The 72,089-nt window shown below is 34.1% G+C and overlaps 1 long non-coding RNA gene across 1 annotated transcript; it reads left to right on the forward strand.

Moving 5' to 3' along the window:
- Positions 1-22,417: 22,417 nt before the first annotated feature.
- On the forward strand, positions 22,418-34,247 carry LOC111097948. Its single transcript, XR_005366418.1, has 4 exons — positions 22,418-22,623; positions 29,042-29,144; positions 33,374-33,670; positions 33,905-34,247. It is a non-coding gene; the product is annotated as an uncharacterized LOC111097948 (long non-coding RNA).
- Positions 34,248-72,089: the final 37,842 nt, after the last annotated feature.

Below are 72,089 nucleotides of genomic sequence, written 5' to 3' on the forward strand. Positions count from 1 at the left end.
ATGGGAACCAAAGAACTGTGACTCCTTTAGAAGATCCAGGCCCTCTGTAGGAGGTGAGTAGTAGTTCTTTCATATTTCAATGTTGTAGAATTCTTTCTTACTGTGGCCATTTTTTCACTTTCCAGTTTTGACAATGAGTGTGGTTTCTCTCTATGGTGTTGGAATTCATCTTGTGTCCTGGAATCACCACAGCTACTCACAAACCAGGGCTTTCTCATGACTTCAGGTATGTCTAATCTAACCATGGCATCAACCTGCAGTTATAGGACATGTAAGTTACCACTCTCAAAGGCAAAATCTTCAACACTCACATCTAATTTTCAAATAACTGGAATCCTTTCCTCATTAACAGTATTTCCTATAATTTCTCAGCTTTCCCTTGGCTATTCCCTGACAATTTAAGCATTCCTATAATTTCCTAGGAATTCATGCTCAGGAATGTGCACTTTAAAACACTAAATTCTACATCTGAAGCTACTGCACAGTCTATCTGAAAGTATTACACAGTATGTTAACTGGAATTTAAATAAAAACATTAGTTAAGCCACACTGACTACTCACCTCCATCTTTCTATTGATAATAATTAACCTGGTACTCCCATTTCTTCAACTAAAAAAATAACCAGGTCCTATTTTCCAAGTAGTATGTCAAGTGCTAGGAGTAATAAATATATTATCCCCATCTCTTCCTTGGGGGATATTACTTTTGAATTAGAACAAAAACATCATTCAAAATGAAATCATAATATAGAAAAAGATATAGAGTGTGATGTTACTGGGCTTAAAAATATCAAATTTTATGTTTAGACTGGCACATGGAGATTTAAAAATCTAGGAGTATTTTTTTAAATGAAGAATACTTTTTTACAAAAACAAAATCATTTGTACAGTATTTTAAGGAAACAGATGGAAGAAAAACTATTTCTTTATACCAAATATTTGGTATTGTTTTGGATACTTGTCATATACTGTAATACTGCTCTTTTACATAAGAATACCAAACCGTCAAGGTAAGTATATAATGCATCCCATCTTATAGATGAGAAAACAGAGATTAGTATCAGAGAGCCAAATTATTTAAGGCCACACAACTATTATGTGGCATCTCAGATTTTTCTTTTTACAGTGTATCATATTTCCAACTAAACAATCACTAAACAATATACTAGTTTTCTGATTTTGACTTTCTACTGTTAAAATCTTATGATGAATTTGTAATGTAAATGAACTCTTAATTACATTTATATTCTCTAACTACTATTTTCACTACCCCCACCAGTGCTCTTTGGTTTGCTCCTCTTGTTCCTCTACCATTGTCATTGATTCTATTATTACTACTATTACTACCACTGTGAATACTACCACCACCACACAAGAAACCTCAGCTATGTATTTGAGTACTCTATGAATTTCAGGCATATGCTAAGTGTTTGGATCCCTCCTGTAATCCACATGATACTGTTGTGCAAAGTATATATTAGTAAACATGAGTTAAATGGACCTACATTTGAGTCCCAGTTTTGTATCGTGTACTTACTGTTTTATCTTTGTAAGTTATTACTTGAAAATAATGTATACAATCACATAAGGAACTTTGCTTATAAAATGTATATAATTTCATCACTCAAAAATATTAATGTTAACATTCTCATGTATTTATTCATTTTTTCCTAGTGAGTTTGTTTTTAAAAATGAGATGTTGCAAATATGTAAAGAAAATTCATGTATTTATGTATATTTCTGATAATTTCCTCAAGATAAATCTTAAAAGCATAAATAATGGCTCGATGTTTATAAACATGTAAGCGATTCCTTTTAATATTTCCACATAGCCTTATAGCACAGTTTTACCTAATTTCTTAGTAGTGGTTTTTAAAAATATTATGTTATCTTTTTTCCTTATGCTATCTGATTAATAACACTGTACTTTGTGAATTTTTTTATTACCATATCTTCATATGTTAGTGAGTTTGAAAATATTTTAGTAGTGGTGGCTTGAATCTGAAAAATTTGCCCTCATGTTGTTCATGGTTATAGGTATATTATTGTTTTCTAGTTTTTAATTTTTTTATTTTTAAATTTTTAAACATTTTTAAAATTTAAATTCCAGTTATCTAACATACAGTGTAATATTAGTTTCAGGTGTACCTAGTGATTCAATACTTCCCTGTAACACCCAGATTGCTCATCACAAGTGCACTCCTTACTGGTCATCATCTATTTTATCCATTCCCCATAAACCTCCCCTCTCTCCTAATCATCGTTTTTTTCTTTATAGTTAAGAGGCTGTTTCTTGGTTTGCCTCTCTTTTTCCCTTTGTTCATCAAATCTTATTCTTGACTTGTGAAATTAATAGTATCTATGACCTTGACCCTTCTATTTCCAAAACTTTGAAGATATTTATCTTAATTTGTCCCTTTTTTCTCATTTTATTTGAAAGTTTACTATTTTCTTTATGAAGTTTTCATGTCAAAGTTTGTTTTCCTTTATGATTTCTTACATTGTTTTATGCTTATAACCCCTTGCCTTTTATTTTAGATTTATGTTTACATATTCTCCTAGTTCTCATGAGATTTTATTAAAGAACAATTCTTGGAGTCTTTGGATTTAATTTTAATTTGGTACATAATGTGAGAATTGGAATATTACACTGTTATTATTTTTAATTATTTTAAAATCGCTAATTTTCCTAAGAATATTCTTTCATTCTTTCTTACATAAAAAGGCCATTTTTATATATGGTAAATACTCATATATAGATCTGGATCTCCTTCTAAGATTATTCTGTCTACTTTTCAGTACAACTGATATTTTAATCATTATTTACTGTATTTTAATCAGTTTATATATATGGTTATGCTATCCCGACTCATGGTCTCTTAAACTTTTTTTTTTCAAAAATGTTCCTAGATATCAATACTTAAAGTTATCTAAAAAGTACTCATGGATGTGGCCATCACCAACTTACTAGGGATCCTCCTCCAATTCAATGAGATCTAAGTTCCTATGAGATCAGATCACTGACTAACCCTGTGACCCATTGGGCAATTTACAGAAACTTTCTAATTCTTTTCCATCTGCAGAAGGAAGTAATGCTTAGTATTTCTTTCGTGGGGAGTTCAATACTAAAGAATGCTAAATGAGATAGGACATGGCAGTACTTCAAACAGTGCTTGGGATAAACTTGCAATTCAATAGCTATCACTTCTTGTGAGAACAGTGAAGAGGAGGAGCATCCAGCCTGCACATGCTAGCAGAGCCCTACACATGTAATGTGACTTTCAATATAACGTCCCCTGCCAACAAACATGCGATGACCATTTCAAGGTTTCTAGTTTCTCAAAGTCTCAACACTGGTACCACTCAATACCTTACATTTACACATATATTTATGATTTACTCCTTGCTGATCATAAGTTCTGCCCTTTGGCTGTCATCATCTCACTGGTCTTCCTCTCTGTGGGAACAGATTGAAGCTGTTTCTGCAGTATTTGTCAAGTACTGCCCCCCAGATTCTGATTCAATAGCCAGAAACCCTAAGTATACATTAGCCCTTTATTCTGATTGTATGTTTTCTCCAGAGAATTTAATGCTTATGTACACATTGCTTCCTATTAGTCACTGAATTATGCTCATTATTTCTGTAAACTCATTAGATCTTTGAAATGAAATATTATCTCATCATTGCCTATTACAGAACACACACATTACTCAATAGATACTAATAAACTGATAGAAACAAATTCCAATCCCTGAAAGATAATAGAGAGATTATACTATCTGTGACAGATGATGATTGGTATAAAACTAAGATAATATTTACCCTTTTTTATTATGCTTCCTTGCTATCTCATGATTTCCAAAGACTGTTATGGGACATTAAAATGTTTTAATTTTAAAAATAAACATTATTTGTCAACTATACTTCAATTAGAAAAAAAACACATTTTCTGATGGATTGCAGTTTCCATGGGGAAACAAAGACACAAGGAGCACAAAGTAAAAGCAAAGGACTTAATTAAAGCTGACTTTCTTAAATTTAAATGATAACTCTCAAAACTGATTTGTATTGCACATCCCACATTCTGGATGATGTACCTAAACATTATTTGTAATTTTAAAAAGCTTTCTAGCACATAAAGGCATTCCATCAAGGCACTGAAGAAATTAAAATAATTCAAAGAAAGAGCCAAGAGAATATGTTAGGTTAAAAAGATCAGGAACACTCATATCTCTTTTTTCACGTTAATGGTTTGGTCTTAGTAATTTAAATACAAGAAAAATAACTACTCAAGCCACAGCAACAATTTACATTCTTTACTTATGTTCTGTACTAACAGTGTCATGTTTCATCATTATTGCCCTTGACCACGGGTGTGAAATTAGATGAATCTTATTGTGTTTACAAGTGATAAAGAGAGTTATGTCTGCAAATATTATTTTATTAGGAAAAGAATAAAGAAAGAAAGAAAATGAAGTGTCCTGTGAAGGTCACTATTTACACAGATGAATTCATTTGCAAGAACACACATAACAAATCTGTTCCTTTATGTATTAACAAAGTAATTTCACGGTTGAATAAATTTATGTAATTAGCTATCATGTTTCAGCATAATAGTGCCTTTATCCATACTTGGTGAGTGATATTTAAACTTAGAATTCGGATAGGTAGCCTCTGAGTAACACAGTAGCAAGTGTTTCTTAATAATGGTAAAATATGTGTATAGCACATTGTGGTTTATACTTTCACATACATTATCTAATGTAATCTTCAAAATAAGACAGTTACTTAGGGTGGGAGGTTTCTCTCTAGTGAACAGGTATAGAAGATGAAGAACAGGATTATCAAAGACATCTTTGTCCAGAGTCACTGGCTACACAGTTAAAACTAAAACATACTTCTCCTGGTTCCTAATTGTACTTTATTAATTATTTTTCCTTTTCATATTTGTGTCCTACATCTTATTAACTAAAAATATATATTTGATCCAACAAGAGGGCTCTGACTTATTTTGTCTCATAACTGGACTCAACCCTGTCTCCCTACCTTTCTAGATTCTTATTATGTCTTATAAACTGTCCACTATTTTAAGTCTTATTCAACATTATTGGCTTGCACTGATGCCATTCAATAACACTACCTAGTTAAGATAAAATTTGATATTTTTAATAATCTACAGTATATCAGAATTTACATCTTATACAACCAATTTTAATTTTCTGCTTTGCTCTTAAATATCTAATTGACTATGAGGAGTATCTTTTGATGTATTTATTGTCAATATACTATTTGTCAATATTATTTCCATATATTTTGTTTAGAAAAACTCTTCCTTATATTGTGATAAATATTTTCTACAATAAGAAATTTTTCTAATTGTCACATCACATCAATTTAATAAAATTCTATCCTGAACTGAAAGTATTAATTCATTAAGAATACACAATTTTTTAATGACAAAACCATTGCTATTTTTTGTCATCATCTTATCTCTTGTGAACAATGTTTAGACATAGAAGTTAAATTTTTCCATTACTATCATTAATATTAAGACTCAGATTATATTAAAAACATTACCATCTCTATTTGTTATCAAGAAATGATAAGCAAGCAAGGCTAATACTTTTCAATGAACTATTAATAAATATAAGCAGCCAAAAACATAAGACATAAGGCATGTGAAAGAACACATTGTCCAAAAATGAACTGTGTTCAGAGGATCTGGTTAGTTTTCTTGTTGGTTTAGTTTAACTTTATTTGGTCATTGATTTTTACATGCATTAGTTTATTTTCAATTTTAAGCAATGTTATCATTAAAAATTATATAATTGGTTGCTCATACAAAAAGTATGGCTATTTTCAAGGTTTCAAATATTATTTACTTATGTATGCTTATATTAAGAATGTGCCATGAAGAGATATTATATTCATCCTTTAAAACTCATAATCTATCTTGAGAAACATTAGACTAAGCTTTGAATATACTATGGTCTTGAACAACTTTACGTATGAATAACTCTTCTGCCAGTAAATGTAGTAGACTCATAAACAGGGTTTTGACAGATTATCTCTGAAAATATTTCCAATAAAAAATTAGCTTTATTGGGGATCCCTGGGTGGCTCAGCGGTTTAGCACCTGCCTTTGGCCGGGGCGCGATCCTGGAGTCTCGGGATCGAGTCCCATGTCGGGTTCCCGGCATGGAGTCTGCTTCTCCCTCCTCCTGTGTCTCTGCCTCTCTCTCTATATCATAAATAAATAAATAAATAAATAAATCTTTAAAAAAATAGCTTTATTTGACTTACATTTTCACATATGGCCTTATAAAATCAGCAATAAGGGGAATATTTGTATAGATGTTAAAACACCTCTACACTATCCAATAGAAGTAGTTCTAATATAAATCATGCTAAAAATAATGATAATTAAGATGTCTCGGATCTTTCCACATCAAAAAATAGTTATTACAATGGAAGAGTCAACTATCATGATGTGTTTCATACTAATTAACCTTTCCTGTTTGGAAGTTTTCTTTAACAACAGCAAGGAATGAATAAGCCAAAAAGAGCATTAACATATGTTTAAGGTATTTTTCATAATCAAAACAATATTAGCATAAAAGACATATAGATCAATGGAACTGATTAGATATAAACATGTACAGGTGGACAATTAGTTTTTGACAAAGGAGACAACACTATACAATGGAGAAAGGATAGTTTCTTCAATAAATGGTGTGAGGAAACTGAATTGCCATATGCCAAAGAATGAAACTAGACCTCAATCTTCCACCATACAGAAAAATCAACTCAAAATGGACTGAAGACTTGAACAAAACAAAAATAAACAAGTGGGACTATATGGAACTCAAAAGCTTCTATTCACCAAAGGAAATAAGCAATAAAATGAAGATACAACTGATGAAATGGTAGAAAATATTTGCAAACCACATACCTGATAAGTGGTTAATATTTGAAATACACATGGAATTATTTTTAATATTTAATTATTTATTCATGAGAGGCACAGAGAGAGGCAGAGACATAGGCAGAAGGAGAAGCAGGCTTCTTACAGGGAGCCCGATGTGGGACTCGATCCCAGGACCCTGGGATCATGACATGAACCAAAGGCAGATGCCCAACCACTGAGCTACCCAGGGGCCCCATACACATAGAATTAATACAACTTTTATTTTTTAAAAAATGGGCAAAAGACCTGAAAAGATATTTCTCTAAAGAAGACATACAATTGAAGAACAGGTACAGGAAAAGGTACTCAATATCACTAATTGTCAGGAAAATGCAAATCAAATCCACAACAAGATATAACCTCATACATGTTTGGATGGCTACTCTCAAAAGGACAAAAGAGTACAAATACTGGTGAGGATGTGGAGTAAAGGGAACCCTTGTGCACTGGTGTATCAGTGGTAGGAATATAAACTGATATAGCTACTATAGGAAACAGTGTGGAGATTCCTTGAGAAATTTTTTTTAAAGATTTTTAATTTATTTATTCACGAGAAACACAAAGAGAAAGAGGCAGAGACACAGGTAAAGGGAGAAGCGGGCTCCCCGGAGGGAGCCTGATGTGGAACTTGATCCCAGGACCCCAGGATCATGACATGTGCCAAAGCTAGATGCTCAATCACTGAGCCACCCAGGTACCCCTCCTTGAGAAATTAAAGGTAAAACTACAATATGATGGAATTCCCATTCCTGGGTATATATCCAAAGTTAGCAAAACTATTATTTCAAAGATTTCACATGAATATGTGCTCCCATATTCATTGCAGCATTATTCACAATAGCCAAAGTATGGAAACTACATAAGTGTCCATCAGTGGAGGAATGGATCAAGAAAATGTGGTATATGTATACAGTGCAATATTATTCAGTCTTTTTTTTTTTTTTTATGATAGTCACAGAGAGAGAGAGGCAGAGACACAGGCAGAGGAAGAAGCAGGCTCCATGCACCGGAAGCCCGATGTGGGATTCGATCCCGGGTCTCCAGGATCGCGCCCTGGGCCGAAGGCAGGCGCCAAACCGCTGCGCCACCCAGGGATCCCTATTCAGTCTTTTTTTTAAGATTTATTTATTTATTCATGAGAGACACAGACTGAGATATTGAGGCAGAGACACAAGCAGAGGGAGAGAAGCAGGCTCCTCACAAGGAGCCTGAGGCGGGACTTGATCCCGGATCCCAGGATTACAATCTGAGCCGAAGGCAGGTGCCCATCCACTGAGCCACCCCAGTGTCCCGATTCAGTCTTATAAAAAGGAAAATCCTGTTATTTGCAACAACATGGATGAAACAGGAAGGAATTATATTAAATGAAATTATCCAAAGAAAAAGACACATTCTTCAAGGATTCCCCTATATGTGTAATCAAAAACTAACTAGTACAATTCATAGAAACAGAGAGTAGGAAAGTGATTGCCAGGGGCAGCTGGGAAGTGAGGGAAATAGGTTGGTGAAAGGGAATGAACTCTCAATATAAGATGAATAATATCTGAGGATTAATGCACAGCATAGTGACTATAATTGATAACACTATATTATATAGCTGAAATGTGCTAAGAGAGTAGAACTTAAATGTTTTCTCTCTCACATACATACACAAAGAGTATGTATGTGAGGTGATGTATATGTTCAAAAAAAAAAGGAAAAATTTTTAAACCTTCTAGTAAACTTCTGATTATGCATTCCTCAGATGGGAGTTCAATGCTTGAACTTAACTTTTTGTGTATCTCTGGGAAGTCATAAATTGTCATCTCAAACTATAATTATTGTAATCTCTATTGTTGCCAGAGCTACTAATTATCTCAGATACATTATGTTCCAATGGCTTAACCTTCACAGTCAATCCATCTTACGACACAATTGATAATTAAAAAAAAAAAAAAGTATTTCATTGCACTTGATAATTACAGGGGCTCTCTTTCTACCCAACAAGGAAGCCACAAATACATTCTTCAAAAAATTAACTAACCCACTTTAAAGGTTTGCCTTCTGGAGCTGGTCCTGGTGCCAATGACTGTATCACTTGGGTACAGCAGAAAGTAGATGATATACTAAAATGTTTGAGGAGAGTATGAGAAAGAGATTACTTACAGATGTGTGTGCTAAGCATAAGGATGGTAAAATGCTCAAGACTAAAAGCAAAATGTACTACTTACCAATCTGACCTGACAGGGCAAGGACAAAGGAGAGCATTGTCAGAGCATGAAAACACCATGAAGCCTAGAAGAAAAGCCATTGAATAGCAGGTGAAACCATAGAACCTTGGCAAGAAATAACTACCTTAATTTCTTGTTCCACAATCACTTCTATTTTTTAATAAACTCAATTCTTAGTAAAATCCAATCAGATATTTAAATCCCAAAATGTATAGAGTTGCAGTCCATAAAAGTCAAACTTCTAGTAGCCTCAATAGGATAGAAAAAGTCAGAGAATGAATTTGGGGATGAAGATTGAATAGGGAATAGCTAGTATAAAAATAATGATATCTCGCCTTGTTAATAGTGAAGGTACTGTGAATTAAATGGGACAACACAAAGAGCTAACACGGGATACCAACCAGAAGGTTGAAGATGAAAATGTGTATCAATACCAAGTGTTGGGATCCCTGTGTGGCGCAGCGGTTTAGCGCCTGCCTTTGGCCCAGGGCGCGATCCTGGAGGCCCGGGATCGAGTCCCACGTCGGGCTCCCGGTGCGTGGAGCCTGCTTCTCCCTCTGCCTCTCTCTCTCTCTCTCTCTCTCTCTCTCTGTGTGACTATCATAAATAAAAAAAAAAAAATGCCAAGTGTTGGTTGAGTTGTAATGCAAAGATAACTTCTGGCAAGAGAGGAAATTGTCATAAACACCTCAGAAAAGGTTTTCAATTGTCTATCATCATTGAAAATATCAATACTCCATGACACATCAGTCTGCCTTCTTGGTCTATATCTGACAGAAGGCATTCACAAAGGTTACCAGAAGACATCTGTGGAAATATTCATAGCAGCACTGTTTTCAATAACTAAAAATAGGAACTATTTATATGTACATCGATTAAAAATATAGAATTAATAACTAAATTGTGATTTATTCAATTAACAGAGTGGCAAAGATCAAGGATATGTACCTACATCCAACAACATGGATAAATCTTACAAATGTAGTAAGTGAATGAAATGTACATGAAAGAGTATGATGGCTGATTTTGTTACATAAAAATTTTTGTAAATATAAAACTGATTTGTAGTGTTTAAAGATTTATTCTTTTATAGTAAATTTAATACTAGAAAGCAAGGAAATGATTATTCTAAGAATCAGGATAATGAATATATTTTGGAGAAGGTTGGAGTTACAGCAATCAGAATGTTACATGTGGGACCTTTTGGATTTATGGCAATATTCCATTTTTTTTCTTACTTGGTAGTGTATTGGTATTCACTGTGTGATAAAAATATTCTGTGGCAAAAAAAATCTTACAAAATACAATTATATTTACCATTTGAAGTAGGTTTTAGATGTATAGAGGAAAGCAAATGATGTTTGCAAGAATCGATTGGGAGGTAGAAGATCTGATTTTGATCACCAGTCTTACATGAGCTAGCCAACATTAGTTAGTAACTGGCAGTTTACTTGAAGATAAATGGAGCTTTCACTTCTTTGTAAAATGGGGATAAAGACAACTTCCAGAGAAGCTGTAATGAATAGGTGGTACCATCTACTTATAAAGTAGCAGGTGAAATACACTGTGGACTATCCTTGACTCCAAAATGGTGATCAAAAGATAGACACAAAATTCAGTAATATATTCCTTATGCTATTCTCTAAATCTGGTAAGAGATTCTTCCTCCCTGTTCTCTCATAGAAACTGATATCTTTCTCAGGAATATGTTACCTATGACAATAGGATCTTCCCTGGTCCTCACAGCCTGAAACAACTTCTGCTCCAGCTCATGCTTAGCTCTAAGCTTGATCCCTTCTTTAACACTGCCTTAGGCTTATTTTACTTTGAGTTTCTCTATTAAAAATCTTAAGGTCAGAGAGCATGTCTCATCTATTGCTACATCTCCTGGAGACTGTTTTTTCACTTAAATAATAGACGCCCAAAGAGTGAGACTTCCTGGAAGAATACATGAATAATTGCTCCCCAAAAGCTCTCCTAGTGTTTTGAAAGAGGGAAGTGAGATAACAATACGTATTTTTTAAAAAAATATTTGATTAAAAATGTACATGTTGTCCCTGACCAGGAAGGTGCAATCCTAATATAGATAGGATTTTTATCTTCTTCTTTGCCTGCTGTTTACCAGACTATATTTTATTTTCATAAGTTTAATACAGAATCAAGGGATTTAGAGAATCAGATGGGGAGGGGAAAAATCAAAGTAACAGGAAAGAACCTGTACTACCTTATGTGTACCTTATGTGTCTTCTCTGAAAACAAGGAATAAGTTTTTTAACCCATTCCAAAGTACAGAAGTAGGAATGTACACTTTTGTTCTTAGACTTCCATTTTCATATTGTCGCATAAAGGCTTGGGGCTGCTGGAGATTACTCATGGATTTACAGACCAGAAACAATTTTTAAAAGAGCTTTAGAAGCAGAGATTAAGGACAGACTTTGACAAATAAAAAGAGAGACCAGAAGTCAATACATTCAATTATACATTCTATCTGTATATACAGATATCTGTTTTCTTATTATACAGAGAAATTTAAATTTACCTCTCTCATCTAGTGTTGGATTTCTTCCACCCTTAGTGATTGTAAAAAAAAAAAATAAGTAAATAAAACCTGTTTATACTTACTTCTCTGTGTATCAAATGTGCATGTGTAATTTAATGAAACTTTAAGATTGACTGGATCTCACCCTATATTTTAATTTTATTTAACAGCAGTGATTTGTTAGACAATTAGGCTGTACCAGGCCATTGAAGAGCTACAGTAAAGAATGATTTTGAACTAAACCAAGACAGACAGACGGATAGACAATAAGAAAGTTGTTTTTTTTTTTTTTACCATGTTGATAAATGTTTTCCTTGGTACAAATTGATATATTATTTTTAAAAATCTATTTGCATAGTTCCCTTCAGAAAACCTTACAGAATATTTTAAGTATATCATTTCTCACCAGTATAATGATATTTCTAATTATGTAGTAATGGAATTTTGTAATGGAAGAAGATATGATACATAGTGGGAAATGTTTCCTGTTACAACATTAAGGTACAATGAGACTTCTCTGGCTAAATTCAACATAATTAAGTTAACTGATAGCAATTAATTCTTTTTCATTAATAAGAAAAGAGCCAAAGGCCTTTTCAGTTATAGGAATGCTTACACTCCCATGAAGTTATGTTTTTTTCTTGGTTTGAGAAAATAATTAAGGATGAAGGCACTGATTGGTATATAATACTAAAAGAACAGTTATTGAGTGATAGGACATGAGGAACTTGACATGATATCTAGGATTCCTTATGAAGCATTTGTCAAGATCATTGTTTTCTTTCACCCAACACAGTCTGCTACCCTCATTAATGGTGCATATATTATATTATTACAGGATAGTTAATAATTGCTGATATGCTTACATTTGGTCAATTTCACTTATACAGAAAAACTTAAAATTAAGTTAAATGAAGCAGTAGATATCAAAGCAACCAAACTCAATACATTTCAGCATTTTTTTCCAATTTAGAATATGCATTTTAAAAAAAATCTCCACAGGAGAAGTGATGATTTATGGTTAATATTCCTTAAAGCAAAGCCTCAGACTGATGGTAGAACCAATTATTTATCTTATTGATATCACAGCTTTATTTTCCATACCAAGTTTGCTATTTTTCCCTATCAAAAAGTTTCTTGTTTTTTTGTATCTGATAATCTTCCTTCTTTACATTTTTCTAGAAATATAAATGTGCAACTTGAAAAGAGCAATAGGCTACTGGCTTTCCATAATGCGCAGGACTGAAGCAGATTCTGCTTCATTTGTGGAAAACTGATCAAAAGTCATTTTTATTTTGAGAGCTGATTTCCTTTGTACACAAGGGTTTTAATTATGAGATTTTAGTAACTGGTAGAAATTTAATAATACAATTTAATAACCACAACCTCAGGTAAGTTATCACTATGTTTCTCCATTTCCATATTTCTAGTATTAAAAAAATATTTACAATATTGCCTGGCATATCATACTAGTTTTGTCTAATGGGATTAAACTATGATGATCATCATTGCATAACAGATTCTCTTCATAAATGAATACACACACAGATATAAGCATGAGCATTCATAGATGTCATACAAAATGCAACTCATTGAAAATTCAGAATATTGTCTCTTCTTTTAAGATATGAATATAGTTAAGAATTTTATGCATTTTTAATTATAGTATATCTTCATATAGAAAGACAGCAGAATCCCAAAATGCCATTGTGTGAGAAAGCAATATAAAGCAGTCTTGATTATGTAGTCTTATTTTAACTAGAAGTTTTGTTGACCCATCAAATCTGCCTTCCTTACTTTTGTAAGGAAAAAAATTAAAAATATACAAAGATATGTGTACATAATCATTTATTGCAGCATTGTTTATAACACTAAAAATTTGAGAAACAATGAATCCATTCCACAGTAGCTTGTTAAATAAGTTACAGTGCATCCATCCATTTAGTGTTTAGTCATTAAAAATGCTTGAGAAGGAAAGGTCATGTTATTGACTTAAAATAACCAGATACACAACCATGTATCTGCGTTGGATGGATCTCTCTTCTCTTTCACACATACACACAGATACATACACAGATGCACATAAATGTTTTGAGTCATATATAAAAAGCATGTTTGGAAGAATCTTCAATATGTTGAAAAGAGTAGTAATATTTAAAGATGTAATTTCAAATGATTTTCAACATTTTTCTGCTTAATTTGAATATTATTTTCTAAATGAGCTCACTTCATTTTGATGATCCCAATAAAAAGGTTTAATTATTTAGAGGTAGAATAGAAGATTCAGCAAAAGACCAATTAGATAGTATCTGACTTGGGGAAAAATGCAAAAAAAAAAAAAAAGCAGACAAATTAACATCTTAAAATAGTCAATAAACTGAAGGAATCCTTATAGTTCAGAGTGACCCATATTTTAAAATAAAAGTGCATCCAAAGACCCCTAAATATGGAAAATATCAATAATAAAAATTTGAAATATATGAGGAAAGAGGATATAAGGACAGGAAACCAGAATGCTATTTCAATTTACAAATAAGAAAGTACTTAGGAAAGATACATACAGAATATAAGTAATTTCCAATGTATATGGTTTAGCTCAGAAATCCAAAAAAGATTAGAGATAGCAATATGGAATAAAAGGCAAGAGATGTCCTGTGAGAAGAAAAGGAGATAGATTTTAATACAGTAGAAAATAGCCACTGCAGATTATTTTCTGGACTCTGATGGATAGGGAAATTGGAGATAGAATCGAAGCATTCTGTCAGAGGTCATAATATTGTCAAAGTTAACATAGATAAACATGGAGTTTGATTATAGAAGGTGATTAATTTAACTAGAGTTGAAAATATATGTTGGGCAATAGTGGAAATGAGACTGGAAATTTAAGATGGGTTAACTTGAAAACTTGACAAACATAGCTCAAGCTTAATTTGGCAAACAATAATATTTTAGTATTACAGTGTGTGAATGCTGAATGGAATATCAGATATTCACTCCAAATTTCTGCAATTTTTAATGAGAAAACTGGTACTCTTAAAGATTTAAATGGCTGGGTCATAGGATGGTAGCAAGACCTAAATTCAAATCATATTCTTACCTGTAACAGAAATAATGGGATCTTGTAAGGATGAATTCTATGGGGGACAGTAATGTCTAAACTATACTAAGGAAATATTAGCAAAAGTAATGGAAGTAAAAATAAAGATCCAAGAGCACCTTCAGAGGTAGGTGTAAACATAAATATTGAATATATCACTTGGAAATGAAAGTGAGGTGTAAGTCCTAAAGAATTTTCAAATAAAGATGTGATATAGTGAAGGATTTTAAAAATGAAGAAAAAGCCATTAATTCTAGATTTCTGAGCAAGAAGACTTTGATACTACTAGGCATTACTCAAAGCTAAATTGCCGAGAGTAATAATGTACGTATGGGAAACTAATGCACCAATTAGTTATCATGAAAAAATAATCATCCAATTTAACTCTTTAGAGATATACATCAAAATAGTATGATTTCATATAATTTCTGTAGGTTCCATTAAAAAAAAGTCATTTTCCAGAAAATATTGAACCATGCACATAATCACAAAGAGGATCTAGGACTTCAAGGAACGCATTTCCAAGCGTGCAGTTTACTTGTTTGTTTCTTGGAATTAGTCATGTTTCTAGGAGAAAAAAAGATGAAATGAAAATGACAATTATTATGTCATTAGGTCTTTCATTCCAAAGTGGAGACCAAAGACCAAATTGGAATATTCAGAAAATATCAATGAATGAATCAACCAGTCTCGATCTCTCTCTCTCTCTCTCTCTCTTCCCCTTCCACTATCCTCCTTTCCTTTCCTGTTCCTCATTCCCTTCTACCTTCCTGCCCCTTTCTTATACGTACACACTGGTACTAGGAGCTTGGTAGAAAAAGTAAATAGATTACACTGGCTTGACACATAATAAGTAAGTTACAAACTACAACTTATGAAATTCAAATTGCCAGTATGTTCAGGCTTTTGTCCTTTATTTTTCTCTTCATCAACTCTTAATTCATCCTTGCTCCTCTAAATGCCTAAGACACAAAATTACCTATTTACTTTCATCTACCTTCATCTCTGGGGAAATCAAGTGTTCTTATTCCAGTTTCAAGAGGTCTTGCCCTTTTGTTCAGGCCAACTGACATCTAAAACAGCCTCTGACACTGTTTGATGCCATCTGTTATCAGCATTTCTCATGATAAGACTCTCCTTTTCAGCTTTGTTGTACCCTTCACTATTTCTCTTAAAACTTTTATAACTGATTTATTTCTCCTTTTTCAGAAAAAGGTCTATCTAATTAAGAACAATTACAGTGCCTTATTTGGTACCACAGTAATGGTACATGTATGAGAACATCTATGTGAGGTACAGGCATTTCAATTATTAGGTATAATTTGAAAGTTTTACAATAAAAATCAGATCACAAGAAGAAGCAAGAAGGCAATTAATAATTTATCAATGAAATATCTTCAAAGAAATTTGCAAATCATTTACAAATGTGTGGAATTGTAAATACATTAGGACTCAGAACATGTACCCACATTTCCTAAACTTTACATTTTAATTCACTTTGAAGTACTCTATTGGTTATATATTTTTATTCTGAAAGAAATCATTAGTAATCAAATCATCATGTGGAAATATAAAATGGAATAAAGTGACTTTTATAGGACCAATAAAAAAAGCATCAAAAATTATAAAAATTACATCATAATAAGCAATAAGAGAAGGATCAAAAAATAGAATAAGATTCAATTCTCTAACTAGTAGAAAATTAGAACAATGTAAGATTTTAACATGTAAATCATCTATTTGGAGGGTAATATATATATATATATATATATATATATATATGTGATCAAACTATAATCTGATGCATAAGATACTAATTTTCCTTCCAGAAGTCATTGAAATAATATCCATAAATTCTCAATTTTTAACAAATTTTTTATCAGTAGATAATATAGATCCATACTTACCTACATTGTTGATTAAAATTGAACACGATAAGCCAAAGGGAAAATCCTTCCATTTGACAATAAGGGATCATTTATGTAATTATTTCTGGATAATAGAGTTCCAAGCTTTTAAAAATTGCATATACCCATATCATATATCTCATTTTTCAGTCTCTCATTTAAAGATAAAATAAGAAACTAAGAGTATTTCACTAAAATATAGAAGCCATTATCTGTTTGTATGTTAATCCTGCTAAAAAATCATAAAATTATGGCATTGCTTATACCCTGTAGTAAAAATTGTAAAGGTATATTATGCTATTTCCTGATCCACCCAATTACTAAAGAGGGCTAATGACTCATTCTACTAAGTGGGTAGTGAGGTCATATGTCTATTTCATATTAAAGCATTAAAGAGTCAGTATAATGCCTATACAGTGCCTTCCCTTGGTATAGCACTTAGCAGGATACACATCCCCGATGGTGGTGTTATTAGATGCTGAAGCTTCTGTCAGCCTGGATCCCTGAGTGACAGTGTGGAGCAAGGAACTCGTGGAATATGTCCATACGTTTTTGCTGTGTTAAGCCACTTGGGGGATTGTTTTTATTACCAGAAATCCTAACCTAACAAATAGGTACTTTTGTATTACTACTTTCTACATAACACGTGCCAGATACTCTTATTTATTAATCTGTGTTAAGATTTCTCTGGAATATGTGTCAATCTTACTTATAGCTGTCTTATCTAATTATTTGCCTTTTTAAAAATTATTTGAATTTGTAAAGTAAAAACTGTATTTCCACTTTACTTCCCTATCCTGCCATAACATAGAATGTAAATTTCAGTTATATGAACATCTTTATCAATAAATTTCTGAGTTCCAAATAGCCATGAAGTTCTGTAAAAGCAGAGTTGCCATTTTGTGATTTGTCAGGGTTAAACTGGGTCAACATCTACATAAGAGGTTCAATAGAGCAGCAGAGTTATTTGTAGTGGTAGAAATATTGTTCTGTGTGATTTCTTGGAAGGTTTTAAAATGTAAATGGTGTAAAAAACTTATATTTAGACCACTTGAATTTCTTTAATATGGGTATGTTTTATTTTTAAAATATGTATTCTTAATTTCCAGTATTTTGAGTAAAATAATGAACAAATTTACTAAAAAAAGGGGGGGGGGGTCCCAGAGACAAACATTGACAGAAGAGATGTGAATAACCCCAAACCTATGAACAATGTTCAACTCACCAGAGACAAAATAAATATAAATTAACACAGCAATGAGTTACATATTTGACTATCATATTGGCAAACACTGAAAGAGTTAGGGAAAACAGAGTTGGCATGGTGCAAGGAAACTAAAGTTAGCTTTTTGGAATGAAGACTGGTGCAGATTTTCCTTCAATTTATGTCAAAATACAGCAGATATTTTCCAGAAAGTTTTAATTATCATAGAGATAAATGGAAGCAGCCATAAAGTCCAAAATAAGAGATTCAATAAAATAATAATAAGAGGAATTCATATGGAATACCAGAGTATCACTTATTGAAAAATTAGAAATACATTTAAAAACAAGAAAATTTAGGGCAGCCCGGGTGGCTCAGTGGTTTAGCGCTTCCTCTCCCCCCCCCCCCCCGGGGGCCTGATCCTGAAGAGCTGGGATGGAGTCCCAAGGCCAGCTCCCTGCACGGAGCCTACTCCCTCTGCCTGTGTCTCTGATTCCCTCTCTGTGTCTCTCATGAATAAATAAAATCTTTAAAAAAAAAAAAATAAAATGTATTCATTGTTAATAAATATGTATTCATCCTCTACTTATAATGTGTCACAGACATTCTAGTTTCTGAGGATGTAATCATGAATAGACACACCCATGTTCAAACATAAAGCTTCAATTCAAACAGTTATAGAGTAATGCAAATGGAAATCTTGATGATGTGACAGAGAATCATGACTCTCTGTGAGACTAGAGACTTAGAGAGCCCAGTGAGGTAAAGCTCTGCTGACAAGGTGCCATTTAACTTGAGATCTAAAAGACAAAAAAGAGCCTGACATAGTTGAAGGAAAGATCAGCTGGACAAACAAAAGCAGGAGGTCTACAAAGGAAATAGACTTGGTGTTCAAAGAACAGAAAGCAAGCAAGGGTTTGACCTTCATGGGTCACGGGAAGAGTCCTGGGGAAATTCAGAGATAAATAACCAAATCAAGGTATTTGAGAGCCATAGGAAAAAGAATGGACTTTCCTTCAGGTGATAGAATTAAGAGGCAGAGGATTTTCACCAAGAGAAGTAGTCTAGATGTGGTGGCATTTTTTTTTTATTTATTTATTTTTTATTGGTGTTCAATTTACTAACATACAGAATAACCCCCAGTGCCCGTCACCCATTCACTCCCACCCCCCGCCCTCCTCCCCTTCTACCACCCCTAGTTCGTTTCCCAGAGTTAGCAGTCTTTACGTTCTGTCTCCCTTTCTGATATTTCCCACACATGATGTGGTGGCATTTTAGAGATCAACCTGGCAGCTGTACTGAAGATGAACTGTAGAGGGAGCTACACAGAACAGTTGAACCAGTACAGTGAATGCTGCAGTGGTAAGAAATCAAAATGGTTTGGACCAGGCCAGCAGCTGTGAAAATGGAGAGAAGTGAAATAACTCAATATAGGTGGTTGCCCCAGTCTTAGAGGATTTGGTGGAAGGGAGAATTCTGCAGGTTTTGGATAGAGCTACTGAAGGATTTTATTTGTTGCAATGGGGAAGACTTGGGGAAGAACACAATAGGCGTCTGAAGAGAAGAGAAATCATGAGTCCTGATTTGGTCATTCTGAATATAAGCTGAAATTGTTAAGTGGCTACTACAGAAATAAAATTTTGGCTCAGTGGATTAGTCAGGAGCCCTTTGCACAGAATATTGAATATTAGCTGATACCACAAAGCCAGAAATGGTTTTGATAGTGAATGTGTTTTCTTGCTATTTTGTATTTTGTGTAAATGTGTATTTGTCCTAATTTCTTAAATTCATTGTCTTTTATGCCTGTGATTTCCCGAGAAGAAAAAACAATAGCTTCATCGTAGAGACTGACCTGGGAGCAAATGACTTCATCCTTTTTGTTGCCATTACTACATGTAAACATGATTTACTGCCTAATATAGAGAAAAATAAATAAAGTTACAGAAAGTTTAAAAGAAACAAAAATATTGCATTGGAATTGTATCTTATGGTTTAATATAGTTTGAGGATGAAATCATATTTATCTTTACTGAACATATCAACATAGAGATAAACACAATTTTATTTTCAGGAAGACACGGTACCCTTATATGTGGAACTCTGAGAACATAAACTACTCCTTCTCTCTTTCCTTCTTATGTTTCAAAAGAACTTGAATTCCTCCTTTTAGTTCAATTTAGGCTGCACATAAAGCTGTAAGCATTATCACTTGCCACTGGAACAAACATTAAAAGAAACAAGCAAAAAAAAATAAAAATAAAAAATAAAAGAAACAAGCTAGAAATATCATTGATTACCTTGTCCAGACAGACAGTAAATTCTCAAATCACTTTGTGTACTCACTCAGTAAACATTGCACATATATTGTATACAACATATAATTTATATATTGTATTTATAATTTATAATTACGTATCTCCAAGAATTTATATTTATGAATATAAATATAAATAAATATATTTATGGAATTTATAATTATGTATCTCCAAGAGTTTTAGATTCTCATTACTCTAGAATGTAAACATATTTTTCATTATTTTGTAATAGACACCAAGACATGCTCATCATCCTAAAGCCCAGTCTTTCTTCTTTAAGAAGATACTGCTGAATGAAGCCAGCCACCTATGAAGCCAGCCACCTCAAAATATTTTCAAGTTTACATAAAACAAATGATGAAGAACATGAGTAACCATGTGAATCTCATGAGGGCTGAGTCTCTGTTATGAAATATGCCCTCTGTAGTGTCTGGATATGATTCGGTATCATGCTATAAATTCCATAATCAATGCACTCACCAGGATGGACAACTGACATTCAGCAGTAGAAAGAGCAATGATAACATTTTAGAGACTGCTTCTTAAAGGAAAGTTCTGAGCAGACACACAAAAGACAGTTTCCCCTGTGATCTCTAGAGGAAAATTATTGGCTTAGGTATCTGTCTCACGATGCCTTTCCCATATACTGAGAAGAATCTAGAGATGAAGACCTACTCGAAAGACTATGAGATTGTTCTGCAAATTTCAATTTTATTCAGATTGCAATGCCTTCTGGATCTTCCTAATTAGAAGTGACCAGGCCATCTTCAAAGACCCCTTAGAGTGTTTCAATTACTGAAACTCATACCCAGGAAAATGACAAAGTAGAGTTCTGTTCTTCTTGAGGTCAAAGTCTGAAACTTCAATAGTATGTCAGTAGATCAATTTGTATCCCCTCTAACAATCTATTAGCAAGTCAGAACATTGAGATGTTTATGCTTTACTGTCACAAAATTTTAAAATGACATTACTGGTGCAAATGAACTCTATTTATGATAGCATCTTTTGTGTAAAGCACAGAGCAGATTATATATAATCTTTCTGGTATCTTCCATTATTAGCCGGGTTTTAATAGACCTGCTATTTATTGATTACGCTACCTAAGTAATCATTCTTGAATTGATGCATAATGCTGCTTGTGCTAAATAATTGATAGCATGGAGATTTACGGGGAAAGCTATGACAAGCCAGAGGATATGGCAAAAAGAGGCTTGGCAGTACAGCAATAAATGTAGTCAGAAGAGGCCGGTGCTGTCAGGATACGAGTATCACATGATTAATTGCTCTATTACTCCTCCTTGGTCTACAGAAAAGCAAGAGAGGAAAAAAAGAGAGTAGAAAATAAAGCAGCTTGTTGAATGTAGCTTCCTTTTATTTATTCATTGGAGTAGAGGGTGAGAGGAAAGTGCCTTAGTTTCTATTACATCTTTATTTACCAAAGGAAGATTCAAGAACAGATCTTGTTGAAGTTTTATAGAAAAGCACAGTTGTTCCATAATTACAGATCCATTAATGATACAAGGCTATTCAGAAAGAATGTCCATTTTCAGTGAAGAGCCACCACTTTGAATGTGGGTTACTGAAGGAAAACAGTGATGCCAAAATTGTCAGTACAGTGACCCTGAACTGCATCAGAAAGCAGTTATAGTGCTCAAATGAAGTTTTACACTTAAAATATGTGTTGATTTTGTTTTCAATTCCTGATGATAAATTTCATTGAAATCTGCTATATTTGTACATGGATATATGATTATAAGGATATACTCCAATTTCATTACATACACACATTAATGACTGACAGAAAGACAAGGTTTTACATTATAGCATGTCATTTCAATATCATGAATTTTTCAGATTTATCCTTTAATGTAATGACATATTAAAATTATTATACTGAAAATAGGAAAAATAAAATTAAAAAAAAACTTTTTTTTTGTAATTTCATTTCTCAGAGTCGATTCTAAATTTTAATTCAATTTTTATCAATATTATCAAGAGTCCAGAACTCTTTGCCAGAGGGATAGTCCTGGTTATATGTGTACCATGCAGAAGAGACAGAAGGATATAATTTAAAACCTCATATAGATTTTAGAACACTCACTGCCACTATAAGAACTTGGTATCTTCGTTCTGATAGGGTGGGTAGAAGGTATATGCCTTCAACAGTTAACTTTGTTTTTATGGTTTCCCTAGCCACCAGCTAATAATATGTGCAAATTTGACCATCTAAACTACTCCCAATAACTTCGCTGTTCACAGAATGATCTTTTAAGTGGAGTATATTACAAGAGAAAACAGCACAGCTCATCCATTTAGTACAGTACAACTTATAAACGTGGATCATTCTCTCCCATTCATCAAAATAGCATAAATTTCTGATAAGGTAGTATTTCTTTCATCTATCTCCTGCCAATCCTATAAATTTTTACCCATATATTCAGAAAATAAGTCCTGTGAAATAGTTGCCTACCCAGAAATTTAAATAATAGCACTGGTTTTGAACATTTTAATATGGGATGATTGGTTTTCTTCTCGTTTAGATTTAATATGATAGGGGGGCCCTAGACAACTGGGGTTTTTTGTTAAAATATATGTGATTTTTTGTTAAAAACATATGTGAACATTTTATTCTTAATACTATTTGAACCTGTAAGACAAATGCTAAATAAAATTACCTCTACTGAAAAAAGTTTACATAAAATAAATAATAATTTAGCCGATTTGACTAATTCTTCCATTATCCATTCTAAATTTCATATCCCTTTGAATCCTTTTCATATCCTTTTGGATCCTTTTCCAAAATCAGCATTAATAACTGAAAAGGAGTACTTTGTTAAATAATATTGGAAATGTATCAGTTTACTAATTTAGGACATAATAACCAAGGCCTGTAATAGGAGCTATGGAGAAGAGACAACTACAGTTTATTATCACAAAGCAGCCAGATGTTATTTACTTTAATTCTGAGAGAGAGAGAACGAGAATGCACACAAATGGGAGAAGGGGCAGAGGAAGAGGGAGAGAGAGAATCTCAAGCAGCCTCCACATCCAGCAAGGAGCCCAAGGGCTCAATTTTACAACCCTGGGATCATGACTTGAGCCCAACTCAAGAGGCAAATACTTAATCAACTAAGCCACCAAGGTGCCCCAGCCAGATATTATTTTTAAACATAAATCAGGTTGTCTTTTCTTTCCTTAAAGCCCTTGGTTGGCTCTTCATGTCAATTGATATAAAATGAGTAAATGAGAGCAAATCAGATACTATACAAGCCAGTAAATCTGGACCCTAACTAACTCTCCTGACTCATAGAATACTACTTTCCCCTTAGCTTTTTAGGATCCAGTTCATTTATTAACCTTCTTACTATTCTTCCACTTTGGGCATTTATATGGTCTTTGCCTTTACTAGAAATGATCTGCCCACCAGCTTTGCAACATTATCTCCATTTGTTAATAAGAGTCCCAACTTAAATGCCACTTCCTTACTGAGGGCTTCTCTTATACACGTTCTGCAAGTAACTATCATATCACTGCTTCATGGCTTTTATAGTATACATCAGTGTCTGAAAGTATATCTTTGACTTATTTTTTTTCTCCCATCATTTAGCTATTGTAGTAAGCAGAAAAATGTCCCTCCAAAGTTTACATCTTAAATCCTGGATCCTATAATTATGTTACCTAACATGACAAAAGGAACTTTCCAGATGTAATTAAGTACCTTGAGACAAGGAGGGTTATTCTAGATTGTCCAGGTAGGCTCAACTTAATCATGTGGATCCTTAAAAATGGAGGACCTTTCCTGGCTGTAGTCAGAGGGAAATAGGTTTATAGCAGAAAAGCACAAAGGAATGTAACATTGCTGACTGTGAAGATGAAGAAAAAGAGTCACAAGCCAAGGAAAGTGAGAGTCCTCCAGAATATGGAAAATGCAAGAAAACAAGGTCTCTTCTAGAGCTATCAGAAAGATATGAAGTCCTGTAAACACCTTGATTTTAGCTCACTGAGAGTCACGTTGGACTTCTGACCTACAGAATTGTAAGATGTGTGTGTGTGTGTATATGTGTGTGTTAAGTTAGCAAGGTGGTGGTAATTTGTTAGCAACAATAAAAACTAATACAACTATAAAATCCTTAGGATCAGAAACTTCATCCATCTAACTCACTCTATGGGCAGAGCCCAGAGGTGTGCCTGGCACATAGATGGAGCTCAGTAAATAGTTGTTAATTACATAAATGTATGCAATGATCAACTAGAAACAAATCTTTCTTAACAGTACATAGTTGGTAAGACATTTGTTCTTTTTTATATAACCAACTAATATTACGTAATAAAAGTAATTTCTATTCTCCATTTTTCTCTAGATATCATATTTTACATGAAAGTTATATAATTCCTACACTAAAAAGAGTCAATTATTGCTAAAGATAACCCCATTATCCTTAGTGCAATGATTGGCTAATAAAGGCTCCATCCCTCCCTCCCTAAGCATTTGCAAAAGTAAGATAATAAACATCATGTAGCCACCCCTCAACCTCAATAAAGTTGAGATACTCCTGAGAAATATTCATGATCTATCTTACTTCCTCTCATTCCCATACATTTTCCACTTTTCATATTATTTTGAAGCAAATCTAAGAACTAATATCTATCATCTAATATTAACAGTAAATATCTCAGTTTATATCTTTAAAAGTTCAGAACTTGAAATATTTTAATGAGCACTTTCCAAAGTTACAAGTTGTTTTTGTACTTTTGATTCTGAGCTAAGCCCTCCCTGTGATTTGGTTAATGAGATGTTAGTGGATGGGATGTACAGATGGTTACACCGGCTTTTACATGTTCCCTCTGCCATTGCTGTGTGAAGATGCACAGAGAAGCCCAACAGAGAAGAGACATATGGAATAGAGCCAAGTTAACCCAGTGGACCAAGCTAGAACCATCCAAGCTCAGCTTCTACCCACCTGACCCCAGACTTGAGAGTCCAACTAAATTTAGCTGATATTACCCTCCATATTTGTGAGTTAAGTGCTTATAGTTATAAATCATTGCAATTTGAGGACAGGTAACAAACATTACAATAGCTGTAGATGAGTGACACAGGGGCTCTGTTATATAAGTCAGTGATGGGGTAAAGAGTATGAACTCATTTTTCCTGGGGAGAAGTTCCAGGTTTGGAGAGACCAAAGTCTTAGGAAAGTTGAGGAGTCTTATTTTAGAAAAAGAATAATTACAAATATAAAACTAGGTATGAAAGTAGATATATTTTACAGAAAATAATTAACAGAAGTCTTGTAAATCTCATTAACTTTCTGTGAAGATTTGTCTGGTCTTTCTACCAGAAATGGTCACACAGAAATGCTTCTTAATTGTAATCTGGCTTCTTCTCTCTATGCAGAACACTTTATAAACTCGAGCACTCAGAGGCCCATGTGCAGAAATAATCTAAAGCTTAAATTCATTAGTTTAACTTTAAAATTTACCTAATGAGAAGGTTAAAGGCAGCACTACTAAACTAAGATAGAGTTGTGACAGTTGGTTTTCTGGTGTCTCCATGAGTGATTCTGAGGTAAGGAACAAGCAGACAAAATTCCTGGCTATATACAGAATTGCCAGGTTCGTGATGGAAGCTATGTTGTTCATGTTTCAGAAGGGCTGCAGAATACCAAGTAAAGTGAAAAGAGTTGCTTTTCTCATTCCATTAGTTCTGCTTTTCATATTCTTCCAAACTTCTGGTACTTTTATACACTTTATTTAAGAACGAACCCCATTCTAGTGTGTTCAGTTATGATACTACTAAGGACCTGCCAGGACTGCTGGGAGGAACATCTTATTGGATCTTAACACTGTGCTAATTACTTATGACATTTATGTAAAAAGGCAATTGTGCCCATTTTTTTAAAAAATTGAATGTATTCTTTTTACTGATTACCTTCCTAATCTCAATTGTATATGTCACCTGTGGTAGGATGAGATATTCAAAATACAGCAAACACTACCTTCCTGAAAATGCCAAAATCATTAGCTTGATTTGCATCAGCAAATGGGAGCACAAAGCTGTGCCCTTACTGACAACAATATCAGTGATTTGAAGGTTGATTGCTTAATTTTTTTTATTTCTACATCTTTGATTTAGCAGAGCCGAAACTTTTCCTTGCAACCTTTTCCTAAGGGTATCAAATGTGACTCATAAAATTTGATTGTGTAAAAAGAAATTCTGAACAGACTTCTCTATGGAATCCTTTGTTCTAATCTTTATTTTTCCTTGCATATAGCAAAGCAGATATTTATTAAAATTAATATATTTCAGAAATATACCACAAAAACATAAAAATGCCTAATAATTCAACTCTCACTCCATTCTGTTACCTGGAACTGTGCTAAATTTATTACCGTATTGAAAACTCTAATAACCCTTACCTTTTCTCAGCACATATGTGTTTAAGAAGATGAGCAATAAAAGTACTCATAAAATTCTCTTGTAAATTTTTCAAAGTAATATAAAATGACTGATTAATTTGAATATCAGGTTTTTTGTGTTTATTAAAAAGGTTACTTATGTATTACTACTTTTTTGGTAAACAGGTTGACAATGAATTATATTCAACATTAAAAGAGTCATTTATGTTGTTCTGGTTCAACTTATTTTATGTATTCACAATTCTGAATATGTCTTTTCTTACCTTTTAACCTATGGACACGTCAGTTTTAATAGTGTAATAGTAAATATGGGTTATTTTATGCTGTGCTGAACAACAACTTCTTCTCTCGGTGGATCTAACTAAAAGAGGTCAATTTCTCATTCACATTATACGTCCAATACCAGTTTTGCAGGGACATTTTTTTCTTGTGGCTACTCAGGGACCTAGACTGATGGAAGCACTATCATTTTCTAATATACCATATGAGCCTAGGCTTCAAGGTCTGCCATTGGAAAAGGGAACAGAGAGAATCACGTAATGCACACATGGCACCTCTATGAGAATGGATAGTACGGTTCTCTCACGTGCCAGGAAAGAAGGGGAAATTGGGTGAATTGGTGAGCAGTAGTGATTTACCACAAGTTTTTATCTCCAATACTGTGATTCATTATCTTTCCTATTATTTCCTTCTTGGGAATAATAATAACTTATTTGATTTGAATCTCATGTATACAATTATTTATATTATGTAGAGGAAATCACCAAAACAAATAAAATTTGAATTAATTATTTAAAATCATAGAGCTAGCCAATTATGCTCCAGGCAATTTTTTTTTTCAAACTTAGAAAACAGAACCCTCCTTCATCACATCAGTGTTCCAAAGAAAGGAAACATATTCTACCAAACTACGTTAATTTTTGCTTTTCTGCCTAATAAATCATGTGGATAATTTTACTGCTGTGTAAAATATATTTTAAGAATTATTTGCAATGATAGATTATGTGGGAAAATGTTCTATTGGCAATAAGAAGGGGGAAGTAGTATCAAATTGAAGACTTCAATAATTGAACAATATTAACAACTATTCCAAAACATAATACAATTAAGGATGTCTTACATATAGAAGTTAAGGGTTCAACCCAATCAAGACTGATTAATAATAGCTTTTCCAGTGGAATTTATCTAGTTCCCTTCTCATAAATGAATTATATTTACTCTCCTGAGTATCATCTAGATTAGAAAAAAAAAAGAAAGATAATGACAGCCACTCTCTTATATGCTATCTTTACCATCAATATGCTAAATTCAGCATATTTTGCCAACTACTTCTTTAAGATTATGGACTTCGATAATCTGATTAGTCTGGGTCCAGAGAGTTTGAATGTTTTAGGCTCTACCTATAGGAAAATAGAAATGAAAACAGAACCAAGAAACCAAAACAAGGGTTCCAAGAATAAGGCAGAGGATTTGATCACTGGAAAACTTAAATTTATATATTATTAATGTGTTCCATTTTGGTAATGTGTAAATCAGCTCATTTTTTGATAACAAATTAAAACCAAGACCCTGAAAGAGATGAGGTTATTAACCCTTGTTCCCCAGCCAATTCCCATTTAGATAATTGCACTGTGCGGCAGAGCTAAATTCTTCCAGTAATTTCATTTTGAAAAATAAAATTAGACAGCAGATTCTGGCACCCTGTTCCAAATTGTACTGTAGTTCTATAAGTGTACTGTTCAACAGCTGCTGTGTTCCACCCCTTAAGTGGTTATGTTCTCAATTTTCCAAAATAATTCATTTTTGTAAAAATAATACATCTCATTTATATAGAGCACTCCATTTCATGATGACAATGTTATTTCCATTCAACCCACATAAACAGTGTCAGTATGAGACTGAGGATAATTTCACAGATAATGAAACAGATGCCCAGAGAAGAGTCAGTAAAGGGCACATGGTGAGCTACAGCTCTACATCTTTAAAAATGTTCTCCTAAACCTTCTCTAGGATGCTTGTATTTGCCCACAATGTTTCTCTTCATTAGTTCTCTACCTAGAATGATAGGGGAGTCACCCCTATCACATGGCAAATGAAATTAGGAACCTAGGATGCATGAAAAATGAAAACAAATATGTGCAGAAGTCCAAGAATATTAACCAGTCTTCTAATGTGTCTTATATTCATGATTAATTTGGTAATTCTAAAATATATAAAAGACATGCTTTTTAGCTTAATGATACAAAGGAGTATAATCCACTTGATGGTGCCAGGGTGACCATGGGATTGTGCAGGGGAGGCACAAGAATAGGCAGAGGGCAAGGCTGCTGTAACAATATGGTGTGTGCCCTAAACGTGTCATGCTCTTCCTATTTGCCCATCAGCCCACTCCAGGCACCTTATGCAGACGGAAGTAAGACTACTGTCTAGTTTATCAAAAGGAAACATGAGTATAATACTGGAAGTCATATCCTTCTCCCTCATAATGTAAGTGCCATTTTGTTCTCTTCCTTTTCAACTTCCATGTCTCTGCTAGTTTTCCTTGGCTTGTTTCATTGGCTAATACTTACAAAAGCATATGAAATAGAAGCAAAACAGATTTTTCTTGGAGTTTTGGGCAAAGATATAATAACTTCTATAAAGCAAGATGTGAGCTCAAAAGCTAATTTGTATTTCATCATGAAAAAATCCATCAGTTCCCATCTTACTGAGTGGTTTCATTTAAGGACTGGGATTTGAGTTTTGTCAAATTCCTTTTCAGCTTCTAGTAAGATGATCATATGTTGTTGTTGTTGCTGTTGTTTCCTATTAGATTAACACAAGATATATTAATGGATTTACATTTTCTGAATTACCTTAGCAGTTCTAGAACAAACCCCACTAGGTCATATATATCATAATTTTAGTATATTCTTGGTTTATTTTTGATTAAATGATAGTTCAGATTTTTGCTTTGCTCTTCATAAATGAGATTGGTCAACAGTTCTCTTTCTTGTGCTTAACATTTTTCAGGTTTGGGCACCATTCTTATACCTGCTATATAAAATTTTTGAAAGCTTTAATTTTCAAAACCCATGAGTAGTTTAAGTAGCATTTGAATTAAAAAAAATGTTTCAGTATTTGAGAATCCCCAAGTGAAACTATTTTGGGCCTACTTATCTCATGCAAGAGAAGTCTGCCACATTCCTCTGGTTCTTCTACGAAATTACTCTGTTTGAACTTTCTGTTTTGAGTATCTCCCAATTGGAGCATATTTTATTTTCCCAGAAAGTTATGTATTTCATCTAGATTTTCAAATTTATTTGCATACAGTTATGCACATATATCTCTTCTGATTTTTGTAATGTTCTCTCTTCGGAGGCCATTTTCTCCTTCTTATGGCTTATGTTGTTGTAAATACCGGCTTCTCCTTTTTGTTTTGTATAATTATTTCATGACTTTTAAAAGTTGTTTAACTCAGCTGTTTATTCCACTTTGTCAACAATAACATTAAGTGCTGCCTTTATAGTAACTAAGTTTCCTCCATTTACTATTTGGTTCAATTCTTTCAGTATCCTAAATTCAGACTGCATAGATACTTACTTTTTGAGCCTAGAATCTACTTCTATGGAATCATGTTCGGAAAATGTTCATCATTTCTGTATTTTCATATTTATGGAGATTTTCTTTATGGCCTAATAGAGTGTAAGCGTTTGTAAATGTTGTGTGTTCAACTGCATTCCTCATTGTTGGGGTTTGGAGCTCACTATAAATTCCTGATATCTACCTTACTGATTATGTTGGCACTGTCCCATTTTGAATATTGTGTTTCTTCTGATTCTGTCTTAATCTGAAAGATATATGCACATTCTCCTAGAATTGTTGAAAATCTTACTGATGCTACTTGGATTTTATTACTTTTTTATGCAGCAATTGTTGTATTATTGAGTACATAGATATTAAATTTCTTCATTGTAAATTTTTGCCTTTGGTGTTGCAAGGTCTTCTTTCTATTAAATACTATTTTTTGGCTTGATTTATATCATGCCTGATTAGATTACAGTCACTGTTTTCCATGTGCCTTTTATTTTTAATCTTTCTGAACCTCTCTTTATTTTGGGTATGTTTGTTTGTACAGGACACAGAGATGGTTTCTGTTATAAAGTCTTTCACTATGTTGTTTTTATCATTTTTCATTTAAGAAAGTTCATATGTCCCTTTCTAAAATTTACTTCCATATATACAACTGCGTATTTATGTATGAGGGCTCAAAAACATAAATATTGAGCCATACAAATCCACTCACTTAATTTATATGTTAGCTTAATGAACTAAAAAAGATAATGTCCATTTTAGGAAGCTTATTTTTTAAAAAAGGCCTAACATATGTATTTCCCTAATTCAATGCATATCTACATAATCCTAGTAAAAAAGGAGAAATATGCTGAAGACCTAAGGGGCCAAAACAAAACAAAACAAAACAAAACAAAACACAAAAAAAAGACCTAAGGGGCCACATTTGTATTTTACAAATTAAAATTCCAAGTATGCTTTCACTTAAAATTATTTATATTTGTAACGCATTTGAAAACTATTACTGTAAAACACATGTAACTAATACATATATATTATGTATATCATGGATGTGTATATTTATGTAATTCATAAACAATTTGCATGTTTTTTTAAAAAGTGGGAAATAAAGTAGGAACAAGCAATGAGTTTGATGAATTACAAATTTATCATGATAAAAGAAAACAGAACAGCAGAGATAGAATCTAAATATTATTAAAAAAAGTCAAAATCTTGTAATTTTGATCTTGTCATTTTTTCCACATATCTGAAAACGTGTGTTTTCTCTTTGGAAAGTGACAGAAGTTAATGCTATATTTCAAAGTATAAACACTTGTGAGTCCTCAAGTGCTTGCACATACATGTTTACAGAATTATGTGCTCGACATGCTATTTTTCTCTGCCTAAATTCTACAGAGTCCTTTAACTAAATCACTTTTTTGGTCATATTTTTTCTGCTTCTGTCCCCCAGTGCAACAAAAGAATGGGAATCAAAGGCTGTCTTAAGATGCATTTTGCTTGCTCCTTGTCCCCTCCTAGGACCTTACATTCTGCACCAGCTTGTCTAGCTCCCTCGAGAGGTGAATGAGGAAAAGCTACACAGAAAAACTGCATGCTTTCTTGCTATACAGAGCAGAAATATCTAATTATTGTGTCTATTTTAATTTCTATTTTTTCTAAACTCAAAAAAGAAAAATATCTTCTTGTTCAAACTGTCATCTGTAGCAAAGCATCAATTTTAAGAACTAAGGTGAAACAGGCACCTGAGTGGCTCAGTCAGTTAAGTGTCTGCCTTCATCTCAGGTCCTTATCCCAGGGTCCTCAGATCAACTCCTTCATCGGGGCTTCCTGCAGGGAGCCTGCTTCTCCCTCTGCCTCTGCCTCTCTCTCTGTCTCTCATGAATGAATAAAAATCTTTTTGTTAAGAAATAAGGTGAAAAGTTATAAATTATTCCAAGTTCATTATAAATTATGTTTAAAATATGAATATAACTTATCCATAAAGACAAATTTAGACTAATTTGATTTATGTGTGTAGGAAAGCAAAGTCATTAAGTTCTGCCTATGTTTCAAAACTTATTCCAGGTTTATTTTTCTGACTCTCATCTGCCAGCCCTTTTCCTCCCTTGTTTCAACTTTGCTCTCCATGTCTTTGAACACTACTTTTGGAACTGAAATAGGATTTTAAATATATATAACAGAAATGCTCCACCTTGACCACTTTGAACTAGGTCAATTTGAAGTGCAGACTTGGAGGTGAATGATTCTAAAACCTATTAATCTGTAAAGGCCCCAAGTGCCTTCTTGTTTTACTATTTTATATATAAGTCACACATCTGACAGGCAGATTTGAAAAGGTTGGTTTGAATCTGATATCCACAGTCCTCTTTCTGTTTCAGGAGAAAACGAAATTCACCAAAGAAAGAATTTTTGCATTACATCCTGAGTGGAGAAACAGTCACTCCTCCAGAAGAAATAAATCCCAGATAAAATGAATTAAACTGAAGGGGCAAAAGGTTCCAAACTCCACTTTCATTATGTTCACTGTGTTACTGTGTCATTTTTGTGGGTTCCTTTTTAAGAAAAATAATCTTTCTGGTAATAAACTGCTCCAATTAGCCAATCCTGTCGGCTGAGGACTAAACTTTTAGAAAGAGATTATATAATTAATTGTGATAAGAATATTTTAATGTCTTACCAAATTCCATGTGGTTTTTAAAAAGGGAAGACTGAAGAGAGTATTACTTAATTCATCAAATTTTTTCAACAAATTAGTTCTGATCTCCAATATATGTCAGTACTGCTTTAAGCCCTAGGTTCAGAGTAGGGATAAACAATAAATACTTGCCCTACTGGATGCACGTTCTAGTGGGACATGATCTAGCATGGAAACAGAGATCCCTCATCAAATGTCACCTTTTAGAGAAAACTCTCATCAATTTACATAAATTAACATCACCTCCTAGCATCTTATCTTCCTTTAATTCTCTTCATGACAATTTCCTGACGCAGACAATTTTATGGTTTGTGGGTTTATTTATTTGAAGGTGGAGTTTCTCAGAAAACAGGTATTTACAGAACCTTGTAACTGAGCCATTTAGTTAAAAAGTAGGTGAAAAGATGGTTCACCCTGATCTGAGAACCCCTGCCTTGTTCTACCATAGGACAAGTTGAAGAACAGCATACCAGCCTTGCTCTCCTCCCTCATTTGTGTGCTCTCAGAAGCGTAAACAGACCATCAAAACAGTCTATGGGATCTGCAGAGCCAAAAGGACTTAACAGACCAGAGAAAAATACCTCCAGTGCAAGACTGTCTCACCAAGTGCCTATGGCAGCAAACCAAAGGCAAAATTGAGAAGTGAGGAAGGCAGAGATGCTAGTGGAGAGAGGCCTGGGGCTGTGAGTCAGGGCAATGGGAGATACGGACCTACCAGAGGTAGGTCTCTGGAGTTTGATGACTGGTAAGTCTTCAAAGGTGGTGAACCTAGTGACCTTCGTAAAAGAAGCATTAATTCATATTGAAATTGGACCATCTTCCTTGCCTCTTGTGTTCTTGATAACAGAAATCTAGCTTCCTGTCTTTTTCCATGGCCTTCTGTCAACTACCTGTCACTCAGGGGCAGCTCTTTGGAGGCCTGCCATTTCTTACTTTTAATGCATTCATCCTCTTAAATGATTCCCCTTTTCTGTTGCAGAGGCTCTGCTGGAGAACTCAGACAGATGGGTTCATCAAGGATCTGAGAAATACCTGTGACAGAAAGCGAGACATATCCAGCAGGAGGCAGGAAAGCAGAAGGGGAAATAAAAACACAGTAAAAGGAGAGTTCTAAGAACAACAAAAATATATAACTTGTCCATTTCCTCATCTCCTCCTCTCTAGGTCCAGCCACATCTGCGGTATCTTTGAAATGCAGTATTAGAGAGGGAAAAAGCAACATTTTGGAGGCACAGGGGACACGCCACTGCTTTCTGAAATCAATTATGGGCTTTTTAGTTCCAAGAGTCTCTCCCCATTCACATGGTTCCAGGTCTTACTTATTGCTGGGAATTTACTGTTTAATACAAATTAAATATTTCCATTTATTCTCTCCTCTTTTATTTTATACTTATCATTTTATTGGTTAATAAGAGAATATAAAAGCTATGAATTTCAAATGATTGGTAATTTATGGATATTACTATAGAATTAGCCATGTTCAGATGAGGTTTTATTATATTGAAAGTATTGTAAAGTCCAATATATTTCAATTTAGCAGCTGTTCATATAATGTCTGTTTACGTAATATGCCATCTGTTTAACCTAATCCTTTACTCTTAATATTCCAAAATACAAAAACAGCCTCTTTTCTGAAATGGAACTACCAAAATGGAATGGTTATATTGCCTCTATGGGTGAAAAATACCTACACATTATATTTAATAATAGATATGCATTAGCCACACAGTGTGTAAGAAAAAAACCCATCATAGGCACTAGAAAAACAGCAGTGAACAGAATAGGTACAAATCTCTGAATTCATTGGCTTTACCCTCTTAGGGAGGGGAGGAAAACAGAAAACAAAAGAAGGAAGAACAATGTAGAATGTACCATCTGTTGATGAGGAATAGTGAGGACACTGAAGTGGGGAGAGAAATCCAGAATTGGGGATGAAAGGTGATTTGGGAGGCTTCCCTAAGGAGGGGACATTAGAGGTCAAACCTGAATAAGATGGAAAAAAACATGGAGGCTTTCTGAAAGAAGAGCACCTCAAAAGGGCTGTTGGCTGCTAGTGCAATCTGTCTCCACTCAGGAAACTGCAGGTGGACCTGCAGCTAGAGCAGAGTGAGGATGGCAGAAATTCACAAACCCGGAGTTGGAGAAGACAAAGGAGCCAGGCTGAATGGGGGTTTACAGGTCACTGTAGGTATTAAAAATACTGTGTATTAGAAATTTTTTGTCATGTCACATGCAAGCATTTTCTAAGATAAGTGTCTTAATTTCCTGAGTGAAATAGGATGTCAGTGGAGGTATTAATCCCTTTGTGTATTAGAAAAGCTTTTTTTCATGTCATCTGGCATTTTCTTTTTTTTAAAGACTCCATTTATTTATTCAGGAGAGACACACAGAGAGAGAGGCAGAGACACAGGCAGAGGGAGAAGCAGGCTCCACGCAGGGAGCCCGACATGGGACTCAATCCCAGGACCCCAGGATTACACTCTGGGCCGAAATCAGGCACTAAACTGCTGAGCCACCCAGGGATCCCCTGGCATTTTCTTTTCCAAGAAATATGTTTTTCATATTTCTCAATACCCCAAGTTTTCAATAAAATCTATTTTGTACTTGGTATTCTTAATTTATGATTTTTTAAAAAGATTTTATTTAGTTAGTTATAAGACAGAGAGCCAGAGCTTGAGTGGAGGCAGGGGCAGAGGGAGAGAATCTTAAGCAGACTCTGTGTTGAGTTCAGAGCCCATTTGGGGCTCAATCTCACAACTCTGAGATCATGACCTGAGCTTAAATCAAGAATCAGAGGCATAGCTGACTGAGCCACCCAGTGTCCCCTTATTTTATGATTTCTAAATGGAGTTCTGGATCCTGGTCAAATGGACTGACCTAATTGTCTGGGCAAGGGCAGGTATCATTTAAAGCCAACACTCCCTCATTTTCATAAGGTCTAATTTCCTTCAGAAGATTCACTACATGTCTTCTCACTGCATCATTTTCACTCTATTTACTGTGAATTGAAGTCTTGACCTTTTATAACCTGAGTTATTTGCAAATCATCTTTCATTCTCTTGACATAAGGAAATCAGGCCCCAATATACTTCCTAGTCCTAAAAGGTGAAAAGAACAGGAGAAATCTCTGATCATCCTGAAATATTTGATTCCCTAACACACAGTGTTGTTCTAAACAGGAAGTGATATATGAAAACATGCCTAATTTAGTTATTACTTTATTATTACAATTATCATAATCATTACCTTTTATCATACTAGGGAGTCTACAAATAGAGTAGATAATGCTTTGGCTACCACATCTTATTTGGGCTATAATAGACATGCAGTCAATTACATTCCCAGTTAGCCAATCTTTATTTTTACAGACATTTTTGTTTAATGTAAGTGCAAATCTTTATATTCACCCTAATAAAATTGATCTGGTTACACTTATTCCACTTTTCCACCCTCTGAGGTTTTTTGTTTTTGTTTTTGTTTTTGTTTTTTAGATTCTGATGATCTCAATCCATGCAGTTTTTATCACTCTAGTTTCCTGCCACCTGATAATTTGTTATGTGTCATCTAAGGCCTCATTCACATTATGATAAAAATGTTTTAACACAATGCAACCAATAATAAAACCCTGCTATTTAAAACTAGATTATTCCCTGTCCATTGAGGTTGACTTACATCCTTAATGTGGTACACCAGATAAGATTATTTAACTAGCTTAAAATTCTCTGCAAATTCATCTTATAGATAAGACCCAAATTCATTTTTATTACTTAAATAAGTGATATAAGTAGATTTTTTTGTCATGTGCATGTCATTCTCACATCCAAATCTTGATTTTTAAAAATATTATGCCTAACAGGACAATAAATCAGGGTGATGCATGATACTGTAATAGCCCTAGCTCTTTATGAACACATTTTGTCTTTTGGGGATCATTCTTTCCTCTGTATACAATCACAATCATAATATGCATTGAAAATTGACATATATTTTAGTTTGTCCTCCACCATCACTTCCTGTTGTGACTCGTACTTCTCAAGATACAATTTTATTGTTTGCAAATAGAGAAATAATCCTTGCTACCTACTCATCTCAGAAGTCCAATAGCATTAACTAAGTTATTTGTGAGATCTATGGGAAAAGGGCATTTCTATAACAACCTGCTATTATTGCTACAGCCTCTTAATAACTCATTTTCCACGAAGAGTGCTATGATCTGGATGCTCCTCAGCTCCTTAAATACCCATAACAGCTGCATAGCCACATCTTCTAATAAAATATGAAAGCCATCACATGTTTCAAAATCCTTAGTTTACAGCTACTCTGCTGACACAGTACAAAATTATGTCAAGTGGTCAATTTCAGAGGATTCCCAGGAGCCCTCCAAGTGGCTTCATTTAGAAAACCCTTGATGTTAGCAAGTACATTGACTTGAACTTTTGTCAAATTGTTACAAGAGTTTCATTCTGTTCCATTTTCAGAGCATATGTGTTACATTTAACACCTTGTGAACTCTGCTAATAACCCCTGCATTGATTTTAAAAGGTGCTATCTCAGGAGTTGTCAATTAAGACATCATAATGGTCTGCATATTTGGAGAAAGATTTGGTTAGAATGACATGACCATTTTAAGGTATGTTGCATTCTCTATCTCACCTCACTTGTTCAGTGTTTCCCAGCATTAGGTGGACTTTTTTATTCAAGTTTTTATTAACTTTAGTTCAAGTATTCTTTCATCAATTATGTTTGATATTCACTTTATGTTCCATGTTCCCACTAAGCCAAAAGAACAAGGTTTTCTGTTTTCCTTGATTTGGCATTTATTTTAGGTCATTTCTTGTTCATTCTTATTTTTCACATTATACTACTTCCAAGATGCCTGGTGTACTTTCTGGTCAGTGTTCATAAATGGCACCATGGAGGTGTATTCTCAGAGTCCTTCCATGTCTTAACTATGTTTCTATTGATTTTACATATCAAGATAATGAGGGGAATGAGGAGAGAGAAGGAAAGGATATACTGAAGACAAAAGCTTAACACTCCACTCAGCAAACAGTATACAACACACACACAAACACTAAATGTGAACTAGCATTGTATCTTAAAGTGAGGCTATTCTCATTAATTGCACTTATAGTTACCGAGCTCACTCCATCTACATACTCTAGGTTATTTCAACTTAGTGATACTTTTCCCATTACATTTACTCCTTGAATTTAGCACATGAATATTCCCACTCATCCCCTTTCTCATCACCTCTCCCTCCCTCTCCTCTTCTGTCTCTCTCTCTTTCTCCCCCTCCACACACACAGCATCTTCTTAGATCTTCTTCTTAAATCTTCTTAGACTGCTCTTTTAAATCATACAGTTTTTGGTTTTTAGTGGAGTATTTATCTGCAGTTCACACTCTCTTATTTTGAATTGGGCAATTTAGTTTTTCACACAAAAAACAAAGTCAAGCTTTCCTTCATTATGTTATATATACAGCCTCCACTCTTACTCCTTTAACACCTTACTTAGTTTTAATCTGTGCAGCACATCGTGAGTAATAAATTTATCTACTCTCTATTGACACACTTCAGAATAGGGATTCTATTGATTCGTTCATTTCTGCATTCACTGTCTGGAATGGTTTCTGGCTTCAAGTGCCGTTCAATAAATATTGGTAATGAATAAAAATCAATAAACCCTCAATATTTGATTTACAACCATTAACTAATATCCTACTGCCTATTGTGTGTCTTAGTGAAACAATTTGCTTTAACTCTTGAGCCTTACACAACTCTTGAGCTTTCACATAGCTTTCTTGACAATTTGTTAAGTATATAAGCCTTTGTCAGAAGGAAGCTAATGTCACTGATGTGCAGTTTTTTTCTTTGCGTATTTCAAGGGCATCTTGAAGACAGTCTAAGTTTTCTACTTCTCTAATTGACATGATTATCCTCGGGAGGAGCACAGTGTGAAAAAGTTCTTGCTTTATGTAGAACTCAGGCTGCCAAAGTCAACCATGCCATACTCCCTCTGTCCACAGAGTATGCCACAAGCATACTCTCCACAGTCACATTCATAATCTTTAGGTAATCAAAACTGAAATCATGTAATGTTTGATGGCCTGATCTAAATTGTAACTCTTAGCACACAAAGCCAGATGAGCTTGGAATACCTTCTGTGTCTTCATAATCCATTCCATTTTTTTTATGGTGACAAATTCTGGTTCAGGTTTTCTTCCCAAATATAAACTCATTTGAACATATCTTACAGGGAAAAAAAGCCAGAATGTTTAATTTCACTGGCATATGAAAGATACTCTTCTCTGTACTTCAACTACCAAAACCCATTTTCCTTCTTTTTCAATCATGCTTTGTAATTTCAATTGAAATAGGGTAGGGATTGGTGAAAAGACTTAAAATGAAGTAGATAAACACAAATAATCATCATGAACCAGTAACCTATAATGAAAGCATTCTTTTTTTATAATAAATTTATTTTGTATTGGTGTTCAATTTACCAACATACAGAATAACACCCAGTGCTCATCCCGTCAAGTGCCCCCCTCAGTGCCCGTCACCCATTCACCGCCACCCCCCGCCCTCCTCCCCTTCCACCACCCCTAGTTCATTTCCCAGAGTTAGGAGTCTTTATGTTCTGTCTCCCTTTCTGATATTTCCCACACACTTCTTCTCCCTTCCCTTATATTCCCTTTCACTATTATTTATATTCCCCAAATGAATGAGAACATATAATGTTTGTCCTTCTCCTATTGACTTACTTCACTCAACATAATACCCTCCAGTTCCATCCATGTTGAAGCAAATGGTGGGTATTTGTCGTTTCTAATGGCTGAGTAATATTCCATTGTATACATAAACCACATCTTCTTTATCCATTCATCTTTCGTTGGACACCGAGGCTCCTTCCACAGTTTGGCTATTATGGACATTGCTGCTATAAACATCGGGGTGCAGGTGTCCCGGCATTTCATTGCATCTGTATCTTTGGGGTAAATCCCCAATAGTGCAATTGCTGGGTTGTAGGGCAGGTCTATTTTTAACTCTTTGAGGAACTTCCACACAGTTTTCCAGAGTGGCTGCACCAGTTCACATTCCCACCAACAGTGCAAGAGGGTTCCCTTTTCTCCGCATCCTCTCCAACATTTGTGGTTTCCTGCCTTGTTAATGTTCCCCATTCTCACTGGTGTGAGGTGGGATCTCATTGTGGTTTTGATTTGTATTTCCCTGATGGCAAGTGATGCAGAGCATTTTCTCATGTGCATGTTGGCCATGTCTATGTCTTCCTCTGTGAGATTTCTCTTCATGTCTTTTGCCCATTTCATGATTGGATTGTTTGTTTCTTTGGTGTTGAGTTTAATAAGTTCTTTATAGATCTTGGAAACTAGCCCTTTATCTGATACGTCATTTGCAAATATCTTCTCCCATTCTGTAGGTTGTCTTTGAGTTTTGTTGACTGTATCCTTTGCTGTGCAAAAGCTTCTTATCTTGATGAAGTCCCAATAGTTCATTTTTGCTTTTGTTTCTTTTGCCTTCATGGATGTATCTTGCAAGAAGTTACTGTGGCTGAGTTCAAAAAGGGTGTTGCCTGTGTTCTCCTCTAGGATTTTGATGGAATCTTGTCTCACATTTAGATCTTTCATCCATTTTGAGTTTATCTTTGTGTATGGTGACAATTTGAATGCCTTTAATGTCTTTTTGTTGTCTGATTGCTGAGGGTAGGACTTCCAGTACTATGTTGAAGAGCAGTGATGAGAGTGGACATCCCTGTCTTGTTCCTGATCTTAGGGGAAAGGCTCCCAGTGCTTCCCCATTGAGAATGATATATGCTGTGGGCTTTTCGTAGATGGCTTTTAAGATGTTGAGGAATGTTCCCTCTATCCCTACACTCTGAAGAGTTTTGACAGGAATGGATGCTGTATTTTGTCAAATGCTTTCTCTGCATCTAATGAGAGGATCATATGGTTCTTGGTTTTTCTCTTGCTGATATGATGAATCACATTGATTGTTTTACGAGTGTTGAACCAGCCTTGTGTCCCGGGGATAAATCCTACTTGGTCATGGTGAATAATTTTCTTAATGTACTGTTGGATCCTATTGGCTAGTATCTTGTTGAGAATTTTTGCATCCATGTTCATCAGAGATATTGGTCTGTAATTCTCCTTTTTGGTGGGGTCTTTTTCTGGTTTTGGAATTAAGGTGATGCTGGCCTCATAGAACGAATTTGGAAGTACTCCATCTCTTTCTATCTTTCCAAACAGCTTTAGGAGAATAGGTATGGTTTCTTCTTTAAATATTTGATAGAATTCCCCTGGGAAGCCATCTGTCCCTGAACTTTTGTGTCTTGGGAGGTTTTTGATGACAGCTTCAATTTCCTCCCTGGTTATTGGCCTGTTCAGGTTTTCTATTTCTTCCTGTTCCAGTTTTGGTAGTTTGTGGCTTTCCAGGAATACGTCCATTTCTTCTAGATTGCTTAATTGATTGGCGTATAGCTGTTCATAATATGTTTTTAAAATCGTTTGTATTTCCTTGGTGTTGGTAGTGATCTCTCCTTTCTCACTCATGATTTTATTAATTTGAGTCTTCTCTCTCTTCTTTTTAATAAGGCTGGCTAATGGTTTATCTATCTTATTAATTCTTTCAAAGAACAAACTCCTGGTTCTGTTGATCTGTTCCACAGTTCTTCTGGTCTCGATTTTTGAGTTCTGCTCGAATCTTAATTAACTCTCTTCTTCTGCTGGGTGTAGGATCTATCTGCTGTTTTTTCTCTAGCTCCTTTATGTATAAGGTTAGCTTTTGTATTTGACTTCTTTCCAGTTTTTGGATGGATGCTTGTATTGTGATATATTTCCCCCTTAGGTCTGCTTTTGCTGCATCCCAAAGATTTTGAACGGTTGTATCTTCATTCTCATTAGTTTCCATGAATCTTTTTAATTCTTCCTTAATATCCTGGTTGACCCTTTCATCTTTTAGCAGGATGGTCCTTAACCTCCACGTGTTTGAGGTCCGTCCAAACTTCTTGTTGTGATTTAGTTCTAATTTCAAGGCATTATGGTCTGAGAATATGCAGGGGACGATCCCAATCTTTTGGTATCGGTTCAGACTCGATTTGTGACCCAGTATGTGGTCTATTCTGGAGAAAGTTCCATGTGCACTTGAGAAGAATGTGTATTCAGTTGCATTTGGATATAACGTTCTGTAGATATCTGTAACTAAAGCATTCTTAAGGGTTATTATTGATTACTGTAGCTATTCTAATGACTCAGGAATACTCATAATTTTATTGGGATGTTAATATATCCCACAAGCCATATTTTATTACAGAAGTCATATTCATCTTAAAAATCTTACTAATGAATGCATTAATCAGGTCAGGCCCTCACAAAATTAGTTATGGATAGTTTATGTGGTAGCTCTCCCACTAATGGAAAGAAAAGAAGATGTTAAAAGTTCCATGCTGGGTAGAGCTACAAGAAGCTGTTGCACAAATAAACATTTCCATTACATGTTTGAAATACCAAAATATATGACAATTCCTAAAAAACTAGCAAAAACCCTAAGGTGTATTACAACATAGTATGTATGAAATTTAATAAAAATTAATGGAATATTTTGTAAGTTAAAGGCATGAAAAACAATAAATTTGAAATTCCTATGTATACTACATCTGAAACCATGTATGCACTTTATATTGGCCAACTGAATTTAAATTAAAAAAGAAATCCCTATGCAGTTAGTTTGATAAATATAATAATTTAACATGTTGTGTCCTTGAAAATGAATAAAAAAATATTCTCTAGCTGTATGTATCAATACTAATGGATGTTTAAGCTAAAGGGGAAATATTTTTAAATGCAATACATATATTATTTACATAAAGTTTAAAAACAGCAAAATGAAACATTGTTATATTTGTATAAATGAAACATAAGGAGAGTAAGAATATGGGAAACATAAAATTCAGAATCACTGCTTTCTCTGGGTCTTAGCCAAATGAGAGAAACTCTATAGAGACTGGGGGCGCTTCATGAGAATTTATTTAATAATCTGTTTCTTAAGTATGACGCTGGGTACATAAGTATTTTCTGATTCTTATTAACAAATACATATATATACATATTTTATACAGTGAAATATTTTACAATTACACTAAATGGAAAAACTTTCATACTAATTAAATAAACAATGTTATTACTTACCAAAAGTTTTAGACTAAATGAATAAAATAATGATTTTCTATAGCTGTTGAGGTCATTTCTTTGCTCTTATATTATCTTTCTTTTCTCAGTCTCTGCATTTCCAACATCTCACTACTTTCCAGTGGATACAGAGAAAATTTTATCCAGAAAACCTTCATAATTTGTCTACTAGGTTGTATCTCACTCACATATCAATTTATCTTATGTTTCAAAATTTTAAGTACATCATTTGCTTTAAATTTTTCATGTAAAAAGATAATATCCCTTCCTAAACATGGACTTCTTTACAGAAGCTAATATATAATGTCTCATACATAAGGGGCAATAATAAAATTTTAAAAGTTCAATGAATGAATATAAAACATAATTTGAAATACATTTTTCTAGCTTTTAATTAGAGAGGATTTTTTTCAAGTTTCTATTTAAATTCCAGTTAACATATGATGTATTATTAATTTCAGATATAGAATTTAGCGATTCAACACTTTCATACAACACACAGACCTCATCACAAGTGCCTGAGAGGATTTTTTTTTTAAGATTTTATTTATTTATTCATGAGAGACACAGAGAGAGAGGCACCCCACAGAATACACATTCATTTCAAGGATACACAGAACATTTTCCAGAATAGATTATATAGTAGGCCACAAAACAAGTCTCAAAAAACTTAAAAAGATTGAAGTCATACCATATATCTTTTCTGACCACAACACTATGAAACTAGAAGTCAAGCACAAGAAAAAAAAAATCAAGATAGAATGCAAATACATGGAAGTTAAATAACATGCTACTAGCAAGTGAATAAGTCAACCAAGAAATCAAAGAGAAAATAAGAAAAATACATGGAGACAAATGAAAATGAAAACACATTGGTCCAAAGTCTTCGGGATGCAGCAAAAGGTTTTCTAAGAGTGACATTTATAGCAATGCGGGTCTACTTCAAGAAGCAAGAAAAATCTCAAATATACAACCTAACCCTATACATAAACCCTAAACCCTTTTTGGCTAGGAAAAGACCAAACAAAACTCCAAACCAGTAGAAGGAAGGAAATAATAGATTAGAGTAGAAACAAATTAAATACAAACTAAAACAAACAAACAGTATACCAGATCAATGAAACTAGGAGCTGGTTCTTTGAAAAGATCAACAAAATTGATAAGCCTTTAGTCAGACTCACAAAAAAATAAATGAGAGAGAGAGAGAACTCAAAATCAGAAATGATAGAGGAGAAATAACTGATACCACAGAAATACAAAGGATTATAAGAGAATATTATGAAAAATTATATGCCAAAAAATGAACAACCTAAAGAAATGGATAAATTGCTAGAAACAATTTTTTCTAGATGCCTTCTGAGGCAAGAGGAACAAAAGCAAAAATAAACTATTGGGACTACATCAACATAAAAGCTTTTGCACAACAAAGGTAATAATCAACAAAACCAGAAGACAACATACCGAATGGGAAAAGACATTTGCAAATACTATTTGGTAAAGGGGTCATATCCAAAATAAATAAAGAATTGATACAAATTAACACCAAAAAAAAAAATCCTGTTAAAAAGACATGAACAAACATTTCTCCAAAGCAAACATAATAGGCACATGAAAAGATGCTCAACATCACTCACTGGGGAAATGCAAGTCAAAACCACCATGAGATATAACCTCACACCTGCTGGAATGACTAAAATAAAAAACGCAAGAAATAAGTGTTGGCAAGGACGTGGAGAAAAAGAAACCCTCTTGCATTGTTGGTGGGAATGCAAACTGTTGCAGCCACTATGTAAAATGGTATGGAGTTTCCTCGAAATTAAAAGTAGAACTATCCTATGATCCATTAATTTCATTACTGGCTATTTACCCAAAGTATATGAGAAGATTAATTCAAAAGGATATATGCACCCTGTATTTATAGAAGCATTATTTAGAATAGCAAAAATGTGGAAGGAGCCCAAGTGTCCCTCAAGAGATGAATGCAGTATAAATATATATCATGTAATATTACTCAGCCATAAAAGAATCAAACCTTGCCATTTGCAATGACATGGATGGATGTACAGAGTATAATGCTCAGTGACAAGTCAGTCAGAGAAAGACCAATACCCTATGATCATACTCATGTGGAATTTATCAAACAAAACAAATGAACAAAGAAAATAAAACCAAGAAACAGCCTCTTAACTATAAAGAAAATTATGCTTAGCAGAGGGGAGATGGGTGGGAAAATGAGTGAAATAGATGATGAGGAAAAAGAGTTCATTTACCTTGATGAGCACTAACATATTGAATTGTTGAAACACTACATTTTACACCTGATATTAATATAACACTTATGTTAACTACACTGGATTTAAATTTTTATAAAAAGAATACCTGGGAATAAATTTAACCAAAAAGATGAAAGATCTGTACACTGAAAACTGTAAGACATTGATGAAAGAAATTGAAGAAAATCACAAATAAATAAAATGTCCTGTGCACATGGAGTAGAATAATTAATACTGTCAAAATGTCTATACTACCCAAAGCAATCTACAGATTCAGTGCAAAACCTCTCAAAATTCCAAAAGTGTTTTTCAAACATAAATAGAGAAAACAAACTTAAAATGTGTGTGGAACCAAAAAAGATCATTTATAGCAAGTAATCTTGAGAAATAAACACAAAACCAGGGACATTACACTTCCTGATTCAAACTATATTACAAAGATACAGTAATCAAATCAGTATGGTATTGGCGTACAAACAGATACATAGATCAATGGAACAGAATAAAGGCTCCAGAAATAAATCCATGAGTATGGCAATGAATTTATGACAAAGGAGCCAAAAAAACACAATGAGGGAAAGATAGGCTCTTTAATAAATGGTTGGAAAAACTAAACAGCAACATGTAAAGAATTAAACTGGACCCTCTCTTCTATTATACACAAAAAATCAACTGAAAATGGTTTAAAAACTTAAATTAAGACCTGAAACTGTAAAATTCCTAAAAGAAAACAAGAGAATAAGCTCTTTGATATCAGTTTCGGTGATATTTTTTTTTATTTAAAAGCAAAACTCAAAGCAAAGTCACTCTTCTTAAAAAGAAGATTCTACTTAGTATTTCAAGAAGAAATAATACAATGATATATATAATGTCTTCTAGACAACAGAAGAGGGGATGATTAACAACTTATTTCATGAGATCCGTATTTCCCAAATACCAAATCTGATAAAGATATTACAGGAAAACTACAGATCAATATCCCTCTGAACATACATGTAAAAGTCAACAAAATATTGTTATTTTTATTTATTTATTTTTAAAGATTTTATTTATTTATTCATGAGAGACACACTGGGCGGGGGCGGGGGGGGGCGGGTGGCAAAGACATAGGTAGAGGGAGAAGCAGGTTCCTTGCAGGGAGCCTGATGTGGGACTTCATCCCAGAACCCCAGGATCACGTCCTGAGCCGAAGGCAGACGCTCAACCACTGAGCCACCCAGGTGTCCCAACAAAATATTTTTAAATAAAATCCTGGAATGAATGAAGGTAATACAGCAGGACCAAGTGAGATCTATCTTGGGAACACAAGACTGATGCAACGTTTGAAAATTGGCCAATGTTATTTACCATGTTAACAATAAAATAGGGCTCACCCCAAAATATAACGGTTTATATGCAGGTGTTTTGTTTTTTTTTCTATGACTTCTTCCTTTTTGAAATTGATTCCCTTAATTTCTAGCTGTTCTAGACATTTGGATCTTTGTTCTCTAGTATGTCAAGACACAAAAACTACTGGCTTTTTACTTGAGTTATAGTTACTCAGCATTCTTGTGTTCTGTACAATTCTGTAATGGTAAAAGCTATCTAAATGAGTATTTAGAGTAGTTCTGTAGTATACAGAATTTTGAGATAGCTCTCAAGATTTTTTCTCCTGGGGCATCTGCTCTATATAAACCGTTGGAATTTTCCTTGGTGAAAGAGATTTTTAAGCATATGGGAGAATTTCACATACACAAAATCCTCCATTGTTGGCTTTGAAAATGGAGGAGATTATGTGGCAAGAACATAAAAGCAAAGCAAGGTCTGGAGCTGGGAGAAAATCCCTGATGATAGCCAGCAAGGAACGGAGTCCTGCCAATAGCTGAATGAACCTGAAAGAGGGCACTGAGCTCCAGATGAGAATACAGCTATCTGGCACCATGATATCAGTCTCATGAGAATCAAAACAGAGAACCCTGCCTAATGTGCTCAGGCTTCTGACCTACAGAATTACTGGATAATAAATGAATGTCATTTTAAGCTAAGTTTGTGATAATTTGTTCCACAGCCCTAGAAAAGCGAATACAGGATTCCTTCTTTCCAAGATCATGTTTCTCCCGATATTGTTTCTTTTCATAATTCCACAGTGCTTCAAATAATTGTTTTTCTTTTTTCTGATCTCTATAATTATCTTTGTGAGGATTATTCCTATATAAGCTACTTTGATATAACAAAAAAAAAAACATCTCTTACTGACTTATAAGACTTCCTATTCGAATTAAAGTGTATTTTTTATATTTTTCTAGTATGTACATATTTTTCATAACTAGCTGGTTTTGCAGATTACCTATCTTAGATACTGTCAGTAGAACATTCATATACATTTTAATGGCAGCTCTACAGGGAGTCAGAAGCAGGTACTTAGAATCTTAGAAACGAAGTTTCTGTTCCCTGATGACTATATGCATAATTACTGCACTGGTTCTAAGGTCATAGGAAATTTTTTTCACTATGATTCATTTAAGGAGGGAAATTGAACTTATGATCATACCAGAACAGAAAATTTCAAGATCCATTCAGACTCTATCTACAGTTTATACAGGCATAGCCAAAGGCAGGCCAAGAGATAAGGAGTGAAGGCAAGGCTCAACATAGAAGTGGACCTAAAATTAAAAACAAAACAAAGTATTCAGCAACATAACTTGGTTGACATCGTAATACTGAAAACATTTCATTGAATCACTGAAGCTGAAATGAGTAGTACCAAGGGTGCTTATGTCCTTGCACCATGCTTGCTTCCTCATGCAGCCTATAGGGTGTTGACTACTAATGATGATCCATTTCTTCTTTACAAAGGCAAAGGATAGGCAAAGAATACTTATACGACGGAAGTCAGTTAAAATATAAGGGGACGCCAGATACTACTACTCCATTCAGAGGGAAACAGGTTGTTTTTGTTCATTTCTCTTTTGCTTTTTATTTCATGTGCCATTATACCCAAGGTCTGTAAGTCTTCAAACTTGTTTGTTTTGTGGAGGGAGGGTGAGTTTTGCTGACCTATGTACAATGATGGATATTTGGCAAGTAGTACTGATGAGAGTTTCACATTTGAGGAAATTTCTTTCCATGAGTCCTTTTCATTCTATTAATTGGTCATCAAGTTGGAAAATACTTCCTCCCATTCAAATATTCCTCTGAGTAACCTGTTCTATTTTTCGTCTTGTGCATTAACTCTTCTGACTTCTCTCCTACTCCTCCCTGTCCCTACCTCATCTTCTGTAGAGAATGAGAAAACGGTTTTGCAAAAATTCAGAATCTTTTGCACATACTTAAATAAGATGATACTTCAGCATTTTTTTCATTTTTCCAAGGAAATGATTCTCAGAGTGCCAGTGAAAAATAAGAGGTACATCCTTAGTAAATAATCAGATTCATTATTTCATGTAAAGCCACAGTATTCAAAAAAAAAAAAAAATCACGAGATGGCAGGAAAACTTTGCTTTTGCAGCATTTAAATGATTTGGCTCCCAATCTTCCTGTGTCTACATATGCAGAGGGAGTGATACACTGGAAACATCTCCCAGTGTCACTCAAGAAAATAACCTTGGGAGGAATAATGCATTTTCAATTTATTCTACCTGTGTTTGTATTGGCAAAAGTGGAGGAATTGAATGGGTTATCCTGGTACAACTCAGCAAGGAGTACCTCTTTGGGGAAGACTTCAAGACAGTTACCTCAATGCTGGCTAGCTTCCTTTGTGATCGCCTCCACATGTGGTTGTACTCACTGTGTGCTGAATTCCTAAATCAAATTATTACCAAGAAAAAAAACAAACAAATTATTACCAAGAAAAAAGTGGGTTTTACCTTGTCAAATGAGTATGTTACCATTGCAGTGGTAAGTTAAGTAAATGCATGAAGATGAACTACCTCAAAGTTACTCTACATATACATACGGGTATTACAAGCAACCATATCTAAAACATATATTTGGAGAGGTAGTACTAACAAAGAGTATAGAATGATAAGCCAGGCAATGAAACTATAATAGAGTAGGTAGCTAATCTATTTTTATAAACAAAGGGTACTTATCAGGATTAATTATCTAAATAAAAAATCAATGGTATTTTGTAGATAATTATTTCCAGTAAACTCTAGATAATTATTTCCAGTAAATTCTCTTTTTCCAGAGAAGAATCTTCATCTTAAATTTTAAGCACTACAAAAAAGCCTGTAAGTATAATCTTTATATTTTTTGAAAATCTGATGGTAATATGGTCTTGGAGGCCCCACATAAACAGAAAAACAGGAATTTCTGTTTGGAATATCAAATTCTCTATGTGAGTCCAAGCATGATATTCTCTTTATACTGCCTTTGATTTTAAAGACATTAATAATTGAAAAAAATTACCTTGGCATCAATATAGTGGTTCGTTTAAAAATCATCTCTCAGAGGACACCTGGGGGGCTCAGTGGTTGAGCGTCTGCCTTCAAGTCATGATCCTGAGGTCCTGAGATCAAGTCCTGCATTGGGCTCCCTGCAGGGAGCCTGCTTCTCCATCTGCAGATGTCTCTGCCTCTCACTTTGTGTCTCTCATGAATAAATAAATAAAATCTTGAAAAAAAATAAAAGACTGTATTCTGCTGGTTTAGGATGAAGTGTTCTATTAGATCCATCTGGTTCAATGTATCATTCAAAGCCACTATTTCCTTATTCAGTTTGGATTATCTAGCCATTGATGTAAGTGGGGATTTTATATTTAAATGGGATTTACAAGGATTTTAGCTCCTTTAGGTTTGCTTTTAACTGCTTTATGTATCTAGGTGCTCCCATTATTTTATTCTTTTTGATATAGTTGTAAGTGGGAATTTTAAAAAATTTCCTTTTCAGATCAGTCTATCTTTTATGACTCACCCCTCACCCTCTCATACTACTAAAATCTTTCCTTTATGTCCTTTGGAACTTATGTCCCACCATTGATACAATTTTCTTTAATCTTAACTTACTTTCTCAACAACTCTTTCAGCACCTTATTTTACCTAAAAGCTGAATTCTCTCATGAAGATATTGCCTCTCTTATAGACCTCTTAAATGTTCAATATTTTTTATTACCACACCACATTTTAATCACTATTTTTGAGGTAGATAGGTGTCTTTATCTTTACTAATAGTTTCAGATAATTTTATCCCTTCCCTTTCTGAAAGTATCTAACTTTGAATTTCATGTCACGGGATTAATATAGCCATGAACTCCTAATTTTGGTCATCAACAGACTTCAAGGTCACTCTCTGCCTCATTTCTCAAATGTACTAACTCCTGAATTATTATTACTCTCTCCTACATAATACCAGTCCTATTTCTTTTGATATATCTGGATGATCTGTCCAAGCTGATCTATTTGATCCTTGAACTTCTCTACTTCAGTGATTTTATTCTCCATTTGACCTCAGTCCTTATTTTCAAGGTCATACATTGGAACTTATAATTTTCTTTGTCTTTAATGACTATAACCTCAATTTCCAATATTCTGCTCTGTGAGCACCACCTCTTCTTGTCCTATCTCACTTCTTCTAGTTCCATAAATCCAGAAAACACCCAACTCCATTGGAATCTATATTCTATTGATATCATCACCCTTTTATCCTCCTTTACCTCATTTCCTTTCCCTAAGCATTACAAACTTTCTGCATATATCTTTAACTCTCTTATTCATTCCTTTATTTAACTGTACTTTCAAATGTGTATTTCTAGTTAAATACAGTTAAATCTGTATCTCCACCACTTCTCATATCTGCACTAATGTAGTTAAATACGGCTGGATAAAAGTAGAATTATACTGATTTGCTTTGCTTTTAAAGAGCACAACTCTTAATGATGTTATTATAGATAATATGACCACATATTTTATTGTCAAAACTGAAACACTTTTGATAGTAAAAAAAAAAAAATGTGTAATTGTAGAATATGTAAATGTATAATTATCATAGGCATAAATTAGTACTGTCTAAGGTAAATTTGGACTGTCCTGGGCAAGCTGTGATGTACGGTCACTCAAATTTTTGATGAACTGCCCATAATACTATCTGAGACAACTGAGTCTCAGTTGTATAAGTGACCTCACTCAAGGGCTTCACTGCAATAATTCCCCCTTCCTTCCATGTAATTTTCTCCATACAAAGGATTGTTATTCTCAATGACCTCTACATTATTAAGTCCAATGGCCAAAATTATCTGTGTTCATATGGCTATATTTTCCAGTAGCATTTCACAAATTTCACCATGCTCCCCCTGAAACACTTTTCTCAGTTGACATCTAAAACACTACATACTTCCAGATGTTTCCTTACTTTACTGGCTGCTTCTTTGCAGAATCCTTTGCTAGTTGTTCTTCATCTCCCAGACTACTTAAGGTTTTGTGCCCTATGGCACAATCCTTGGTCCTTTTATCTTCTCTAACAACACTATCTTGTTGACTTAATCTTGGTTCTTAGAGTCAAATACTAGTTAGATGGTTTCACATTTGTGTCTCCAAACAAGCTCTCTCTCCTTAAAACAAGATGTTCATATTCAACTGCTTATTCTCTCTACTTAGATGTCAAAAAGGTATCCAAATGTCACAGGTAAGATTTCCAAATCTAAACTCTTGACTTTCCCTCCAAAACTGCTAGTCTCTCAGTCATCTCTTACCTTTGTTAAAAAAAAAAAAGTCTTCCAGTCATTCAATGCAAAAACTTGGAGTTAGTTTTTAGCTCTCTTTTACTTTCCTACTCCATTTTAAAAATCAACCACCAAGTTATATTCACTTCACCTTCAAAATATATACAACATATTACCATCTCCAAAATTACTATTCTGGTCTAACTCTTCATTATTTCTTACCTGGATTATAGCGATGGATCATCCTGCTTCCTTCCTTTTTCCTCTATAGTCCATTCAATATAGCAGCTACAATGACTTTTTTAACCTAACACTGTCACTACTTTGCTCAAAACCTTCTGCGGGCTTCTTATTTTATTTACAGTAAAAGTTGAAGTTCTTTGGTAAACCAACAAACTCCTTCATTATATTGCTACCACTTACCATTACCTCTCTGACATGACTAGTGTCCTCAGATTATTTTATTTCAGTCACAACTGCTGTTTCTTGAGCATAACCAGAATACTTCTCCCTCAGAGTGCTTGCACTCACTGTTCCCTTTACCAGAAATACTTTTCTTCCAGCTGTCCACATATCTTACTTTCTTATTCCTTTCACATTTTTCTTACATTTCACTACCTCAGGAGATTTAGTTCTTATATTTCCCAACCACTAAAAAATGCAATTTCCATAAGAATAGCAATTTTAATCAGTTTTTTCTCACTATCCTATTCCAATCACCTAGTAGATTCTCAAGAAACACTCACTGAATAAATCAATGAGTGAATTCAATATTTCTCTGTTTCTTTTTATTTTTTTTAAAGATTTTATTTATTTATTCATGAGAGAAACAGAGAGAGAGAGGCAGAGACACAGGCAGAGAGAGAAGCAGGCTCCATGCAGGGAGCCGGATGTGGGACTCCATCCCAGGTCTCCAGGATCATGCCCTGGATTGAAGGTGGCACTAAACTGCTGAGCCACCCGGGCTGCCCTATATCTCTGTTTCTTAGCAAACTCTGATAGCTTCATGATTTTTTAATATAAAACAGTTGATCTCCGTAACAGTTGATGACATAGTTGAAACTGTACCCCATTGACTTGGAGCAACCATTTAGTTCAAGGTGGAGAAAAAAATCTGTCCTATTTCTAAAAGGTGAGTATCGCAGAGGAGCTGAAACACCAAAGTCTGTGCTGTAGTTCAGGGTCTCTTTTTACATGGCTCTTTCCTGGTCTTCCCTAACTTCAGAAAGATATGAAATCACAAGCCAAATTCCAAAAATAAAGCCTAGACCCAATGCAAATGGAAAATAGGAGGGTTTTTTCCCTATTTAAAGTCCTGAACAAAAATTTAATGACTAAAACATTTACTTGTATTTCATAAATGTCTGATGAGACAACCACAATGAAAGGTGTTTTTATTCTTAATGTGTACAAGAACTCCTTTGTTACTTCCTCAAAATGCAGATTATCTGACCCCATCTCTAGAGATTTGTCTAGTCAGTTCTGGGCGGGGCCAAGATCAATATTTCTAATAAGCAACCAACCCTACCTATGATGTCAATGAAATAGCAAAACACATTGGAAAAGACTGACTTACCTGTCTGAAAACTGAATACATTACTAATAAATAGTGGTTCTTTGGAGAGTATGTCATTTATCTTCCTAAAGAACCTATAGTTATACCATACACCTATTTAAAGATGCAGAAATTCTTATTTCAGCTTCATATCTTCCACTTGAGGCATGTCTAACAAAAACACCATATCTAATTTTTAAGAAAAATGTTAATTATCTTCATTATCATCTATTTACTTAAGGATTGGTCATAAATTTACAGTCAAAATCAATCCATCTATTCAAAGTTGGTATTTCTAAATACCAACTCCACTCAAAAACAACTTACTTACTTTAAAGCACAAACCATTTCACACCCAAACATCTCTGGGGGATTGCACTCAAATTGAAGGTAGAATATTATTAATAATCAAAAAGACTATTCTGGGAAAATAAGTATCAGTTAATTTATTGGAAATCAACTTGAAATGTCAAAAAGAATAAGGAACCTCAATTAGTAGTATTGGTTCTGCCACTGGCTGGACTTATTTTCTTTATCTGTAAAATCAGGAAGTTTGAAAAACAGTTTCTACTTTCCTACTTGTTCAAGGTTTTATCTTCAATATAACACCTTCACAAACCAAGAAAATAAATTCATGAAAATTTTTGTCAAAATTTTAAAATAAACACCAATTATTTATTTATTTGTTTATTTTTAAAGATTTTATTCATTTATTCCTGAGAGACAGAAAAGTAGAGACACGGGCAGAAGGAGAAGCAGGTTCCCTATAGAGGGAGCACTTGATCCCAGGATTCTGGGATGATAACCTGAGCCAAAGGCAGATGCTCAACCACTGAGCCACCCAGGTGCTTCAACACTAATTTTTTAGATGAAATAGTTTTAGTGATCTGGAGAATTAATTCCTTATGAAATAATTCCTCATTTAACTCCTTAAAGTTTGTATACAGGAGATCTCATTATGAATTTATGCAAACTAGCTGCCAGTATGTATTCATATCCTTCATAATTATGAATATTGGTCAGAGGAATAAAATATATTTAAAGAACCTATCAAAGATCTCCGATATTGTCAGCAATCTGGCACTGACTCTCAGAGACCACAAACCCTTCGAATGACAATGTATAAATCTTTTTTACCTCTGAACCAAATCAATTTCAGGTTCTTTTAGAAGGTCTAATGTGTAGTTGACCTCAAATTATAAAAATCTGTTCAACTTATTGCATTAAAAAAGGAAAAAAAAAAAAAAGATCCTTAGAGAAAATCACTAATCTTGCATCAAACCTGGGTTGTGGTAGTTTATGTGAATATGGTTGCTATGTGTAAGCTGAAAATTACATTTAAAAAAATTAAATCTATACAAGCACCTTGAAATCACACACCACATCCTCATTATTATAAATTCTGGGACCATAGTAGATAATTATTCATGGTGATCATAAATTAATAAATTATTATTACCCAATAACTAGTTAGAATCATTATTTTACCTTTTATGAAACAAAGGACTTTGTGTAAAATTGTCAGCATTTGTATATGTATTGGAGTTTTCCTTTTCTCAGGAAGTTCTGCATACTGAAGTTGGCAGGGTGATTTGGAAATATGTAGAATTTGATATCTAAAAGAACTGTAAGGCACCACACAGAGTCTCTAATTTCCCACACAGTATATTTGTAGCATTTTATAAAAGTAGGGCTGAGTTAACCTAGGTAGCCCTGATTGTTTCATAATTTGCTTCAGGAGCCCCTAAGGCAATTTGGAAATTGCTGAATTTATACAAGAGTGTAACTTCCCATGAATTCTTTGGACTTTGCAACCAGTCCAGATGCCAAGAATGACTCCTAGAATCTTTACAGCACTGCACTTTACTGTCCATGAGGCCTCATCATTTTTGGTGCAATAATGGTGAATAACCATTCACTAAATAAATGGATTTATTGAATATATTTTAATTAGATGTCCATTATAAGATATTAAAAGATTAATTCATCCTGATATTTACAATCAAAGAAGTGATTAGGTTTTATCATTAATCATATAATACAGTATTAGGTGCCAAAAGATTATTTCAGAAAAATTCATTGCTAGTTCAGAGATTAGAATTATATATCTCTCTGTATATATTTGTCTAAGGGATAACATGAATTTGAATTAGGCCTTGAAAGATGGGTAGATTTTGGATATGAGAATTGGGTGGAACATATACCAAACAGATAAAGAAGAGAGCAAAAGAATACAGGTCAGTATGTACAGGAGAATAACAAAATGGAGAGGGTGGAGGAATGTTGGATGGGAAATAAAGAAGAAAGAAAGCAAAGAAGGAAGGAAATGAAAGCAAAGAAAATTAGTGAAAACGTGGCATAAAATGAGTAGTTTGAAAAAGAGTAGAAAATCGTATTAGGGCAACATCGTGGAGTTCTTTGAATGACAGAGTGAGACACTTAAGAGTTGTAGTTAGTGACCTAAGATTTAACAGTCTGTGGTGACCATCTTGTGTGTGACCTGTTCATCCTGTATGTTTCCAATGTTCCTTGTTCCTTTTCTATATGAAGAACAAACCAAGATATGCCCATTTGCCATGATAATAATTGCTGCAGCAATTTGGCCTATTTTCTTGGATTGTCATGTCAAAATTTAATAAACATAGATTTTCTTTATAAATGTCTACTGAAAAGGGGAAGAAGTGAAAAATATGAAATTTATGGTTTTCACTTTCTCCTATTTTCTGTAGCTCCACAGCATCTTGTTTGTTTTTTTGGTTTGTTGTTTCTTTTTTCAGTTCTTTTTTTTTTTTTTTTTTTTTTTTTGAAACATTTGCTTCATGCTGTGAACTGACAGCCAGTCTTCAAAGTGCAATTCTTCTTAAGTGAGGACAGTTCAACATCTTTCTCCTTTTGGCAAGGAATCAATAGTGCATTAAATTCTAGAATGTGCATTCTGTTGGCAAAATCTTGTCATTTGCAACAACATGGATAGAGCTAGAAAATATTAAGCTAAGAAAATAAGTCAGAGGAAGAAACACCATATGATTTTACTCATATGTGGAATTTAAGAAACAAAGCAAATGAGCAAAGGGGAAAAAAAGAAAGAGACAAACAAATAAACACACTCATAACTATAGAGAACAAACTGATGGTTACTAGAGGGGAGGTGGGTGGGGGATGGGTGAAACAGGTGATGGGGATTAAGAAGTGCATTTGTGATGAGCAATGGGTATTGAATGGAAGTGTGGAATCACCTGAAACTAATATAACACTGTATGGTAACTAACTGGAATTTAAATAAAAACTTAAAAAATTTAGAGGCGCCTGGGTGGTTCAGTCAGTTAAGCATCTACATTTGGCTTGGGTCATGATCCTAGGGTCCTGGGATCAAACCCCATATTGGACTCTGCTCAGTGGAACCTGCTTCTCCTTCTCCCTCTGTCTACATCTCTACCTACTTGTGTATTATGTCAAATAAATAAAATCTTTTAAAAAAACTTTAAAAATTGTATTGTATTAACTTGTTTATATGAGAAGTCTTGAAATTTACTAGGATAAGGAGATAGCTTTTGTCTTGAATTATGCAAAACTAAGAGATCTAACCTAGCTTTAAAATGTGTGATTCTGTTTCTAGTTTCCTGTCCTTGAAGAGCTTAGAAAATCCAGAGATAGTGAAGATGCTATATCAGGATCAAGAGTTTATACATAGGAGGGAAACTGAGTGGGGAAAAATTAGAGATGAAGACAAACTATGAGAGACTTCTAACTCTGGAAAGCAACAGCAACAACAAAAAAGGATTACAGAAGGGGAGGAGAGTGGAGGATGGGGTGCCTGGGTGATAGGCACTAAGGAGGGCACTTGATGGGATGAGCACTGGGTGTTATACTTTATGTTGGCAAATTGAATTTAAATAGAACATTTTTTTTTAAAAGGAATAGAAAAAAAGAGTTTATACAGGAAGAAGAAAAAGTTCACTACTACAATAAATAAGCCCCCCAAAATGAGATATTTGTTTTTCTTCGGAATTAGGAGACCTCATTTCTTGTTATGGGCAGCAGAAAAGAAATTTAGTTAATAGACTGTTTTAGGAGCTCTCCTGAAGAAAAACCCTGCTTGGGCTGCTGTTAAGTAAGATAAATTGTTCAAGAAAAGAAGAGCATAGTGCATGGCTCTTAGAGGTCAAAACTAGAGCAGACCAAAACTGGGTGAAAATGAAAGTATACCACAAGATGATATGGGCCTTTAAAGAACTGAGACGGGAAAAACCAATGTAGCACAATAATTTTATGTTTAATTTACGTAAGTGGAAAAGGCAAGTGTGAGGTGTACTGCTGTATCCATCTTAAGTACCTAGGAGATGGTGTGGATTTGGATTTATAGACAGATGAGAGCTAGTGTTTTATTGGTGAGATTGTTAAATAACTGGGAATATCACACTTGCCTCATTCCTTCACTTTCATTCTCCCTCCTGTGAGTACAATAAGGGTATGGTATGGTCCGTATTCAGAACAATGTGGTACAATATTACTGACAGAAGAAACTAACAAAGAGTTCTTTGAAATGAAGCTGAAAATTTACTAAAATTCCAGATTGATTATATATCATACCCATATATAAAACTCTCATATTGTTTCATTGCTTTTCGAGTTTCATGTTAGTTAAGAAACTTCACTCCTAAGTTTTTATTGACTGTAGTTCTTTTGCTTTCTCCTGTGAAAAATGTATACACATGTGTCAATAATTTGTTAGTTTCTGGCAATATATTGATCCTTCTATTTGATTTTCTGTTGTCTTTGTCTTCCGATGTACTCTCATCTCTTTGAGTAACACTTTCTGGAGTAAACTAATATGCTCTAATGAGGAGTTTAATTATATCTGAGCTGCATAATATTTTGGGCAGTTATTCCACTTGAACTCAAAGTGAACCTGAACCTGTAAAGCTGTTGTTGAGATCAAACTGCTGATGGAAACAAAAATATGCACCTCTGGTTACTCATTAAATGCAAGAGTGTACAATTTTTTAAATCATAACTAGAAATTCATGATCATAAGCCTCATTAAAATTCATGTATACAGAATGAACATGACTATTGATGGTATGATATCCTAAAAATTCAAGTTCTATTAAAGAGGCAGAATGCTTCACAGATTGAGTGATTTAAAAAAAAATCCTAGATAACAAACTAATTATAAAAAATTTGCAAGGAAATAATTTCTCTAACTGAATTATGTTTCAAAATTTTTTAAATATATGATTATTATTTATATATTTATAAAATATATATAATTATATATATAATATATATATTTTTTATCAGAGTGATAACTCCTTAATTTGATTATTAAATACTTGAAAAGGGAGCCTATCTACACACTGGAGAGCAAACAAGAGCAGGCAAAAACTAGAGGAGATCTGACCCCTGGGAGAAAGGAAACATTCATAAGAGTCAAATTTATATGGATCTTCTACTGAGGGGACCATAGAACACTATGGTGCTCTATCTATATGGTTCAAATCAAAATCTTCAGACCGATTGGTCACAAGTCAAAGGAGATTGGGACTTTCTAAGTGATTGGAAATTGAGGCTAGACCAATCAGGAAAAGGACAAAGCCATATCATAGTAGAGAGAACTCCCAAATCTACGTAAAAACTTCCACTAAATACTTGATTAAACCCTCAACTCTTCCTATGTAGGCAAGCCTCTAATGAGTTCAAGGAAAAACTGTATATGGAGGGTCAAATAGCTGAGAAGAGATTTCAGTAACTGCCCAAGACAGGGAAGGCAGAAGCTGGTACTTGGTTCCCTTCAAGTAAACATAATTTAGAAAATACCTCCTGTCCTCTGCTGACACTCCAAAGAGCAGTGGATTCACTGTACAATTATGGGCCAATTTAAACAGAACCACCCTAACAAAATCAAACTAAAATCAAACTAAAATATAAGCCTACAGGAGTCAAAGGTTACCTCCTGGAAGGTGACTAACAGTAAAATAAAACAGAAAAAGAATTTCTATAATAATCAGAAAAAACATCCAGTATGTAGTACAATGTTACCACCTATCTGGAGAAACAAGGAATAGGAATGATGAGCAAGGGAAATGCAAAAATCCATAATCTGCAATGTTAAAAGTAGCACAGATGAATATGAAAGTGATCATGCTAAATAGGAGTTTATACAAGAATGTGGATAAAATAGGTAAGTAAATAGGAAATTTAGAGAGATTTAGAATCTGTAAGAATGAACAAAATGGAAAACCTAGCACTGAAAACTAAAATAGAAATTTTTTAAATCACTGGATGAGATGAATATCAAAATAAATAAAGCAGAAGAAAGAAAATCAATACAGGAAATAGTACAGAAAAATATGGCTAACAAGACCAGAAAAAAGTAAAAGGATGGAAAAATTATACAAGAATAATATTAAGAAAACTGTTATGATTATATAAATCCAAAATAGAATTCAAGTTGAAGAGTGTTACAAATAAATAATCTCATAATATTAAAAAGTCAATTAGTTAAGAAGACATAACTAAGTGTATAATTAGTGGAAATACAAGTCTAAAAAAAAGAAAATAAATACATTTTCTCTAGTGAAAGAGGGAAGAAACTTCCCTTCTTCCCATTCTTAGCACATTTGCTTAAGAAAACTTGTAATTGTGAATTTTTTTTTCTTTGCCACTCAGAGAAGTATGTAAATTTTTTACTTTTAAATATTTTATTTATTCATTTGAAAGAGAGAGCATGAGTGAGGGGAGAGACAAAGGGAGAGGGAGAAGCAGACTTCCCACTGCTCAGAGAGCCTCAGGTGGGGCTGGATCCTAGGACCAGGAGAACCTGAGGCAGATGTTCAACTATCTGAGCCACCCAGATGCCCTGTCTGTAAAGCTTTTTAAAATATACATAAAGCTTCTTGACAGTTTTATAACCCAGAAATCTCTTCCTCAAACACAGGGGAGCTGTCTGCTAATGTAATCGTCAAGGAAAAGAGCATCCCTACCGCTCAGTCTCATTGGGAGGCTAAGGGCCTAACTTCAGTTGGCTCCAAGTTTGAACCCTATGACCCATCATAGAAATAGAAGAAATTCACTTTCTTTTAGGTAAAAGGCCGTTAGCAAACACAAGTGGCTACCTAATTACCAGATAAATTTAGGATGAAGTATGTGTGTAAAATGTGCTACCAAGTCCTCTTTTCTGAGTTATCATTTAGCTTGAAAACATGTATGAAATGGGCGCATCTGCCAGACTATAAAAAAGGATGAGATTTCTTTCTGTTTTTGTATTTTTAGGGGGTTTCCTATGATACATATCATATTCCAGATTAATGCTTATTTAATAAGAAAACTACGTTCTTTTTCTTCCACTTTTGTGGAGAGGTTTGCACAGTGTCAAGAGATTGGTTTTAAATTATTTTTTCCCAACTGTATGCACCTAATCACAGAGCTTCAAAATACGTGAAACAAAATTGGTAAAACTAAATGAGGTAATAGAGAAATCTATCCTTGTATTTTGATTTTTTTTTTAATTTCCTTCCTCAGTGACAGGAAGTTGACAAATTATCAATAAATGCTATACGTGATCTTAAAAACATGTAAGACAAACTGATAAAATATAAAATACATATAATATAAATAAATCAATTTATTTAAAACATTACATTGAGTAATTGCAGAGTACACATTTTTTCAAATGCAACTAGGATATAAGAGGAGCCATAAAATATTCTCAGTAAATCACTTCAAACATTGAAATATAAAGTATGTTCTCTGACAAAATGTAATGAAATGGAAAATAAATAAAATTCCTAGAAAGGCCCAATATAAAGCAACATACAACTAAATGAGCAGAGGGGCAAAAGGGAAATCACACAATTTGTGGTTCTAAGAGGGAAATCTACAATTTTATACTCATATGTTAGAAAAAAAATGTATTAGATCCATTGTCTAAAGCTCAACTTTTAGAAATAAGGAAAAGAAGAACAAGTAAAAATCAAAGCAAGAAAAGAAAAGAAAAAAAAGAAGAAAAGAAAACAAAGCAAGTAAAGAAGGATATAACAATGAATATAGATATTAGTGAATTAGGAATAGTAGTAGAAAAAATGAACAAAACTAATTTCATCCTTCAAAAAGTACAAGAAAATTTACAAACACAGACTAATCATGAGAAAAGGGAATATATATAATATAAAGAATGAGAGAAAGAATATCATTACAGACCCTACATATATTTAAAAGGCCAAAAAAGGTACTACTATAAATAAATATGATAAAGATTTTTATAATTAGATGAAATAGACAAATTCCTTCATATAATGATTTAAGAAAATTAATGCAGGATTTAGAAATATTGTCCCTTTTAAGTCCTACTTATCAAATATCATTCTATGATTACAAAGTTTATTTATACATTAACAAATTAATGTATTATAATACGGTAATATAATGTTATATTATAAATATTTTGTTATATATTTTTAGTATGTTTTAGTAATTATAGTCTATATTTACTCCCTCTCAATTTGTTTGCTATTTTATTAAAAGCCTTAAGTTTGATTTCATAGTAATAGAATCTGATTTTAAATCCATTCTATTTAAAAAAAATTTTTTTTAGAGAGAGCATGCACAAGCCAGTGAGGGGTGGGAGTCGGTGGGCAGACAGAGAAGGAAAGAGAGAATCTTAGAGAATCTTAAGCAGGTTCCATGCTCAGCACAGAGTCTGACTTGGGGCTTGATCTCATGACCCTGAGATTATGACCTGAGCCAAAATCAAGAATCAGACACTTAACCAACTGAGCCACCCAGGTGCCCTTCCAAGTTACATTCTATTACAGAGGGTTGCTAAATGCATTCAGTTTTGGTTAAGCTATAACAAAAATGGGCATAGGCAAGTTAGTTTTTGTTAGAACAAAGGGATCTACATTTTCAGATATAAATATTTATGGTGTATCTACTCTCAAAAACAGGTGATGATGAAGAAATTATGCATTTATTAAACCACCATGACAGTGATATGATTAGCACATTTCAGACACTATTCTTTGAAAAAAGAGTTATTCATTGATATAGATAGCATGTGTCCATTAACCTGTGTATCTACTTTAAAAAACTTTCTGTCCTGTGAGAGGATTCCAACAGCTCTATTCAATCATGGGAAAAATATTGATATAGGTATTTATTATTTAATTGTAGGACTGCTAGATCAGATTAACTGCTATACCTATTTCACATGATCTGTTTACTATAGACTGAAAGAAAGAGCGAGGCCACTGAATATTCTCCTAGCTAAAATGTTATTTTGTGCCTTAATAATGAATGTCACAATATCCTGGGGCTGCTCATCCATCTTACATCAAGGAAAGTCAAGTCTATTTTTCTAACCATTGAGTTTATTGAATTAGTAAAGTTCACGCTACCAACAAAGACAGTCAACTCAATCATGCCCTAGAAAATACTGCAAAGATTAAGTATTCTTTATTTCCAAAGAACCAGAGATAGGTAAGTAAAGATGTTACACCAGGAAGATTTATCTACAAACGCATATTCCAAACATGAACAACTGGAAGAGACTTAAAAAGCATCAGCACGTTTTATAAATCTCATTTCAAACAAAATAAATTGAAAATGACCTGCCAAAATAGAACAGAGTGGCATTAAACGAACAAACTAGTATGAATAGTCACCAACTCTGATATTATTAAGGCTAATATGATACCTTTTTAAAGTGCTTTTATTTCATAAAAAAACGATTGGTTTTATTTAGGATAATGAATGCTTCTGGAGTGTTTTTTGAAAATTCAATTTGCCATCAATATTGATCCCATTTACTGGATGCCCCTAAAATCACATGAATAGATGCAAGAAGATTTAAAATTGAATTGCATCACTTTGCAAAGTGCACACAGTTCAAAGCAAGTTCTTTTCAAAACCCTTTGCTGACTCCTTGAAGTCCTTTCCAATTCTGATACTTTCAAATTTCAATGCTCTCTGATAGCTGACCCCCTTTACATCAATTTTATATCACAAAAATTATATATTACCTCACATAAGACACAAATCTTTTACACTCTGTTCCTATTTGTATCACTCTTATATTCTGTGCTCCACAATAATATCTCATTCTCACTCTCACAAATCAGAATTCAACCCTTTATGCACCAGCTTGCCCTTCTTTTCATCTTTCAGTTCTGCTCTCTTCTACAGCAAGTTAGTTGCCTGTACTAAGTTTCCGCCAGTTTTCCTATTCTACACCTACTATAACTGTACCAACAAAGAATACTACAAATTTAAAGCAGGTAATCATATCTATGGGTAGATACGTGTTAAAATATTCAAAATGAGTTTACAGCAAATGACCTCAAGGATTTGGTTTATGTGGTATTACTGGCCAGTAGCAAGGGCCAATATTTGCCTGGTCATGACCCTCGTTATTTGAGTCCAAAATAGGTTAGGTGAATATGAAGTTTGCTTCAAGTGAAATTCATGTCTATTACCATTGAAAATCTATGTATGAATTTACAGACATCAGAACAGGAAGAGACCTTAGAACACAAATATTCTAATTATCTGTTGTTCCAGTTTCATCTACAGAATCTCTATCAGCTGAATGTCAGACATCTGCTTGACTACTTCCATGGAAAGTGTACTCAGTATCTCCTCTAATAGTCTATTTTACAAAGCTCAAATCTTTTACAAAAATCTCCAATCATCCAAGGGCCTAGGACAACTAAAATTTTTAAAGAACTCCAATTTCCCCCCAATTAACTAGACTTTTTATTCAAAAAAAATTAAAAATAAACAATATCCTAAAATAGTTTACTATTTTAATGTATAATACCTTCAGAAAAAAATGTTTTTTGAAAGTTCATTTCTATAAGTAGAGAAAGGGATTGTCATATATTTGAAGAAGGAGCATTTGATCTCGGGTAAGAAGAATAGAAGACATATGAAAAAAATAATAATGTTGAGGGAATGTCTGGCTCTAATTTAAGAGTTGCCGTCACTGTTGAGGTGGGAAAAGGAAGCTGGGGCTGCCCTCCACGTGTCCAGGAGGAGAAAACAGGGAAGGGGAGACATGAGAACGATTATACTCTAATCTGCCTGTTTCCATTTGAAAACATGCTCTAGAGACCATCCTTAAAAATTAACTGACGTGTTCTCAGGTCCGCAAGTAAGGAGCTTAGAAGTCACCATTTCATCAAAATAACAGACAAAAAGCTGAACAAGTTGTTTAAAAATCAACAACTTTTTTTTGGAGCTGGAAGAGAGGAGAATACAAGGCAAATGACTGCCCCCAAGTTTGGAGACAAAACAAGAAAACAAGAAGCCATGACTTATCAGGGCAGATACTCAAGAGTGGAAGCTGCCACAGGAGCCAGAGCCAAGTAGGAAAAACTGGAGCTGTGATGGATGACTTGCTGGAGGCTAAGTGTGGACAACTCAGGGGGCTTAGGCATGGGAGGCCCTGGTATTTTGTGAGATTTAACTCCAGGAACTCAACCAGGTTCTCACACAGTAGGCATCAGAGAAAAATCCGCTAATGTATCCCACAGGCGGAGGGGAAAGTAACAACTGAAATCCACCAGCACACTCTGTTCTTAAACAAGTCATGCCCTCAGGAGAAGCTAGTTAGGGAGAGCCTAACCTGCTGGAGTATTATTAGAGCCTCATAGGCCTGGGGGAAGGCAAATACCCAACACTACTCAGCTGTAGCCTTCCATGTGAGGGAAGAACTCCAGCCCACACTAGCCATCCTATCTTAGTGAAAGAGAAGTAAAAATCCGGGAAACACTTGTGAAGTTTACCATCCAGAAGCATCGGCTCACAAAAAGACCACAAAAATACCACTCAGGCTGTAATATTTTGTTATGGCAGCCATAGCAAACTAACACAAAACCCAAGATACAGTATAATGAAAATGGCACTTTACTTTTGCAGCTTTTCTCCAAAAACTGATAGCCACAGTTTTATGAGAAAAACATCAGGCAAATCATAGCACATGTCCCATCCCCTCAACCTCAACACATTACTAAAGGCCTATTTATAGGGTTCCTTTTACCCAGGAGACCATGTATGGATGTCAGAAAGAAATTACAACGCACCTTAAAAGGCAAAAAAACTCAGTTTGAAGACATATATCAAACATAAGAACCAGAGTCAGTGATAGCTGGGATATTGGATTCATCAGACCAGAATTTAAAACAACTGTGATTAATATGCTATGGGCTCTATTGGATAGAGGAGCCAGCACACAAGATTAGATGGGCAATGTAAACAGAGGGAAAACCTAAGAAAGAAATGAAAAGAAATGCTAGAGATCAAAAGCACTGTAACAGAAATGTGGAATTGTGAAGAAAGCCCTCAATAGGCTTAGTACTGGACATACCGGATGAAACAATCTCTGTTAGGGATATAGCAATAGAAACCGCAAAAACTGAAAATCAAAGACAATAAAGATTGAAAGAAAAAAGACTAAGGACTGTGGGCCAACTACAAAATATATAACATACGCAAATGGGAATATCAGAAAGATGAATGGATAAAGATGTAATACACACACACACACACAATGGAATATTACTCAGACATAAAAAACAATGAGATCTTGCCATTTGTAACAGCATGGATTGTCCTAGAGAGTATTATGTTAAGTGAAATAAGTCAGAGAAAGACAGATACCATATGATTTCACTTAAATGTGAAATCTAAAAAGTAAAACAAATGAACAAACAAACAGGAACAAACTCATAAATACACAAAACAAACTGGTCATTGCTAGGAAAGGGGGTGGATGAAATAGGAGAAGGGGATTAAGATGTACAAACTTCCAGTTATAAAATAAATATGGAGATTAAAAGTACAGCTCAGGGAAAATAGTAAATAACATTGTGATAACATTATGTAGTAAGAGTTGGTGACCACATTTACCATGGTTAGTACTAAATAATGTGCAGACTTGTCAACTATCAAAAAAAAAAGAAATAAAGACCTTCTCAGAAAAATAAAAATGAAAGGAGTTTGTTGCTAGTAAGCTAGCCTTGCAAGAAATATTAAAAGAAGATCTTTAGAGAGAAAGAAAATGGCTATAACTCAGATCTACATGAAGGTATACAAGAGCATCAAAGAAGAAATAAGACAAAAACTTTCATTTTCTTATTTGTATCTCTAACAGATAACAGCTTGTTCAACATAATAGTAGCAACAATGTATTTAAATATATGCATCATATATATATATATATATATATATACACACATGCCCATATCAGTGTGCCTTGATTACAGTAGCTTCATAGGAAGCTCTGAAGTCCAAGCAGTCTCGGTCCTCCATCTTTGTTCTACTCCTTCAATATTGTGTTGGCTCCTCTGTTTTTTTTTTTTTTTTTTTTCTCTCCATACAAACTTTCCAGTTAGATCACCAAGAGTGAACAGTATTGTTAACTGTGGACTTTGGGTACTACCACATATGTCAATGCCATTTTGTAGTTGTAAAAAATGTACCATCCTAGTGGGAGATGTTAACAATGAAGGTGACAATATATATGGGGTACTTGGGGGTATATGGGGAATATCTGTATCTTCCTTTCAATATTTCTGTGCAAAACTGGTTAAAGAAATAAGATCTGAAAAAAGATGATTAAGTTAAAACTCAACTCTGCTGACACCTTAATTTCAGACATCTGGCCTCCAGAAGTGTAAGAAATATTCCTTGGCTAAGCCACTCAGGCTGTAATATTTTGTTATGGCAGCCATAGCAAACTAACACAAAATCCAAGATACAGTATAATGGCACTTTAATTGTGCAAAAGCTGATAACCACAGTTTTATGAGAAAAACAGCAGACAATTCTCAAAGGAAATTCTACAAAATAGCTGACCAATAATCTGAAAAATGATCAAGGTTATCAAAAAAGGGGAAAACCTGTGAAACTACTACAGCCACTAGGAGCTTAAGAAAACATGATAACTAAATTTATCCTGAATGGGATTCAGAAACATAAAAAAAAAAAAAAGATGTTAGTTTAAAAAAAATGCTATGGAAATCTGAATAAATGTGGACTTTAGTTAATTATATCAATATTGGTTTATCATTTATAACAAACCAGCCATACTTATATAAATGTCTAGAACAGAGAAAACAGAGTGCAGAATATATAAGAACTATCATTACAATTTTTAAAATCTAAAATGGTTGCAAAATTTTTAAGAAATTTAAAAAGAAGGCACAGGTACTGGTCCAGATGAAGCATCCAAATGCAATGAATGAAATGTGATTGAATCATGAATTGAAAAGAAAGCTCAAAAAGACCTCTTTTTATTTAACAGGGTAAAATTTAAGTATGATCTGTACTATATATCAAAGGATATTTTAAAAGTATTATTTTTCCTTAGATGAGGTGATGGTTGTCTGGAAGATCCTATCAGGAGATGCACATTGCAGTATTTAGGGTAAAAGTGACATAATGCCCCCAGATTTCAAATGGTTTAAAAATGTTTACAAAGATATATATATTGAATTATGCATATGTGGTAAAATGTAAGCAACTGCTAAGTTTGAGTGAAGGATAAACGAGTGTTCACTGTGTATTCTTGCAACTCTACTATGGATCGCAAAATTTGGAAGACATAAAAAACAATTACATCAAACAGATGTGTTCTGAAAGTTTAAGAAACTTTAGAATTTTATTTTTTACTAAATGACATAATGTGTTAGTGTCTAAATAAAAGTATGGACTCCATGCATGTACTATATGTGACTCTGCACTTCAACTTCAGTTGCTCTGCTTCTCTTCCCTGAGCCATGCTAAGTATGTAGTCCTGTGTGTCTGAGGCCATTGAATGATTTAATTTGATGCCCCCCGGTAGATTTGAAAGAACTCTGAATAAGACATTCAAGACCTACTCTGGGTAAGCAGTGGGAATTTAGCAAGTTACCTGGTCACTCTGGGCTCTGGGCTGGAAGCAGATGGTGTAATCTTCCCCACCCCACCCACTTTGCATATGGCAGAAACAGTTTGTGAAAACACAAGTTCTAAATAAGTGTGTTTGTCATTTTCAGAATAACCTAAATAGAGAAGTAAATTGAGGCAAGCTCAAAATTGTCAAATAAGGTGAGTTTATTTGGGAACAGCAAGGAAACGCAATTTGGGACCCAGAAACTAAGCTAGCTACACGTGAGTCCGTGACTTGGTAGTGTTATGGAAACAGTGTGGTTTCCTCTTCCAGTGAGACAAAAATTTAAATGATCTTTCTGTCCAAAAGCAGTTAGATGCTATACTCCTTTCAGTAGGCTCTAGGTTTGATAAATGGAATTCATACACTTGCCCCCCCATCTCATGGATTAAGTATGTTCTAATAATTGTTTTCACATTCGACTGAAGCTCTTCCATGTAAGCAGGCAACTGCCTGTTCTGTAGCTAAAATCCTATTAGAAAAAAATTATTCTAATAAATGGACTGGCCTTTTAAATAAATGAATTTAGGGAACAGTCCTTGAACTTTGTGGTGATCGGGGAACCCATTTCACTGGTCAAACAGATCCACAAGTCTGCTCTCTGGCCAGCTCAACAGCACTTTCGTTGAGTTACCATCCTCAGTCTTCAGGACTGGAGAAACATACAAATGGAATTATTAAGATTCAGCTAAATTAGTCAAAACCCTTCAAATACTCTGGCCAAAAGCATTACCCTTGGTTCTTCCAAATCTTGAACCTACTGTCTTTCGGATATGCATAAATTTCAACTTTTAAAATAATTACAGGACAGTCCATGCACTTAGCCCCTGCTTCTTTTGACCCACAGCTAATAAAAAGGGATACCCTTCAATTTTGCTAAGCCTGATCAAATCAATAGAAAACAATTACACTCTGGTAGAACAATTTTTCCACAGCGTGCTCCTGGGAGACAAAGACATCAAACATCACAGCCTGGAAATTTCATCTATTAGAAAAGACATCTCCAAATAGGTTCTTTTCAACCTCACTGGAAAGGACCCTATCATGTATCATTAACCCCTGTGTAGCAAAACTTGAAGAAACAGACTCCTGGATTCATGTGCTACACTTAAGAAAGTCCCAAAACCCAAATGGACCTGTACACCACCTGTATACCACCTGGTGACCAGAAATCAAATATTTCTAGGGATCAGAAATTTCTAAGTACACGACATCTGAAACAGACAGCTCATCCAAGCTATTTGACCAGGTTTGCATAACTTCCCTTCTTTTTTCTCTTTCTTCTCACTCTGCATTTAGTTAAATCATGTCATTCAAACCTTCAATTATTCTTTCCCTGGTTTTTGTATAGTCCTTTATCTCTAACACATCCCTTTATCCCCACCTTATAAATACTCTCTGATTTTGCTAAATTTACTGATTGTTGGATTTGTTCCAGGGCAAATATTATCTTTTAACATTGTTTTTCTTTATTGGTGTCACTCTGAAAGCAAAACAGCTAACATTCAACTTGGAAGAAAAACAAAAACTGGAGTTTATTTTAAACACTTGTGTACTGTTGTTCTACCTATCACACACTTAGGAAAGGAAAATCTTTTTTTTTTTCTTTTAAGATTTTATTTATTTATTCATGAGAGACACAGAGGCAGAGATACAGGATGAGGAGAAGTAGGCTCCCTGCAAGGAGCCCTATGTGGGACTCGATCCTCGGACTCCAGGGTCACACCCTGGGCGGAAGGCAGACACCCCTCTGCTGAGGGGTGGTTATGACAAAAATTAATAAACAACAGCTGAATGAAATAATTGATCAGTGATATTTTATTTGATCAAATGGGGGGAAATGTGAGAGAATTTCCATCTAACATGGAACCAGAGGATATAAAATGGAAAATCTTGTGTATGTGCCCTTGGGAAAACTAAACTTGAGGACTGAGAAACTGATTTCCTGTAAATGCCTGATTTACAGAAAACTAATATTATTATAATGTAATATTAATATTCATTTATAATATTATAATATTTAAGAAAAAGATCACTTTTCTTAAGTGATAGATAGTTGGTTGGGGGTTGCCTCATAGTAACCCTGGGAAGTTTTGCATATGGTTTCTGGAGACATGAACAAGAAATGACCCGAGCTGGGCTGTCTCACAAAATAAACTGAATTGTATGTATCATAAACTGAGCTTTGTATGACTGCACTGGTTCTGTCTGCTTGGGGAATTTTCAAAGCTGGTCTCATTTGTTTTTGATTTTCACAGACTAGCTGAGCTCTTACCTCTTTACATTCCCTGCTCATAAATACAGCCTCCCCCAAACCCTCAACAGACTCACCCGTAACGTGCTATAGTTTCCGTGTCCTGAATTCCAATTCCTCTGCTATTCTTGCATAAACTGTTTTTGATGATTTTGAGCTTGTTTTAGTTTTACACCTCTTTATTTTGGTCGACAGCCCTTTCTATATACTACTTTCATTATCCAAAAAAAATATGCTAATTTGGCAGACATTAGAATATCCAGAGGGACAAAATGAAATGGAAACTTGAAAATATCTTAAAACTTAACTCCTCTATAGAGGTTGTTTTTAGTCCTTTGAGAAACTTTCATATGAAAATGCATAGCCACTTTTTAAAAAACAGCATAATAAGACAGAGATTCTGTCTTGTTTATCAAGTGCCCAGTACTCAGGAAACATTTGTAATGAACACTCCGCTTTTTTGGGAAACTTCACTAAACAATGAATTGTTAACATTTTTATAGGTCAGAAAAGACATAGTCAAAAAAATCACTTTTAATGGTACACTGCGTGGAAGTGTCTTTTTACTTTTCTTTTTATTTCCTCACACTAAATGTATCTTGAGTCTTCTTATGTGTTTAAAATCTATCCAAGAAAATTTCAGATATTACCAGTATTAGTTGAATATGCAATAAATATTTAGAATTTCTTATTTAGGCTGATTTCTCCAAATTAGATCTCCTTATATAAATCCTAGTAAAGACTGATCCTCCTGCTGTAACCATTTATACCTAACTTCCTAACTTCTAAGAATATGACAACTAAAGATCACATTGAAACTATAGGTTTCTTTTTTCCTAGGTGTTTTTCCCATTGCACACTGGATAGCTGTTCGGCCCCACTCTGCCAAGTCTTTATTGAAGCAGGTCATTTGCTGCATGATGCTTCCCCTTCTGACACCTTATTTCAAATACACTCCAGGTTTTCTGTACTTCATAAAGTATAGCATTCTCCTAAGTGTTTTCAAATTTCTGAATAACAATATCTTAGCCTGATCTCACTTGTGGGAGACTTAAATCCTTGTTCTAGATATTATATTCCTTTTGAAGTTTTCTATGATGGCATATTCAATGATGGTACATTCTATGCTGGCATATTCTATGCTGGTATATTAGATTGGTTTTAAAGTTCTCCATGTGTTCTTTCTGCATTAATAATGTAACTCTAAACAACTAAGTCACTCAAGATTCCTTGACATATGAGTTGCCGTTTTTATTTTTGAAATCATCTGACAGCTTGCTGTCTGGCTCACTGGTATATTTAGACACTTCTC

The sequence above is a fragment of the Canis lupus genome, chromosome 11, assembly GCF_011100685.1.
Source record: "Canis lupus familiaris isolate Mischka breed German Shepherd chromosome 11, alternate assembly UU_Cfam_GSD_1.0, whole genome shotgun sequence".
NCBI classification, from domain to species: Eukaryota; Metazoa; Chordata; class Mammalia; order Carnivora; family Canidae; genus Canis; species Canis lupus.